The following is a 72,089-nucleotide window of genomic DNA, read 5'->3' as shown; positions in this document are numbered from 1 at the left end:
CCAGGGTCCATGTTTCTCCTAATGGTGAGACTTCTGCACATTAACTCTATCCAAGCCTCTCAGTATTCCTGTAATTTCCTGTCTTCTGCCTCCCTCCCCTCTTAAATAGGGGTATTACATGAGCCATTTTCCAGTCCTTTGGGGCCTTCCCTGACTCCAGTGATTCCTGAAAGATCACCACCAATGCTTCCACAATCTCTACAGCTGGCTCCTTTAAAACTCTTGGCTGTGGTCCATCTGGTCTGGGTGATTTATCCACCTTCAGACTTTTCAACTTCCCTACACCTACACGATAGTGATGGCCACTACACTCACCACTGCTCCCTCACTCTACTGAAGTTCTGGGCTGCTACTGATGTCTTCTGCTGTAAAAAAAAACTGATGCAAAGTTATCTATTCAACACCTCACTATTTCTTTGGTCCCCATAACAGCACCCAGTCTCATTTTCCAGTGGTTTAATGTCCACTCTAGCCTCTTTCTTGCCTTTCAGATATCTAAACAAAACTCTTGTAATCTTCTTTTATATTACTTGCTAGCTTTCTCTCACATTTCACCTGCTCCCCACTTCTTGCTTTTTTTTCAGTTCCCCTCTATTGATTTTTAAAGACTCCCCAGTCCTCTGGCTTCCCACTAATCGTCACCACATTGGATGCTTTTTCTTTGTTTTTACGCTGTCTTTGACGTCCCTTGTCACCCATGGTTGTCTCACCCTCCCCTTAGTATGTTTCTTCTTCCTTAGGACAGATTTCTGCTGTGCTACCCAAATTATCTCCAGAAACTCCTGCCATTACTGCTCCAATATCTTCCCTGTGTTATGGATCAGGCCAGAGTCCCTCAAAATATGTTAACAAGGTAGCCTAGACCCTAACTTTTCTCTTATTTTAAAGGCAGATGTGAAGTGGAAATTCCAGGTGTGATGCAGCTGATTAAACCACTTGGCTTTAAGCAAAACAGAATTTATTTAAACACTACAGATGAAACACAAACAAAAGAAAACAGAATTTAGAGTAACAACTAATTGAAAACTCCCTCTCCCACTGCAACTCTCACGTTATTTCCTCTGCCCTGAAGCTCTTCAACCATGTCGTGAAACAAATTCGCTACCACATCCACATTTGCTTCCTCAGTGCCAGCCTCCGTAAATCTCTCCACGCTTCAGGCTTACTGCCTTTATTCCTGATGAAGGGCTTTTGCCCGAAACATCGATTTCGCTGCTCCTTTGATGCTGCCTGAACTGCTGCGCTCTTCCAGCACCACCAATCCAGATTCTGATTTCCAGCATCTGCAGTCATTGTTTTTACCTAATTGAAAACTCAACCAACTCGAGAACACAACTTAACCAAGGAGGTGTTCCAATTCCTGTAACATCCCAGAACCATACCTCTTGGCAAAAGGTAAAGTCAAAAGCAGGTTCTTACAGGCAGGAGAGACTTCAGAGAGAAAGTGAGGACTGCAGATGCTGGAGATCAGAGTTGAGAGCGTGGTACTGGAAAAGCACAGCAGGTCAGATAGCATCCGAGGAGCAGGAGAATCAAAGTTTCTGGTATAAACCCTTCATCAGGAATCCTATTCCTGATGAAAGGCTTATGCCCAAAACATTATTTCTCCTGCTCCTCAGATGCTACCTGATCTGCTGCACTTTTCCAGTACCACAGATTTCAGACAGAGAGAGAGCAGTAAAGAATCATCTGCTGAAGCTTGGAACCTTTCCCTGCACTGCAGCAGCTTCTCATTGTTGCAACTAAAAGAAACAATGAAAAAAACCTGAACTGGGAGAACTGGCCACTCCCCTGCCATTGTTAAACTAAGCTCTTTCCCAGATGTTTTGGCACTTCTGTCTTTACAACCTCTCTGAAAAAAAGCCCCCATGGACAAAATAACCTTTTTAAAGTGACAGCACTGTCACATCTACTGGGCTGCCCTTCCAATCATCTATGGCCAGCTCCTCTTACATATCTTTGTTGTTATATTTACTCAGTTGAAATACTGTTACATCTGATTCCAGCTTCTCCCTTTCAAATTGCAGAGTGAATTGTATGATATTATGGTCAATGCTCCCTTGAGGTTCCTTGACTTCAAGCTCCTTAATCAAATATGCCTCATTACACATCACCAAATCCCAAATTGCCTATTCACGAGTGGACTCTACCAACAGCTGGTAAAAAAAACCTAGTAGATATTCCACGATCCCTTTCCTTGAGATTTCCTGCCACCCTGCTTTACCGAGTCCATCAGGATTTCGAGTTATCGGTGGGGCAACGGCAGCAGCAACAGTGCAGGGAGTTCCTGGGTACGTGCGGGTTCACCACAGCACCTGGCATCAGTGGCCCATCAGCGAGGTGGGCCCAGCTATGAAGAGATGGCTCCTGAAGACTGGTGACCCTGACATTGATTGGTCCTGAGCAGGTGGCAGTGCAGGTGCCATTGGGTGAGTCGACTCCAGTGTCATATTAGAGGTTCTTTCATAAAGTCATAGAGTCATAGAGATGTACAGCACTGAAACAGACCCTTCGGTCCATCCCGTCCATGCCGACCAGATATCCCAACCCAATCTAGTCCCACCTGCCAGCACCTGGCCAAACGCTTCCTATTCACATATTCATCTAGATGCTTTTTAAATTTTGCAATAGTACCAGCCTTCACCACTTCCTCTGGCAGCTCATTCCATACCTGTACCACCCTCTGTGTGAAAAGGTTGCCCCTTAGGTCTCTTTTATATTTTTCCCCTCTCACCCTAAACCTATGCCCTCTAGTTCTTTTTTTTCATTTTTAAAATATTCAAATAGCACCAGATTATGGCAACAGTTGAAGATTTTCACTGTACTTTACTGTGTTGTTCACTGTAGAGTATATCCGACAATAAATCCTCATCATATTGAAGTCCTTCATGACTAGTGTAATAGTGCCTTTGTTACATGCCTTTTTTAGTTTCTGCCCCACATCCTGAGCACTGCTAGGAGGCCTGTACACAATTCCCATTAGGCCATCTGGGTCTTTCTTTTCCCTTGTGGTTCCTCAACTCTACCCACACAAACTCTTTGCCTTCCGACTGTACATCACTGCTTGCTGTAGATTTGATTCCATTTTACGCTAACAGGGCGGCCCTCTGCTAGGGCCCTACTACTTTCACTTTTTCTATAGTGTTCCATCCAGCTGAACTCCTCCCATTTAGATTGAAGCCCTATCTAAAGCCCGAGTTATGCAATTTGCCCGAACTCTAGTTCCAGCCATGATTCAGGTGAAGCCCATCCCTTCTTTCCATGGTACAGGTGCCTATGCATCATGGTATTGAATCTGTTTCTCCCACCTCGATCCCTGAGCCACACGTTTACCTCTTTCATCTTGTTGACCCTGTGGCAATTTGCTTGTGGCTTGGGTAGTAATACAGAGATTGTTACTTTTATTGTTCTGCTTTTTAATTTAGCCCCTAGTCTCCACATCGATCCTGTTCATTTTGATCATAGTCAAGGAGAAAACATTCAGCAAGCTACATCACATGAGGTTCAATTAACAGCTCAAAAAAAACCTGTCAGCAGTAGATACCCTGAATACATTTAACAGGACCCCGAGCACCTACTTTCTTTTTTTGGTCATTCAGAGTTGAAATAGGACTCCTTAGGGATGTCATTTCAAAGGCAGACAAGTGATTATGCCAGAAGCTGTCCATCGTGATTTGTGAATATATCTAGGTCACATGGATGCAGAAAAAAACCTAGAGGTGGCTATGTGTATCTACCTATTGGCCTGACATCAATAAGGATGTTGATTAAATTGCGAGAAACATGCCAATTCCTTCAACTTCAACCATTGAGAGCACTCGTCATTCCCCACAAGATTCTTTTCTGTGCCACGATGCAAGTTACTGGAGATTGACTATTTCAGGGAATTTCCTTTTTGTGATGTAGGTCAAAAATTCCACCAATGTGACAGCTATTGAAACAATGGCCACCATTTTCACCATTTTGACGTTCCTCAACAAATTGTGTGTGATAATGGTCCACTGTATAGCAGTGCACCTTTGCAAGAGATGCAGGAAGAGTGTATCCTCTCCTCACAATCCACAATCTAATGGTTTTGCAGAATGCACTGTTTATACAGTGATGTCCATGTCACTATTTGTTGACATCAATAAGTACAAAACCACTTGCTAAGATTTTCAGTTAATCTATGTTACTCCTCTTAGTAATGGTTTACCCTTATCAGCAGCTGATGTGATCAAAAAAGACATCCACACCAATTTCTGACACAATCCATTACCATCCAAACACAGGTATATGATGCCTTGTTGGATTAAAGGAAGAAAATAGCACCCTGGCATGATCAACAAACATGCACTCAGTTATCCCAGCTTGAACCTGAGCAAACATTGTGTCCAAGTTTGAGATTTCCGTATGAATACATGGGTTGTGAAAAGAAACTGCAATATTGAGCCCAGCCCAGTTCATATAGGATTATCACATACAATTATCAAATCCTACAACGAAACAAAAACAATCTGAGTTGTACATGACCAACGGTCTTTCATACAAGGTGAAGACTCTGTTACTGAATGTATCACACCTGACAATAAGCAGATTATCCATGATACACGATACTCATACATCCATAACAACAGACAGCACACCACTGAGTGAAGCTATACAACTGAGTTGTGATAATTGCCTCTGGACCATATCTGGCTATGTTGTATGTCTGCCAAACTGTTACATGAAAGTTTAAATACAGTATATGCACCTGCATCTTCATATACATTTATCAGAAAAAATCATATTCATCAAGGGGGGAAAGGGGAATGTTGCACTGTTGTACAGATCCCTGAAATATACTATATCTTTAAGAAAGCCAAATGACATGGCAAGTAATGCTCTGATAAAATACGTCTCCATCTTTCTCTCTGTCCATTCAGTTGGAAATAAGTCAGTTATTCTGCTTGTCAGTCAGTTAATGAGCTAGTCAACTATATATGTAATACAGTAGTGATCTAAGTAAGCAGTTCACTCAAACTGAGTTGGTCCAATGGCACAGTATATAACACATCTGATTAGGAATTAGAAGGCTGTAGTTTCACTCCTATCACATTTGAGTGCATATTTCAAACTTGAGGGCTCTTGTGGAATAGTGGTAGTGTCCCTACTTCTGAGATGGAGGCCTGGGTTCAAGACCCACCTGCTCCAGAGATGTTCATAACATCCCTAAACAGCTTAATTAAAAAAATATCTCTAACCCAAACTGTATACATGATACTGAAATTCATGCATGTACATGGTTAGTTGTTAATAAACTTCCAGATAACTGACTCTAAGAAAACACACTTTTCTGTGGTATGTTACATGGGCTGATGTGTAGAATTTTACAATCACACTGTTTTTCACTTGCTGCATATTTTTTAAAAACAAGAATGTTCCCATCAAGGTTAGTGAATGTGATGGTGATAAGTTCCCTGGCAACATTTCTTGTAGAGCGGCTTTCAGGTCTACCATATGGTTGAATACATTCAATTGAGTACTACTTCAATAAAATTTACTGCCAGGCCTGATTTTTCTGAGTTTGACCATCAATGGTTGAAGGTTTTAGTCTGAATCACAGATTCAAAAAATAGCCCTAATGGTGTGCAGACTGTTCTAGTTAGGTGGATTAAGAACTGGTTAAGCAACCAGAGACAGAGAGTAGTAGTTGAAGGGAGTTTCTCGAAATGGAGAAAGGTGACCAGTGGTGTTCCACAAGGATCAGTGTTGTTTGTGATAAACATAAATGATCTGGAAGAGGGCACTGTTGGTATGATCAGCAAGTTTGCAGATGACATGAAGATTGGTGGAGTAGCAGAAAGCATAAGCGGCTGTCAAAGAATACAGTGGAATATAGATAGACTGGCGAGGTGGGTGGAGAAGTGACAGATGGAGTTCAATCCAGGCAAATGTGAGGTGATGTATTTTGGAAGCCTAATTCTAGAGCGAATTATACAGTAAATGGAAGAGCCTTGGGAAAAGTTGATGAGCAGAGAGATCTGGGAGTTCAGGTCCATTGTACCCTGAAGGTGGCTGCACAGGTGGATAGAGTGGTCAAGAAGGCATATGATATGCTTGCCTTCATTGGACGGGGTATTGAGTATAAGAGCTGGCAGGTTATGTTAAAATTGTACAAGACTTTGGTTCAATCACATTACCAAAAGGATGTGGATGCTTTGGAGAGGGTGCAGAGAAGGTTTGCAAGGATGTTGTCTGGTATGGAAGGTGCTCGCTATGAAGAGATGTTGAGTAGGTTAGGATTGTTTACATTAGCAAAAAAGGAGGTTGAGGGGACATCTGACTGAGGTTTACAAAATCATGAAGGGTATAGACAGGGTGGATAGAGATAAGCTTTTTCCCAGGGTGAAGGATTCAATAACGAGAGGTCACGCTTTCGAGGTGAGAGGTGAAAAGTTTAAAGGGGATACACGCAGCAAGTACTTTACACAGAGGGTGGTAGGTGTCTGGAACGTGGAGGTAATAGAGGCAGGCACGGTAGATCCATTTAAGGTGTGTCTGGACAGATGCATGAGTAGGTGGGGAGCAGAGGGATACTGATGCTTAGGAATTGGGCGATAGGTTTAGACAGTAGATTTGGATTGGATCAGGTTTGGAGGGCTGAAGGGCCTGTTCCTGGGCTGTAAATTTTTTTGGTTATTTGTTCTAATCCACAACCCTCTCCTGCCCACTAACCATTAATCACATAATTTAGGGCAAGTATAAGCTTCTACAATGAGGAATCCATTAGGAATTGTTTTATTAGTGGATTTCCTTCCCACAGTCATCACTGATGCTCCATTTTTAACAAAGTATCGAAGAGCTGAATCCACAAACTGGCAATCTATTGATAATCAAAGTTCCTGGGAGATATATCTCAGGTACATGTACGCAACCATGACTTTTCATTTTCAGCTGCATTCTCAGAACATCACTTTTTAATGAACTTCTCCAAAAAGAACAATTAGACAGTGCTGTGAGTACTTGTGACCCTCCATACCTCAATGCAATGAATATTTATCAACTTCCATAACAGCCAATTGACTTGTGTTTATTGCCTTGTCTGGTAGTCTATCACAGTTGTGTGGGATTTTATTTTACCTCTAATCAATGAACCTGCTCAAATTTGTTTGTAAACTGAGTGATACACTGTAAACTTGGCAATACACTGTAAACTGGGCAATACACTGTAAACTGGGTTGAGCACTAATACTGTTGATTTCTACCTTACAGCTTCTATTCTCTTTGATTGTGGGTAGTACAACAACAGTTACATTAAAGCTGTTAACTGTAGCTTTCTTTTTAAAAAAAGGCTTAGTGAACAAAATAACTGGTTTTCCTGCCAGCAAGAAAAACATCATAGTTCCAAAACTGAACAACTCCATCCATCAAACATTCCCAAATGGGCCAGTGATCTAAATGCATCTTATTTTTAACTGTATAATCCCTAGAAAATTGTCATAAGTTTGCAAGTCTGCTATAATGTACAGTCAGTAAGATATTAAAACAGTGTAAATTATGATGATGTCGGAAGACAGCTTTCTGCTGATAAATGTTGACAGTTCAGACTAATCTCATCACATTTTCATCTTATTTTTAAATGGTTATATTGCAGCAGAATTTTGTTGAGAGCTTCCAGGGTGACGTGTGATCACAAGACAGGTACAGATGAAAAAAAGCAGGCAGAGTCAGAAATAGCCTCAGGGCTTTTTTTTGAAAAAGGTTTGCCGCCCATTTGCAGCTCTCACTCACCCATCACCCCTATGCTCACTGAACTACTTTGTGTCCTGGTACAGCAATGCCTCACATTTACAATCTCCTGTTCGAATCGTTCCCCTTTCCCATCTCTCTAATCTCTTCCAGACCTCCAAAGCTCTAAACTCAGAGCAATCTTTCAATTCCAATCCTTTGCACTCTCCCGATTTTAAGTATTCCACCACTGGAGGCTGTCTTCAACTGTCTGGATTGCAAGCTCTCAAATTCCTTCCTTAAACCTCACTCCCTCTCTCTTTAAATATGTTCCTTGACAATTCCCTCTTTAACTATGTCTTTGGTCGCTCTTACAAATGGCTTCTGACAAGATTTGGTGTCAAACGCAGGACGAATGTACTTCTGTGAATGTTGCCGAATGTGTCATATAAATGCAGGTTATTATTTTGTTTTCACTGGCCTTTCTGAATGGGCGTTTAATATTCTTAGTGTAAAAACTTTCTGACATTAGCCTTAACTCGCTAATTGTAGTAGCTGAACATTGAAATTGTTATGAGACATGAATGTCTAAAAACATTCCTTTGAAACGCCCTTGGATTTCTATGACAGTAAAGGCGCAGAAAAGTTTATTTTTGAATTTAGGGACTCCAGTATTTATGAGTGAATCACTCCCTGTGGCCAATATATGACATGCAAGGGAGGGGAGGGTAACTATAAAGGATGGCAATGGTAATCGTGTGAGATGTGTGTATCTAAAAGAATTAACGAGCCCCTCTCCTGATCAGGACCCCCAGTAAACACAATCCAGTTGCATCCACTTCAAGAAATCTCATCCTGACCTAAACCCACCAGAAGCAGTGCTTTGTGGGTCATGCAAAGCTCTTATACCCTCCTTTCTCCAGTCCTCTGCCCCCTTCCTTAGATCTTCAATCCTCTCATCCTCTTGATCCCCTCAGTCACCAACCCCACCCCCATCCCCACTCCAAGTGAATGTTCCCTCTTCCAACTGCAAGGTCTCCTTGCTATTCCATTAATGCACCCTTCCCACAATCACTGACATTCCCCTTGCTCCTTGTCCTGGATACAGCCTGGTGTTGAAGACCACCCAACAGGCAGGTGGGAGACCTCTCAGTATGGCTGTTCACACAGTCAGAGTGTTTTGGATTCAAACCCAACGCCAGGTCTTGATACCAAAAATCAAAACTGACCGTGCACTCTGATGTTGTGGGAGGTGTTATCATTCAGATGAGGTATTAAACCAAGGCACCATATAGCTTTTCAATTGAACATAAAAGATTCCTTGGAGCTACCTTGAAGAAGAGCAGGATGGATTCCTGGTCAATATTGATCCTTGAATTGGCAATACAAAAAACAAATTACCTGGTCATGAGCAGATCATTATATATAGGAGCTTGCTGCGAGCTCAATGTTGGAGGCAACTTATTGCACCTTTTCTCTTTTTGCTGAGTGGGGGTGAGGTGAGTTTCTGACCAGGCAGTGGTGAGTTGCCAGTGAAGGGGGATTATTGTCTGTTAAACAACTTATCAGTGTCACGAAACATCTCACGAATGTTTAACTTTCTGTATTTACCAATCATGCTCATCACATAATTCCCGATGTGGGAATCAGACAGGGGGTTAAGCTCACGGCTGGCTGTGAGGAAGCATTATGGGGATCAGCATAAAATAGCCCTGATCAACAGCCATTGGAAGCTGGCATTTCCCAACCCCGTCCCTTCATGAGCACTATGCCATCTCTCTGACCCAATTGCAGGACAGTTTGGAAGCATGGAACTGCACTGCAGAGGACACTGGCAGCAAGCCAGTGGAAGGCTTTGGTAAGCAGTGTGTAGCAACAGGTACCTGGCTTGTGGATTGGAGCAGGCTGCAGATTAGGCTTGCTTGCTTGCTCTCTGAGTGTGTAGCTGCATGCTTCCAGCAGCCATGCTTTGCCTTGCCATGTTAAAACACTGGCACTTCAGCCAGAGTCAGAGGCTATCAGTACTGCTACATTGATGCAAGCTCTCAGTGGGTCCATCTACCATCAGTCATGGGCACACAGCCACAAAGCTTGGCCATGTTCGCATCCACTTGGACCATTCATGGTCACAGGCTTTATCCAACATCAGTCCAGGAGTGTACGTTGTGCAATATCGGTCCGAGAGTGAACTTTGTGCAACATCAGTCCGGGAGTGCATTGTGTGCAACATCAGCTCAGGAATGCACTTAGTGCAACATTAGACCAGGAGTGAACGTTGTGCAATATCAGTTTGGGAGTGCACTTTGTGTAACATCATTCCCAGGGTGCACTTTGTGCAATATCGGTCCGAGTGTGAACTTTGTCCAACATCCGAGATGGCATTTTGTGCAAACTCAGTCCATGAATGAACTTTGTACAATATTGGTCCAGGAGTTAACTTTGTGCAACATCATTTCAAGAGTGCAATTTGCATAAGATCTGTCCAGGAGTGCATTTTTTCCAACATCAGTCCAAGAATGCAATTTGTGGAATATCAGGTTGGGAGTGCACTTGGGGCAACGTCAGTCCAGGAATGCACTTTGTGCAACATCATTCCACAAATGCACTTTATGCAACATTAAAGGGTAATGTACTTTGTGCAACGTCAGTCTGAGAGTGAACTTTGTCCAATGTCAGTCCAAGAGTGCACTTTATGCAACAGGCATCCAGGAGTGAACTTCCCTCAATATCAGTCTAAGAGTGCACTTTGTGCAAAATCTGTCCCGGAATGCAATCTGTGCAACATCAGTCCAGGAATGCACTTTGTGCAACATAAGATTGGGAGTGGACTTTGTGCAACATCAGTCCAGGAGTGCACTTTGTACAATATCAGTCCAGGAGGACACATTGTGCAACTTTAGTCCGGGAGTGCGTTTTGTGCAAGATCAGTCTGAGAGTGAACTTTGTGCAACACCAGTTCAGGAGTGGACCTTGTGCAACATTAGACCAAAAGTGAATCTTGAGCAAGATCAGTCCAGCAGTGAACTTTGTGCAACATCAGTTCAGGAGAGCAATTTGTGCAACATCAGTCCTGGAATGCATTTTGTGCAGGATCAGTCTGGGAGAGCACTTTGTGCAACATCAGTCTGAGAGTGAAATTTGTTCTACATCAGGCCAGGGGTGCACTTTGAGCACCATCAGTCCAAAAGCGAACTCTTTGCAACATCAGTTCCGGATTGCACTTTGCACAACATCCATCTGGGAGAGCATTTTGTGCAGCATCCATCCAGGAGTGAATTTTGTGCAACATCAGTCTAAGAGTTAACTTTGTCCAATGTCAATCTGAGAGTGCACTTTGTGCAACATCAGACTGGGAATGCTCTTTGTGCAACTTTATACAGAGAGTGAACTTTGTCCAACATCAGTTCAGGACTGCACTTTGTAGACTTGAGACGGAAAGTGAACTTTGTCCAACATCAGTTCAGGAGTGCACTTTGTGCACCATCAGTCCAGAAGTGAACTTTGTGCAATGTCAGTCCAAGAGTGCACTTTGTGCAACATTAGTCCAGCAATGTACTTTGTGCAGCATCAGTCTAGGAGTGCACATTGTGCAACATAAGTCCATGAGTGAACGTAGTACAACACCAATCTGAGAATGCACTTTGTGCAATCATCAGTTCTAGTGTGAAATTTGTGCAACATCAATGTGTGAGTGCACTTTGTGCAACATCAGTCTGGGAGGGCACTTGGTGTAACAGCAGTCTAAGAGTGAACTTTGTCCAACATTAGTCCAGGACTGCACTTTGCCCAACTTGAGACCGAGAATGAGTTTGGTCCAACATCAATCCAGGAATGTACTTTGAGCAACATCAGTCCAAGGGGGCAATTTGTGCAACATCAGTCCAAGAATGCACTTTGTACAACATCAGTCCAGGAGTGTACATTGTGCGATGTCAGTCCAAGAGTTAACTTTGTACAATATCAGTTTAAGAGCGGACTTTGTCCAACATCAGTGTGAGAGTGCAATTTGTGGAACATCAGTCCGGGAGGGCTCTTTGTGTAACATCAGATTGGGATGGTACTTTGGGCAACATCAGTCCAGGAATGCACTTCGTGCAACATCAGTCCACAAGTGAACGTTGTGCAACATCTGTCTGGGAAGGCACTTAGTGCAGGATCAGTCCAGGAGTGCACTTTGTGCAACATCAATGTGACAGTGCACTTTGTGCAACGTCAGTCCAAGGGGGCAATTTGCACAACAGCAGTCCATGAGTGAACGTTGTGCAACATCAGCCCACGAGTGAACATTGTGCAACATCAGTCCGGGAGAGCACTTTGTGCAACAACAGTCCGAGAGCACACTTTGTGCAACATCTGTCCACGAGTGAATGTTGTGCAACATCAGTCCGGAAGTGAACTTTGTGCAGTGTCAGTCCAAGAGTGCACTTTGTGCAACATTAGTCCAGCAATGTACTTTGAACAGCATTAGTCCATGAGTGCACTGTGCGCAACATGCATCCAGGAGAACACTTTTTGAAACATCAGTCCACGAATGAACATTTTGCAACATCAGTCCGAGTGTGAACTTTGTACAAATTCAGTCCAGGAGTGCACTTTGTGCAACATCAGTCCAAGAGTTAACTTTGTGCAACATCAGTCTGGAGCACTCGGAGGAAACACAACAGCAGTCCGACAGAGCACTTTGTGCAACATCGGTCCACAAGTGAACATTGTGGAACATCATTCTGGGAGTGCACTTTGTGTAACATCAGATTGGGATGGTACATTGGGCAACATTAGTCCAGGAGTGCACTTTGTCCAACATCAGTCCTAGAATACATTTTGTGCAAAATCAGTGCGGGAGTGGGTTTTGTGCAAAATCAGTCCAAGAGTGCACTTTGTCCAACATCGATCCTTGAATACATTTTGCGTGAGTTCAGTCCAGGAGTGGACTTTGTGCAACATCAGTCCGAGAGGGACTTTGAGGAACATCAGTCCGGGAGTGGACTTTGTGCAACATCAATCCAAGAGGGCACTTTGTGCAACATCAATCCAAGAGGGCACTTTGTGCAACATCAGTCTGAGAGTGCACTTTGAGGAACGTCAGTCCAGGAGGGCACTTTGTGCAACATCAGTCCGGGAGGGCACTTTGTGTAACATCAGATTGAGATGGTATATTGGGCAACACCTGTCCAGGAATGCATTTTGTCCAACATCAGTCCTAGGATGCATTTTGTGTGAGTTCAGTTCAGGAGTGCACTTTGTGCAACATCAGACCGGAGGGCACTTTGTGCAACATCAGTCCGAGTGTGAACTTTGTGCATTATCGGTTTAAGAGTCAACTTTGTGCAACATCAGTCCGGGAGGGCACTTTGTGCAACATCTGTCCACGAGTGAACATTGTGCACCATCAGTCCGGGAGTGCACTACGTGGAACATCAGTCCGGGAGGGCACTTTGTGCAACATCAGTCTGAGAGAGCTCTTTGTGCAACATCTGTCCACGACTGTACATTATGCAACATCAGTCCGGGAGGGCATTTTGTGCAACATCAGTCCACGAGTGAATGTTGTGCAACATCATATCCGTTAGAGCACTTTGCGCAACATCAGTCTACTAGTGACTGTTGTGTAACATCAATCCGAGAGTGCACTTTGTGCAACATCAGTCCATGAGTGAATGTTGTGCAACATCAGTCCGGGAGTGTACTTTGTGCAATCATCAGTCCAAGAGTGCACTTTGTGCAATCATCAGTGAGAGAGAGAACTTTGTGCAATGTCATTCCCAGAGTGCACTTTGTGCAACATCAGTCCACGAGTGAAACTTGTACAACATCAGTCCTTGAATGCATTTTGTGTGAGTTCAATCCAGGAGTGGACTTTGTGCAACATCAGACCGAGAGTGCTCTTTGTGCAACATCAGTCCAGGAGGGCACATTTTTGCAACATCAGTCCAAGAGAGCAATTTGCGCAACACCAGTCCAAGAATGCACCTTGTACAACATCAGTCCGATAGTGAACGTTGTGCAACATCAGTCCAGGAGGGCACTTTTTTGCAACATCAGTCCGAGAGTGAATGTTCTGCAACATCAGTCCGGGAGCGCACTTAGTGCAACATCAGACCTCGAGAGATCATTGTGTATCATCAATCCGAGAGAGCACTTTGTGCAACATCAGTCCAATAGTGAAAGTTGTGCAACATCAGTCCAGGAGTGCACTTTGCGCAACATCAGTCCAAGGACGTAATTTGTGCAGCATCAGTTCACGAGTGAACATTGTGCGACATCAGACCGGGAGTGCACTTTTTCCAACATGAGTCTGAGAGTGCAATTTGTGCAACACCAGTCCAAGAGTGCACTTTGTGCAAAATCAGTTCACAAGTGAAAGCTGTGCAACATCAGTCCAGGAGAGCACTTTGTGCAACATCAGTCCGAGAGTGAACGTTGTGCAACATCAGTCCGTTGTGCACTTTGTGCAACAACAATCCGAGAGGGCATTTTGTGCAACATCAGTCCACAAGTGAACGTTGTGCAATTTCTGTCCAGGAGGGCCCATTGTGCAACATCAGTCCGGGAGGGCACTTTGTGCAACATCAGTCTGAGAGTGCACTTTGTTCAACATCAGTTCACAAGTGAACGATGTGCAACATCAGTCCGAGAGTGCACTTTGTGTAACATCAGTCTGAGAGAGCACTTTGTGCAACGTCAGTCCATCAGTGCACTTTGTGCAATATCAGTCCAAGGGGGAAATTTGTGCAACATCAGTCCAGGAGTGAATGTTGTGCAACATCAGTGTAGGAGTGGGCTTTGTGCAACATCAGTCAAAGAGCGCACTTTGTGGAACTTCACTCCATAAGTGAACATTGTGTAACATCAGTCTGGGAGTGCACTTTGTGCAACATCAGTCCAAGGACGTAATTGGCGCAACATCAGTCCACGAGTGAATGTTGTGCAACATCTGTCCGGGAGTGCACTATGTGCAACATCAGTCCAAAAGGGCACTTTGTGCAACATCTGTCGGAAAATGCACTTTGTGCAACATCAGTCCATGAGTGAATGTTGTGCAACAGCAATCCGTCAGTGCACTTTGTGCAACATCAGTCCAAGAGGGCATTTGTGCAACATCTGTCCTCAAGAGAACGTTGTGCAACATCAGTCTGAGAGGGCACTTTGTGCGACATCTGTCCACAATTGGATATTGGGCAACATCAGTCCGGGAGTGTACTTTGTGCAACATCAATCCGAGAGTGCACTTTGTGCAACATCAGTCCATGTGTGAATGTTGTGCAACATCAGTCCAGGAGGGCACTTTTGCAACATCACAAAGTGCACTTTGTGTAACATCAATCCAAGAGTGCACTTTGAGCAACATCAGACTGGGAGGGTACTTCGTGCAACATCAGCCCACGAGAGAAGATTGTGCAACACCAATCGGAGAGAGCACTTTGTGCAACATCAGTCCAGGAGTGAACGTTGAGCAACATCAGTCCGACAGTGCAATTTGAGCAACATCAGTGCAAGAGTGCACTTTGTGCAACATCAGTCTGAGAGGGCACTTTGTGCAACGTCAGTCCACGAGTGAACGTTGTGCAACATCAGTCCGTTAGTGCACTTTGTGCAACATCAATCCGAGAGGGCACTTTATGCAACATCAGTCCACGAGTGGACGTTGTGCAACATCAGTCCAGGAGTGCACTTTGTGCAACATTAGTCCAAGAGTGCATTTAGTGCAATCATCAGTCTGAGTGTGCACTTAGTCCAACATCAGTGTGAGAATGCATTTGTGGCACATCAGTCTGGGAGTACACTTTGTGTAACATCAGATTGGGATGGTACATTGGGAGACATCAGCCCAGGAGTGCACTTTGTACTACATCAGTCTGAGAGTGCACTTTGTGCAACATCAGTCCTTGAATGCATTTTGTGTGAGTTCAATCTGGGAGTGGACGTTGTGCAACATCAGTCCACGAGTGAACGTTGTGAAACATCAGTCTGGGAGTGCACTTTGTGCAACATCAGTGCAAGAGTGCACTTTGTGTAACATCAGTCTGGGAGTGCACTTTGTGCAACATCAGTCCGAGAGTGCACTGTGTGCAACATCAGTCTGAGAGGGCACTTTGTGCAATATCAGTCCAAGAATGCATTTTGTTGAATCATCAGTCTGAGAGAGTACTTTGTGCAACATCTGTACATGTTCGAACATTGTGCAACATCAGTCTAGGAGTGCACTTTGAGGAACATCAGTCCAAGAAGTCACTTTGTGCAACATCAGTCCACAAGTGAACATTGTGCAACATCAGTCGGCTAGTGCACTTTGGACAACATCAAGCCGAGAGAGCACTTTGTCCAACATCAGTCCATGAGTGAAACTTGTGCAACATCAGTCCGGGAGTGCATTTTGTGGAACATCAGTGCACGAGTGAAAGATGTGCAACATCAGTCCGATAGTGCACTTTGTGAACATCAGTCCACAAGTGAATGTTGTGTAACTGCAAACAATTAGTGCACTTTGTGCAACATCAATCTGAGAGTGCACTTTGTGCAATATCAGTTCACGAGTGAACGTTATGCAACATCAATCCGAGAGTGCAATTTGTGCAATATCAATCCAAGAGGGCACTTTGTGCCACATCAGTCCGGGAGGGCACGTTGTGTAACATCAGATTGAGATGGTACATTGGGTAACATCAGTCCAGGAGTGCACTTTGTACAACATCAATCCGAGAGTGCACTTTGTGCAACATCAGTCCACAAGTGAACATCGTGCAACATCAGTCCAGGAGTGCACTTTGTCCAACATCAGTCCTAGCATGTGTTTTGTGCAAGATCAGTGCGGAGTGGGCTTCATGCAAAATCAGTCCAAGAATGAATTTTGCGCAACATCAGTCATTGAATGCATTTTGTGTGAGTTCAATCTGGGAGGGCACTTTGTGCAACATCAATCCACGTGAATGTTGTGCAACATCAGTCTGGGAGTGCACTTTAAGAACGTCAGTCCGACAGGGCACTTTGTGTAACATCAATTAAAGAGTGCACTTTGTGCAACATCAGTCTGGGGTGGCACTTTGTGCAACAACAGTCCATGAGAGAACGTTGTGCAACATCAGTCTGGGAGAGCACTTTATGCAACATCTGTCCATGATTGTAGGTTGTGCACCATCAGTCTCGGAGTGCACTTTGAGGAACATCAGTCCACGAGTGCAATTTTTGCAACATCAGTCCACGAGTGAACGTTGTGCAACATCAGTCCATTAGTGCACTTTGTGCAACATCAAGCCAAGAGGGCACTTTGTGCAATATCAGTCCATGAGTGAAACTAGTGCAACATCAGTACTTGAATGTATTTATTGTGAGTTCAATCCCAGAGTGCACTTTGTGCAACATCAATCCACGAGTGAAAGTTGTGCAACATCAGCCTGGAAGTGAACTATGTGCAACATCAGTCCGAGAGCGCACTTTGTGTAACATCAGTCCACGAATGAAAGTTGTGCAACGCCAGTCCATTAGTACATTTTGTGCAACATCAATCTAAGAGTGCTCTTTGTGCAACATCAGTTCATGAGTGAACTTTGTGCAACAACAGTTCGAGAGCGCATTTTATGCAACATCAGTCCATGAGTGAATGTTGTCAACATCAGTCCGGGACTGCACTTTGTGCAACATCAGTCCGAGAGTGCACTTTGTGCAACATCAGTCCACAAGTGAACATCGTGCAACATCAGTCCGGGAGTGAACTTTGTGCAAACAATAGTCCGAGAGTGCACTTTGTGCACCATCTGTCCACGAGTGAATGTTGTGCAACATCAGTCCGGGAGGACACTTTGAGGAACATCAGTCTGAGAGAGCACTTTGAGCAACATCAGTCCACGAGTGAACTTTGTGCAACATTAGTCTGGGAGAGCACTTTATGCAACATCTGTCCATGATTGAAGGTTGTGCACCATCAGTCTCGGAGTGCACTTTGAGGAACATCAGTCCACGAGTGCAATTTTTGCAACATCAGTCCACGAGTGAACGTTGTGCAACATCAGTCCATTAGTGCACTTTGTGCAACATCAAGCCAAGAGGGCACTTTGTGCAATATCAGTCCATGAGTGAAACTCGTGCAACATCAGTCCTTGAATGTATTTTTTGTGAGTTCAATCCCAGAGTGCACTTTGTGCAACATCAATCCACGAGTGAAAGTTGTGCAACATCAGCCTGGAAGTGAACTATGTGCAACATTAGTCCGAGAGGGCATTTTGTGCAACATCTGTCCTCAAGAGAACGTTGTGCAACATCAGTCTGAGAGGGCACTTTGTGCGACATCTGTCCACAATTGGACATTGGGCAACATCAGTCCGGGAGTGTACTTTGTGCAACATCAATCCGAGAGTGCACTTTGTGCAACGTCAGTCCATGTGTGAATGTTGTGCAACATCAGTCCAGGAGGGCACTTTGTGCAACGTCAGTCCATGTGTGAATGTTGTGCAACATCAGTCCAGGAGGGCACTTTTGCAACATCACAAAGTGCACTTTGTGTAACATCAATCCAAGAGTGCACTTTGAGCAACATCAGACTGGGAGGGTACTTCGTGCAACATCAGCCCACGAGAGAAGATTGTGCAACACCAATCGGAGAGAGCACTTTGTGCAACATCAGTCCAGGAGTGAACGTTGTGCAACATCAGTCCGACAGTGCAATTTGAGCAACATCAGTGCAAGAGTGCACTTTGTGCAACATCAGTCTGAGAGGGCACTTTGTGCAACGTCAGTCCACGAGTGAACGTTGTGCAACATCAGTCCGTTAGTGCACTTTGTGCAACATCAATCCGAGAGGGCACTTTATGCAACATCAGTCCACGAGTGGACGTTGTGCAACATCAGTCCAGGAGTGCACTTTGTGCAACATTAGTCCAAGAGTGCATTTAGTGCAATCATCAGTCTGAGTGTGCACTTAGTCCAACATCAGTGTGAGAATGCATTTGTGGCACATCAGTCTGGGAGTGCACTTTGTGTAACATCAGATTGGGATGGTACATTGGGAGACATCAGCCCAGGAGTGCACTTTGTACTACATCAGTCTGAGAGTGCACTTTGTGCAACATCAGTCCTTGAATGCATTTTGTGTGAGTTCAATCCGGGAGTGGACGTTGTGCAACATCAGTCCACGAGTGAACGTTGTGAAACATCAGTCTGGGAGTGCACTTTGTGCAACATCAGTGCAAGAGTGCACTTTGTGTAACATCAGTCTGGGAGTGCACTTTGTGCAACATCAGTCCGAGAGTGCACTGTGTGCAACATCAGTCTGAGAGGGCACTTTGTGCAATATCAGTCCGAGAATGCATTTTGTTGAATCATCAGTCTGATAGAGTACTTTGTGCAACATCTGTACATGTTCGAACATTGTGCAACATCAGTCTAGGAGTGCACTTTGAGGAACATCAGTCCAAGAGGTCACTTTGTGCAACATCAGTCCACAAGTGAACATTGTGCAACATCAGTCGGCTAGTGCACTTTGGACAACATCAAGCCGAGAGAGCACTTTGTCCAACATCAGTCCACGAGTGAAACTTGTGCAACATCAGTCCGGGAGTGCATTTTGCGGAACATCAGTGCACGAGTGAAAGAAGTGCAACATCAGTCCGATAGTGCACTTTGTGAACATCAGTCCACAAGTGAATGTTGTGTAACTGCAAACAATTAGTGCACTTTGTGCAACATCAATCTGAGAGTGCACTTTGTGCAATATCAGTTCACAAGTGAACGTTATGCAACATCAGTCCGAGAGTGCAATTTGTGCAATATCAATCCAAGAGGGCACTTTGTGCAACATCAGTCCGGGAGGGCACGTTGTGTAACATCAGATTGAGATGGTACATTGGGTAACGTCAGTCCAGGAGTGCACTTTGTACAACATCAATCCGAGAGTGCACTTTGTGCAACATCAGTCCACAAGTGAACATCGTGCAACATCAGTCCAGGAGTGCACTTTGTCCAACATCAGTCCTAGCATGTGCTTTGTGCAAGATCAGTGCGGAGTGGGCTTCATGCAAAATCAGTCCAAGAATGAATTTTGCGCAACATCAGTCATTGAATGCATTTTGTGTGAGTTCAATCTGGGAGGGCACTTTGTGCAACATCAATCCACGAGTGAATGTTGTGCAACATCAGTCTGGGAGAGCACTTTGTGCAACATCTGTCCATGATTGAAGGTTGTGCACCATCAGTCTCGGAGTGCACTTTGAGGAACATCAGTCCACGAGTGCAATTTTTGCAACATCAGTCCACGAGTGAACGTTGTGCAACATCAGTCCATTAGTGCACTTTGTGCAACATCAAGCCAAGAGGGCACTTTGTGCAATATCAGTCCATGAGTGAAACTAGTGCAACATCAGTCCTTGAATGTATTTTTTGTGAGTTCAATCCCAGAGTGCACTTTGTGCAACATCAATCCACGAGTGAAAGTTGTGCAACATCAGCCTGGAAGTGAACTATGTGCAACATCAGTCCGAGAGCGCACTTTGTGTAACATCAGTCCACGAATGAAAGTTGTGCAATGCCAGTCCATTAGTACATTTTGTGCAACATCAATCTGAGAGTGCTCTTTGTGCAACATCAGTTCATGAGTGAACTTTGTGCAACAACAGTTCGAGAGCGCATTTTATGCAACATCAGTCCATGAGTGAGTGTTGTCAACGTCAGTCCGGGACTGCACATTGTGCAACATCAGTCCACAAGTGAACATCGTGCAACATCAGTCCGGGAGTGAACTTTGTGCAACAACAGTCCGAGAGTGCACTTTGTGCACCATCTGTCCATGAGTGAATGTTGTGCAACATCAGTCCGGGAGGACACTTTGAGGAACATCAGTCTGAGAAGGCACTTTGAGCAACATCAGTCCACGAGTGAACTTTGTGCAACATCAGTGTGAAAGTGCATTTGTGGAACATCAGCCTTGGAGAGCACTTTGTTTAACATCAGATTGAGATGGTACATTGGGCAACATCAGTCCAGCAGTGCACTTTGTACAACATCAATCCGAGAGTGCAATATCAGTCCATGAGAGAACGTTGTGCAACATCAGTCTGAGAGTACACTTTGTGCAACATCAGTCCAGGAATGAACATTGCGCAAGATCAGTCCGGGAGGGCACTTTGTGCAACATCAGTCCAGGAGTGAACATTGCGCAAGATCAGTCCGGGAGGGCACTTTGTGCAACATCAGTCCGAGAGTACACTTTGTGTAACATCAGTCCGAGAGTGAATGTTGTGCAACATCAGTTCACGAGTGAATGTTGCACAACATCAGTCTGAGAGTGCACTTTGTGCAACATCAGTCCAGGAGTGAACGTTGTGCAACATCAGACTGAGAGGACACTTTGTGCAACGTCACTCCAGGAGTGCACTTTGTGCAACATCAGTCTGAGAGGGCACTTTGTGCAATATCAGTCCGAGAATGCATTTTGTTGAATCATCAGTCTGAGAGAGTACTTTGTGCAACATCTGTACATGTTTGAACATTGTGCAACATCAGTCTAGGAGTGCACTTTGAGGAACATCAGTCCAAGAGGTCACTTTGTGCAACATCAGTCCACAAGTGAACATTGTGCAACATCAGTCGACTAGTGCACTTTGGACAACATCAAGCCGAGAGAGCACTTTGTACAACATTAGTCCACAAGTGAACATCGTGCAACATCAGTCCAGGAGTGCACTTTGTCCAACATCAGTCCTAGCATGTGTTTTGTGCAAGATCAGTGGCTTCATGCAAAATCAGTCCAAGAATGAATTTTGCGCAACATCAGTCATTGAATGCATTTTGTGTGAGTTCAATCTGGGAGGGCACTTTGTGCAACATCAATCCACGAGTGAATGTTGTGCAACATCAGTCTGGGAGTGCACTTTAAGAACATCAGTCCGAGAGGGCACTTTGTGTAACATCAATTAAAGAGTGCACTTTGTGCAACATCAGTCTGAGGTGGCACTTTGTGCAACATCAGTCCATGAGAGAACGTTGTGCAACATCAGTCTGGGAGAGCACTTTGTGCAACATCTGTCCATGATTGAAGGTTGTGCACCATCAGTCTCGGAGTGCACTTTGAGGAACATCAGTCCACGAGTGCAATTTTTGCAACATCAGTCCACGAGTGAATGTTGTACAACATCAGTCCATTAGTGCACTTTGTGCAATATCAGTCCATGAGTGAAACTCGTGCAACATCAGTCCTTGAATGTATTTTTTGTGAGTTCAATCCCAGAGTGCACTTTGTACAACATCAATCCACGAGTGAAAGTTGTGCAACATCAGCCTGGAAGTGAACTATGTGCAACATCAGTCCGAGAGCGCACTTTGTGTAACATCAGTCCACGAATGAAAGTTGTGCAATGCCAGTCCATTAGTGCATTTTGTGCAACATCAGTCTGAGAGGGCACTTTGTGCAATATCAGTCCGAGAATGCATTTTGTTCAATCATCAGTCTGAGAGAGTACTTTGTGCAACATCTGTACATGTTTGAACATTGTGCAACATCAGTCTAGGAGTGCACTTTGAGGAACATCAGTCCAAGAGGTCACTTTGTGCAACATCAGTCCACAAGTGAACATTGTGCAACATCAGTCCGGGAGGACGCTTTGAGGAACATCAGTCTGAGAGGGCACTTTGAGCAACATCAGTCCACGAGTGAACTTTGTGCAACATCAGTGTGAAAGTGCATTTGTGGAACATCAGCCTTGGAGAGCACTTTGTTTAACATCAGATTGAGATGGTACATTGGGCAACATCAGTCCAGCAGTGCACTTTGTACAACATCAATCCGAGAGTACAATATCAGTCCACGAGAGAACGTTGTGCAACATCAGTCTGAGAGTACACTTTGTGCAACATCAGTCCAGGAGTGAACATTGCGCAAGATCAGTCCGGGAGGGCACTTTGTGCAACATCAGTCCGAGAGTACACTTTGTGCAACATCAGTCCGAGAGTGAATGTTGTGCAACATCAGTTCACGAGTGAATGTTGCGCAACATCAGTCTGAGAGTGCACTTTGTGCAACATCAGTCCAGGAGTCAACGTTGTGCAACATCAGACTGAGAGGACACTTTGTGCAACGTCACTCCAAGAGTGCACTTTGTGCAACATAGGTCTGAGGGGGCACTTTGTGCAATATCAGTCCGAGAATGCATTTTGTTGAATCATCAGTCTGAGAGAGTACTTTGTGCAACATCTGTACATGTTTGAACATTGTGCAACATCAGTCTAGGAGTGTACTTTGAGGAACATCAGTCCAAGAGGTCACTTTGTGCAACATCAGTCCACAAGTGAACATTGTGCAACATCAGTCGGCTAGTGCACTTTGGACAACATCAAGCCGAGAGAGCACTTTGTCCAACATCAGTCCATGAGTGAAACTTGTGCAACATCCGTCCGGGAGTGCATTTTGCGGAACATCAGTGCACGAGTGAAAGAAGTGCAACATCAGTCCGATAGTGCACTTTGTGAACATCAGTACACAAGTGAATGTTGTGTAACTGCAAACAATTAGTGCACTTTGTGCAACATCAATCTGAGAGTGCACTTTGTGCAATATCAGTTCACAAGTGAACGTTATGCAACATCAGTCCGAGAGTGCAATTTGTGCAATATCAATCCAAGAGGACACTTTGTGCAACATCAGTCCGGGAGTGCACTTTGTGCAACATCAGTCCGAGAGTGCACTTTGTGCAACATCAGTCCACAAGTGAACATCGTGCAACATCAGTCCGGGAGTGAACTTTGTGCAACAACAGTCCGAGAGTGCACTTTGTGCACCATCTGTCCACGAGTGAATGTTGTGCAACATCAGTCCAGGAGTGAACGTTGTGCAACATCAGACTGAGAGGACACTTTGTGCAACGTCACTCCAAGAGTGCACTTTGTGCAACATCAGTTTGAGGGGGCACTTTGTGCAACATTAGTCTGAGAATGCATTCTGTTGAATCATCAGTCTGAGAGAGCACGTTGTGCAACATCTGTCCATGATTTAACATTGTGCAACATCAGTCTAGGAGTGCCCTTTGAGGAACATCAGTCCAAGAGTGAACATTGTGCAACATCAGTGTGGGAGTGCACTTTGTGCAACATTAGTGTGAGAGTGCCTTTGTGGAACATCAGCCTGGGCGAGCACTTTGTGTAAGAACAGATTGGGAAAGTACATTGGGCAACATCTGTCCAGGAGTGAACATCGTGCAACATCAGTCCAGGAGTGCACTTTGTACAACATCAGTCCTAGCATGTGTTTTGTGCAAGATCAGTGCGGAGTGGGCTTCATGCAAAATCAGTCCAAGAATGAATTTTGTGCAACATCAGTCATTGAATGCATTTTGTGTGAGTTCAATCTGGGAGGGCACTTTGTGCAATATCAATCCACGAGTGAATGTTGTGCAACATCAGTCTGGGAGAGCACTTTGTGCAACATCTGTCCATGATTGAAGGTTGTGCACCATCAGTCTCGGAGTGCACTTTGAGGAACATCAGTCCACGAGTGCAATTTTTGCAACATCAGTCCATGAGTGAACGTTGTGCAACATCAGTCCATTAGTACACTTTGTGCAACATCAAGCCAAGAGGGCACTTTGTGCAATATCAGTCCATGAGTGAAACTCGTGCAACATCAGTCCTTGAATGTATTTTTTGTGAGTTCAATCCCAGAGTGCACTTTGTGCAACATCAATCCACGAGTGAAAGTTGTGCAACATCAGCCTGGAAGTGAACTATGTGCAACATCAGTCCGAGAGCGCACTTTGTGTAACATCAGTCCACGAATGAAAGTTGTGCAACGCCAGTCCAATAGTACATTTTGTGCAACATCAGTCTGAGAGGGCACTTTGTGCAATATCAGTCCGAGAATGCATTTTGTTCAATCATCAGTCTGAGAGAGTACTTTGTGCAACATCTGTACATGTTTGAACATTGTGCAACATCAGTCTAGGAGTGCACTTTGAGGAACATCAGTCCAAGAGGTCACTTTGTGCAACATCAGTCCACAAGTGAACATTGTGCAACATCAGTCGGCTAGTGCACTTTGGACAACATCAAGCCGAGAGAGCACTTTGTCCAACATCAGTCCACGAGTGAAACTTGTGCAACATCAGTCCGGGAGGACACTTTGAGGAACATCAGTCTGAGAGGGCACTTTGAGCAACATCAGTCCACGAGTGAACTTTGTGCAACATCAGTGTGAAAGTGCATTTGTGGAACATCAGCCTTGGAGAGCACTTTGTTTAACATCAGATTGAGATGGTACATTGGGCAACATCAGTCCAGCAGTGCACTTTGTACAACATCAATCCGAGAGTGCAATATCAGTCCATGAGAGAACGTTGTGCAACATCAGTCTGAGTGTACACTTTGTGCAACATCAGTCCAGGAATGAACATTGCGCAAGATCAGTCCGGGAGGGCACTTTGTGCAACATCAGTCCAGGAGTGAACATTGCGCAAGATCAGTCCGGGAGGGCACTTTGTGCAACATCAGTCCGAGAGTACACTTTGTGTAACATCAGTCCGAGAGTGAATGTTGTGCAACATCAGTTCACGAGTGAATGTTGCACAACATCAGTCTGAGAGTGCACTTTGTGCAACATCAGTCCAGGAGTGAACGTTGTGCAACATCAGACTGAGAGGACACTTTGTGCAACGTCACTCCAGGAGTGCACTTTGTGCAACATCAGTCTGAGAGGGCACTTTGTGCAATATCAGTCCGAGAATGCATTTTGTTGAATCATCAGTCTGAGAGAGTACTTTGTGCAACATCTGTACATGTTTGAACATTGTGCAACATCAGTCTAGGAGTGCACTTTGAGGAACATCAGTCCAAGAGGTCACTTTGTGCAACATCAGTCCACAAGTGAACATTGTGCAACATCAGTCGACTAGTGCACTTTGGACAACATCAAGCCGAGAGAGCACTTTGTACAACATTAGTCCACAAGTGAACATCGTGCAACATCAGTCCAGGAGTGCACTTTGTCCAACATCAGTCCTAGCATGTGTTTTGTGCAAGATCAGTGTGGAGTGGGCTTCATGCAAAATCAGTCCAAGAATGAATTTTGCGCAACATCAGTGATTGAATGCATTTTGTGTGAGTTCAATCTGGGAGGGCACTTTGTGCAACATCAATCCACGAGTGAATGTTGTGCAACATCAGTCTGGGAGTGCACTTTAAGAACATCAGTCCGAGAGGGCACTTTGTGTAACATCAATTAAAGAGTGCACTTTGTGCAACATCAGTCTGAGGTGGCACTTTGTGCAACATCAGTCCATGAGAGAACGTTGTGCAACATCAGTCTGGGAGAGCACTTTGTGCAACATCTGTCCATGATTGAAGGTTGTGCACCATCAGTCTCGGAGTGCACTTTGAGGAACATCAGTCCACGAGTGCAATTTTTGCAACATCAGTCCACGAGTGAATGTTGTACAACATCAGTCCATTAGTGCACTTTGTGCAATATCAGTCCATGAGTGAAACTAGTGCAACATCAGTCCTTGAATGTATTTTTTGTGAGTTCAATCCCAGAGTGCACTTTGTACAACATCAATCCACGAGTGAAAGTTGTGCAACATCAGCCTGGAAGTGAACTATGTGCAACATCAGTCCGAGAGCGCACTTTGTGTAACATCAGTCCACGAATGAAAGTTGTGCAATGCCAGTCCATTAGTACATTTTGTGCAACATCAGTCTGAGAGGGCACTTTGTGCAATATCAGTCCGAGAATGCATTTTGTTCAATCATCAGTCTGAGAGAGTACTTTGTGCAACATCTGTACATGTTTGAACATTGTGCAACATCAGTCTAGGAGTGCACTTTGAGGAACATCAGTCCAAGAGGTCACTTTGTGCAACATCAGTCCACAAGTGAACATTGTGCAACATCAGTCGGCTAGTGCACTTTGGACAACATCAAGCCGAGAGAGCACTTTGTCCAACATCAGTCCACGAGTGAAACTTGTGCAACATCAGTCCGGGAGGACACTTTGAGGAACATCAGTCTGAGAGGGCACTTTGAGCAACATCAGTCCACGAGTGAACTTTGTGCAACATCAGTGTGAAAGTGCATTTGTGGAACATCAGCCTTGGAGAGCACTTTGTTTAACATCAGATTGAGATGGTACATTGGGCAACATCAGTCCAGCAGTGCACTTTGTACAACATCAATCCGAGAGTACAATATCAGTCCACGAGAGAACGTTGTGCAACATCAGTCTGAGAGTACACTTTGTGCAACATCAGTCCAGGAGTGAACATTGCGCAAGATCAGTCCGGGAGGGCACTTTGTGCAACATCAGTCCGAGAGTACACTTTGTGTACCATCAGTCCGAGAGTGAATGTTGTGCAACATCAGTTCACGAGTGAATGTTGCGCAACATCAGTCTGAGAGTGCACTTTGTGCAACATCAGTCCAGGAGTCAACGTTGTGCAACATCAGACTGAGAGGACACTTTGTGCAACGTCACTCCAAGAGTGCACTTTGTGCAACATAGGTCTGAGGGGGCACTTTGTGCAATATCAGTCCGAGAATGCATTTTGTTGAATCATCAGTCTGAGAGAGTACTTTGTGCAACATCTGTACATGTTTGAACATTGTGCAACATCAGTCTAGGAGTGTACTTTGTGTAACATCAGTCTGGGAGTGCACTTTGTGCAACATCAGTCCGAGAGTGCACTTTGTGCAACATCAGTCCACAAGTGAACATCGTGCAACATCAGTCCGGGAGTGAACTTTGTGCAACAACAGTCCGAGAGTGCACTTTGTGCACCATCTGTCCACGAGTGAATGTTGTGCAACATCAGTCCGGGAGGACACTTTGAGGAACATCAGTCTGAGAGAGCACTTTGAGCAACATCAGTCCACGAGTGAACTTTGTGCAACATCAGTGTGAAAGTGCATTTGTGGAACATCAGCCTTGGAGAGCACTTTGTTTAACATCAGATTGAAATGGTACATTGGGCAACATCAGTCCAGCAGTGTACTTTGTACAACATCAATCCGAGAGTGCAATATCAGTCCACAAGAGAACATTGTGCAACATCAGTCTGAGAGTACATTTTATGCAACATCAGTCCAGGAGTGAACATTGCGCAAGATCAGTCCGGGAGGGCACTTTGTGCAACATCAGTCCAGGAGTGAACATTGCGCAAGATCAGTCCGGGAGGGCACTTTGTGCAACATCAGTCCGAGAGTACACTTTGTGTAACATCAGTCCGAGAGTGAATGTTGTGCAACATCAGTTCACGAGTGAATGTTGCGCAACATCAGTCTGAGAGTGCACTTTGTGCAACATCAGTCCAGGAGTGAACGTTGTGCAACATCAGACTGAGAGGACACTTTGTGCAACGTCACTCCAAGAGTGCACTTTGTGCAACATCAGTTTGAGGGGGCACTTTGTGCAACATTAGTCTGAGAATGCATTCTGTTGAATCATCAGTCTGAGAGAGCACGTTGTGCAACATCTGTCCATGATTTAACATTGTGCAACATCAGTCTAGGAGTGCCCTTTGAGGAACATCAGTCCAAGAGTGAACATTGTGCAACATCAGTGTGGGAGTGCACTTTGTGCAACATTAGTGTGAGAGTGCCTTTGTGGAACATCAGCCTGGGCGAGCACTTTGTGTAAGAACAGATTGGGAAAGTACATTGGGCAACATCTGTCCAGGAGTGAACATCGTGCAACATCAGTCCAGGAGTGCACTTTGTACAACATCAGTCCTAGCATGTGTTTTGTGCAAGATCAGTGCGGAGTGGGCTTCATGCAAAATCAGTCCAAGAATGAATTTTGTGCAACATCAGTCATTGAATGCATTTTGTGTGAGTTCAATCTGGGAGGGCACTTTGTGCAATATCAATCCACGAGTGAATGTTGTGCAACATCAGTCTGGGAGAGCACTTTGTGCAACATCTGTCCATGATTGAAGGTTGTGCACCATCAGTCTCGGAGTGCACTTTGAGGAACATCAGTCCACGAGTGCAATTTTTGCAACATCAGTCCATGAGTGAACGTTGTGCAACATCAGTCCATTAGTACACTTTGTGCAACATCAAGCCAAGAGGGCACTTTGTGCAATATCAGTCCATGAGTGAAACTCGTGCAACATCAGTCCTTGAATGTATTTTTTGTGAGTTCAATCCCAGAGTGCACTTTGTGCAACATCAATCCACGAGTGAAAGTTGTGCAACATCAGCCTGGAAGTGAACTATGTGCAACATCAGTCCGAGAGCGCACTTTGTGTAACATCAGTCCACGAATGAAAGTTGTGCAACGCCAGTCCAATAGTACATTTTGTGCAACATCAGTCTGAGAGGGCACTTTGTGCAATATCAGTCCGAGAATGCATTTTGTTCAATCATCAGTCTGAGAGAGTACTTTGTGCAACATCTGTACATGTTTGAACATTGTGCAACATCAGTCTAGGAGTGCACTTTGAGGAACATCAGTCCAAGAGGTCACTTTGTGCAACATCAGTCCACAAGTGAACACTGTGCAACATCAGTCGGCTAGTGCACTTTGGACAACATCAAGCCGAGAGAGCACTTTGTCCAACATCAGTCCACGAGTGAAACTTGTGCAACATCAGTCCGGGAGGACACTTTGAGGAACATCAGTCTGAGAGGGCACTTTGAGCAACATCAGTCCACGAGTGAACTTTGTGCAACATCAGTGTGAAAGTGCATTTGTGGAACATCAGCCTTGGAGAGCACTTTGTTTAACATCAGATTGAGATGGTACATTGGGCAACATCAGTCCAGCAGTGCACTTTGTACAACATCAATCCGAGAGTGCAATATCAGTCCATGAGAGAACGTTGTGCAACATCAGTCTGAGAGTACACTTTGTGCAACATCAGTCCAGGAATGAACATTGCGCAAGATCAGTCCGGGAGGGCACTTTGTGCAACATCAGTCCAGGAGTGAACATTGCGCAAGATCAGTCCGGGAGGGCACTTTGTGCAACATCAGTCCGAGAGTACACTTTGTGTAACATCAGTCCGAGAGTGAATGTTGTGCAACATCAGTTCACGAGTGAATGTTGCACAACATCAGTCTGAGAGTGCACTTTGTGCAACATCAGTCCAGGAGTGAACGTTGTGCAACATCAGACTGAGAGGACACTTTGTGCAACGTCACTCCAGGAGTGCACTTTGTGCAACATCAGTCTGAGAGGGCACTTTGTGCAATATCAGTCCGAGAATGCATTTTGTTGAATCATCAGTCTGAGAGAGTACTTTGTGCAACATCTGTACATGTTTGAACATTGTGCAACATCAGTCTAGGAGTGCACTTTGAGGAACATCAGTCCAAGAGGTCACTTTGTGCAACATCAGTCCACAAGTGAACATTGTGCAACATCAGTCGACTAGTGCACTTTGGACAACATCAAGCCGAGAGAGCACTTTGTACAACATTAGTCCACAAGTGAACATCGTGCAACATCAGTCCAGGAGTGCACTTTGTCCAACATCAGTCCTAGCATGTGTTTTGTGCAAGATCAGTGTGGAGTGGGCTTCATGCAAAATCAGTCCAAGAATGAATTTTGCGCAACATCAGTCATTGAATGCATTTTGTGTGAGTTCAATCTGGGAGGGCACTTTGTGCAACATCAATCCACGAGTGAATGTTGTGCAACATCAGTCTGGGAGTGCACTTTAAGAACATCAGTCCGAGAGGGCACTTTGTGTAACATCAATTAAAGAGTGCACTTTGTGCAACATCAGTCTGAGGTGGCACTTTGTGCAACATCAGTCCATGAGAGAACGTTGTGCAACATCAGTCTGGGAGAGCACTTTGTGCAACATCTGTCCATGATTGAAGGTTGTGCACCATCAGTCTCGGAGTGCACTTTGAGGAACATCAGTCCACGAGTGCAATTTTTGCAACATCAGTCCACGAGTGAATGTTGTACAACATCAGTCCATTAGTGCACTTTGTGCAATATCAGTCCATGAGTGAAACTAGTGCAACATCAGTCCTTGAATGTATTTTTTGTGAGTTCAATCCCAGAGTGCACTTTGTACAACATCAATCCACGAGTGAAAGTTGTGCAACATCAGCCTGGAAGTGAACTATGTGCAACATCAGTCCGAGAGCGCACTTTGTGTAACATCAGTCCACGAATGAAAGTTGTGCAATGCCAGTCCATTAGTACATTTTGTGCAACATCAGTCTGAGAGGGCACTTTGTGCAATATCAGTCCGAGAATGCATTTTGTTCAATCATCAGTCTTAGAGAGTACTTTGTGCAACATCTGTACATGTTTGAACATTGTGCAACATCAGTCTAGGAGTGCACTTTGAGGAACATCAGTCCAAGAGGTCACTTTGTGCAACATCAGTCCACAAGTGAACATTGTGCAACATCAGTCGGCTAGTGCACTTTGGACAACATCAAGCCGAGAGAGCACTTTGTCCAACATCAGTCCACGAGTGAAACTTGTGCAACATCAGTCCGGGAGGACACTTTGAGGAACATCAGTCTGAGAGGGCACTTTGAGCAACATCAGTCCACGAGTGAACTTTGTGCAACATCAGTGTGAAAGTGCATTTGTGGAACATCAGCCTTGGAGACCACTTTGTTTAACATCAGATTGAGATGGTACATTGGGCAACATCAGTCCAGCAGTGCACTTTGTACAACATCAATCCGAGAGTACAATATCAGTCCACGAGAGAACGTTGTGCAACATCAGTCTGAGAGTACACTTTGTGCAACATCAGTCCAGGAGTGAACATTGCGCAAGATCAGTCCGGGAGGGCACTTTGTGCAACATCAGTCCGAGAGTGAATGTTGTGCAACATCAGTTCACGAGTGAATGTTGCGCAACATCAGTCTGAGAGTGCACTTTGTGCAACATCAGTCCAGGAGTCAACGTTGTGCAACATCAGACTGAGAGGACACTTTGTGCAACGTCACTCCAAGAGTGCACTTTGTGCAACATAGGTCTGAGGGGGCACTTTGTGCAATATCAGTCCGAGAATGCATTTTGTTGAATCATCAGTCTGAGAGAGTACTTTGTGCAACATCTGTACATGTTTGAACATTGTGCAACATCAGTCTAGGAGTGTACTTTGAGGAACATCAGTCCAAGAGGTCACTTTGTGCAACATCAGTCCACAAGTGAACATTGTGCAACATCAGTCGGCTAGTGCACTTTGGACAACATCAAGCCGAGAGAGCACTTTGTCCAACATCAGTCCACGAGTGAAACTTGTGCAACATCAGTCCGGGAGTGCATTTTGCGGAACATCAGTGCACGAGTGAAAGAAGTGCAACATCAGTCCGATAGTGCACTTTGTGAACATCAGTCCACAAGTGAATGTTGTGTAACTGCAAACAATTAGTGCACTTTGTGCAACATCAATCTGAGAGTGCACTTTGTGCAATATTAGTTCACAAGTGAACGTTATGCAACATCAGTCTGAGAGTGCACTTTGTGCAACATCAGTCCAGGAGTGAACGTTGTGCAACATCAGACTGAGAGGACACTTTGTGCAACGTCACTCCAAGAGTGCACTTTGTGCAACATCAGTTTGAGAGGGCACTTTGTGCAACATTAGTCTGAGAATGCATTCTGTTGAATCATCAGTCTGAGAGAGCACGTTGTGCAACATCTGTCCATGATTTAACATTGTGCAACATCAGTCTAGGAGTGCCCTTTGAGGAACATCAGTCCAAGAGTGAACATTGTGCAACATCAGTGTGGGAGTGCACTTTGTGCAACATTAGTGTGAGAGTGCCTTTGTGGAACATCAGCCTGGGCGAGCACTTTGTGTAAGAACAGATTGGGAAAGTACATTGGGCAACATCTGTCCAGGAGTGAACATCGTGCAACATCAGTCCAGGAGTGCACTTTGTACAACATCAGTCCTAGCATGTGTTTTGTGCAAGATCAGTGCGGAGTGGGCTTCATGCAAAATCAGTCCAAGAATGAATTTTGTGCAACATCAGTCATTGAATGCATTTTGTGTGAGTTCAATCTGGGAGGGCACTTTGTGCAATATCAATCCACGAGTGAATGTTGTGCAACATCAGTCTGGGAGAGCACTTTGTGCAACATCTGTCCATGATTGAAGGTTGTGCACCATCAGTCTCGGAGTGCACTTTGAGGAACATCAGTCCACGAGTGCAATTTTTGCAACATCAGTCCATGAGTGAACGTTGTGCAACATCAGTCCATTAGTACACTTTGTGCAACATCAAGCCAAGAGGGCACTTTGTGCAATATCAGTCCATGAGTGAAACTCGTGCAACATCAGTCCTTGAATGTATTTTTTGTGAGTTCAATCCCAGAGTGCACTTTGTGCAACATCAATCCACGAGTGAAAGTTGTGCAACATCAGCCTGGAAGTGAACTATGTGCAACATCAGTCCGAGAGCGCACTTTGTGTAACATCAGTCCACGAATGAAAGTTGTGCAACGCCAGTCCAATAGTACATTTTGTGCAACATCAGTCTGAGAGGGCACTTTGTGCAATATCAGTCCGAGAATGCATTTTGTTCAATCATCAGTCTGAGAGAGTACTTTGTGCAACATCTGTACATGTTTGAACATTGTGCAACATCAGTCTAGGAGTGCACTTTGAGGAACATCAGTCCAAGAGGTCACTTTGTGCAACATCAGTCCACAAGTGAACATTGTGCAACATCAGTCGGCTAGTGCACTTTGGACAACATCAAGCCGAGAGAGCACTTTGTCCAACATCAGTCCACGAGTGAATGTTGTGCAACATCAGTCCGGGAGGACACTTTGAGGAACATCAGTCTGAGAGGGCACTTTGAGCAACATCAGTCCACGAGTGAACTTTGTGCAACATCAGTGTGAAAGTGCATTTGTGGAACATCAGCCTTGGAGAGCACTTTGTTTAACATCAGATTGAGATGGTACATTGGGCAACATCAGTCCAGCAGTGCACTTTGTACAACATCAATCCGAGAGTGCAATATCAGTCCACGAGAGAACGTTGTGCAACATCAGTCTGAGAGTACACTTTGTGCAACATCAGTCCAGGAGTGAACATTGCGCAAGATCAGTCCGGGAGGGCACTTTGTGCAACATCAGTCCGAGAGTACACTTTGTGTAACATCAGTCCGAGAGTGAATGTTGTGCAACATCAGTTCACGAGTGAATGTTGCGCAACATCAGTCTGAGAGTGCACTTTGTGCAACATCAGTCCAGGAGTGAACGTTGTGCAACATCAGACTGAGAGGACACTTTGTGCAACGTCACTCCAAGAGTGCACTTTGTGCAACATAAGTCTGAGGGGGCACTTTGTGCAATATCAGTCCGAGAATGCATTTTGTTGAATCATCAGTCTGAGAGAGTACTTTGTGCAACATCTGTACATGTTTGAACATTGTGCAACATCAGTCTAGGAGTGCACTTTGAGGAACATCAGTCCAAGAGGTCACTTTGTGCAACATCAGTCCACAAGTGAACATTGTGCAACATCAGTCGGCTAGTGCACTTTGGACAACATCAAGCCGAGAGAGCACTTTGTCCAACATCAGTCCACGAGTGAAACTTGTGCAACATCAGTCCGGGAGTGCATTTTGCGGAACATCAGTGCACGAGTGAAAGAAGTGCAACATCAGTCCGATAGTGCACTTTGTGAACATCAGTCCACAAGTGAATGTTGTGTAACTGCAAACAATTAGTGCACTTTGTGCAACATCAATCTGAGAGTGCACTTTGTGCAATATCAGTTCACAAGTGAACGTTATGCAACATCAGTCCGAGAGTGCAATTTGTGCAATATCAATCCAAGAGGACACTTTGTGCAACATCAGTCCGGGAGGGCACGTTGTGTAACATCAGATTGAGATGGTACATTGGGTAACATCAGTCCAGGAGTGCACTTTGTACAACATCAATCCGAGAGTGCACTTTGTACAACATTAGTCCACAAGTGAACATCGTGCAACATCAGTCCAGGAGTGCACTTTGTCCAACATCAGTCCTAGCATGTGTTTTGTGCAAGATCAGTGTGGAGTGGGCTTCATGCAAAATCAGTCCAAGAATGAATTTTGCGCAACATCAGTCATTGAATGCATTTTGTGTGAGTTCAATCTGGGAGGGCACTTTGTGCAACATCAATCCACGAGTGAATGTTGTGCAACATCAGTCTGGGAGAGCACTTTGTGCAACATCTGTCCATGATTGAAGGTTGTGCACCATCAGTCTCGGAGTGCACTTTGAGGAACATCAGTCCACGAGTGCAATTTTTGCAACATCAGTCCACGAGTGAACGTTGTGCAACATCAGTCCATTAGTGCACTTTGTGCAACATCAAGCCAAGAGGGCACTTTGTGCAACATCAGTCCATGAGTGAAACTCGTGCAACATCAGTCCTTGAATGTATTTTTTGTGAGTTCAATCCCAGAGTGCACTTTGTGCAACATCAATCCACGAGTGAAAGTTGTGCAACATCAGCCTGGAAGTGAACTATGTGCAACATCAGTCCGAGAGCGCACTTTGTGTAACATCAGTCCACGAATGAAAGTTGTGCAACGCCAGTCCATTAGTACATTTTGTGCAACATCAATCTGAGAGTGCTCTTTGTGCAACATCAGTTCATGAGTGAACTTTGTGCAACAACAGTTCGAGAGCGCATTTTATGCAACATCAGTCCATGAGTGAATGTTGTCAACATCAGTCCGGGACTGCACTTTGTGCAACATCAGTCCGAGAGTGCATTTTGTGCAACATCAGTCCACAAGTGAACATCGTGCAACATCAGTCCGGGAGTGAACTTTGTGCAACAACAGTCCGAGAGTGCACTTTGTGCACCATCTGTCCACGAGTGAATGTTGTGCAACATCAGTCCGGGAGGACACTTTGAGGAACATCAGTCTGAGAGAGCACTTTGAGCAACATCAGTCCACGAGTGAACTTTGTGCAACATCAGTGTGAAAGTGCATTTGTGGAACATCAGCCTTGGAGAGCACTTTGTTTAACATCAGATTGAGATGGTACATTGGGCAACATCAGTCCAGCAGTGTACTTTGTACAACATCAACCCGAGAGTGCAATATCAGTCCACAAGAGAACATTGTGCAACATCAGTCTGAGAGTACATTTTATGCAACATCAGTCCAGGAGTGAACATTGCGCAAGATCAGTCCGGGAGGGCACTTTGTGCAACATCAGTCCAGGAGTGAACATTGCGCAAGATCAGTCCGGGTGGGCACTTTGTGCAACATCAGTCCGAGAGTACACTTTGTGTAACATCAGTCCGAGAGTGAATGTTGTGCAACATCAGTTCACGAGTGAATGTTGCGCAACATCAGTCTGAGAGTGCACTTTGTGCAACATCAGTCCAGGAGTGAACGTTGTGCAACATCAGACTGAGAGGACACTTTGTGCAACGTCACTCCAAGAGTGCACTTTGTGCAACATCAGTTTGAGAGGGCACTTTGTGCAACATTAGTCTGAGAATGCATTCTGTTGAATCATCAGTCTGAGAGAGCACGTTGTGCAACATCTGTCCATGATTTAACATTGTGCAACATCAGTCTAGGAGTGCCCTTTGAGGAACATCAGTCCAAGAGTGAACATTGTGCAACATCAGTGTGGGAGTGCACTTTGTGCAACATTAGTGTGAGAGTGCCTTTGTGGAACATCAGCCTGGGCGAGCACTTTGTGTAAGAACAGATTGGGAAAGTACATTGGGCAACATCTGTCCAGGAGTGAACATCGTGCAACATCAGTCCAGGAGTGCACTTTGTACAACATCAGTCCTAGCATGTGTTTTGTGCAAGATCAGTGCGGAGTGGGCTTCATGCAAAATCAGTCCAAGAATGAATTTTGTGCAACATCAGTCATTGAATGCATTTTGTGTGAGTTCAATCTGGGAGGGCACTTTGTGCAATATCAATCCACGAGTGAATGTTGTGCAACATCAGTCTGGGAGAGCACTTTGTGCAACATCTGTCCATGATTGAAGGTTGTGCACCATCAGTCTCGGAGTGCACTTTGAGGAACATCAGTCCACGAGTGCAATTTTTGCAACATCAGTCCATGAGTGAACGTTGTGCAACATCAGTCCATTAGTACACTTTGTGCAACATCAAGCCAAGAGGGCACTTTGTGCAATATCAGTCCATGAGTGAAACTCGTGCAACATCAGTCCTTGAATGTATTTTTTGTGAGTTCAATCCCAGAGTGCACTTTGTGCAACATCAATCCACGAGTGAAAGTTGTGCAACATCAGCCTGGAAGTGAACTATGTGCAACATCAGTCCGAGAGCGCACTTTGTGTAACATCAGTCCACGAATGAAAGTTGTGCAACGCCAGTCCAATAGTACATTTTGTGCAACATCAGTCTGAGAGGGCACTTTGTGCAATATCAGTCCGAGAATGCATTTTGTTCAATCATCAGTCTGAGAGAGTACTTTGTGCAACATCTGTACATGTTTGAACATTGTGCAACATCAGTCTAGGAGTGCACTTTGAGGAACATCAGTCCAAGAGGTCACTTTGTGCAACATCAGTCCACAAGTGAACATTGTGCAACATCAGTCGGCTAGTGCACTTTGGACAACATCAAGCCGAGAGAGCACTTTGTCCAACATCAGTCCACGAGTGAAACTTGTGCAACATCAGTCCGGGAGGACACTTTGAGGAACATCAGTCTGAGAGGGCACTTTGAGCAACATCAGTCCACGAGTGAACTTTGTGCAACATCAGTGTGAAAGTGCATTTGTGGAACATCAGCCTTGGAGAGCACTTTGTTTAACATCAGATTGAGATGGTACATTGGGCAACATCAGTCCAGCAGTGCACTTTGTACAACATCAATCCGAGAGTGCAATATCAGTCCACGAGAGAACGTTGTGCAACATCAGTCTGAGAGTACACTTTGTGCAACATCAGTCCAGGAGTGAACATTGCGCAAGATCAGTCCGGGAGTGCACTTTGTGCAACATCAGTCCGAGAGTACACTTTGTGTAACATCAGTCCGAGAGTGAATGTTGTGCAACATCAGTTCACGAGTGAATGTTGCGCAACATCAGTCTGAGAGTGCACTTTGTGCAACATCAGTCCAGGAGTGAACGTTGTGCAACATCAGACTGAGAGGACACTTTGTGCAACGTCACTCCAAGAGTGCACTTTGTGCAACATAAGTCTGAGGGGGCACTTTGTGCAATATCAGTCCGAGAATGCATTTTGTTGAATCATCAGTCTGAGAGAGTACTTTGTGCAACATCTGTACATGTTTGAACATTGTGCAACATCAGTCTAGGAGTGCACTTTGAGGAACATCAGTCCAAGAGGTCACTTTGTGCAACATCAGTCCACAAGTGAACATTGTGCAACATCAGTCGGCTAGTGCACTTTGGACAACATCAAGCCGAGAGAGCACTTTGTCCAACATCAGTCCACGAGTGAAACTTGTGCAACATCAGTCCGGGAGTGCATTTTGCGGAACATCAGTGCACGAGTGAAAGAAGTGCAACATCAGTCCGATAGTGCACTTTGTGAACATCAGTCCACAAGTGAATGTTGTGTAACTGCAAACAATTAGTGCACTTTGTGCAACATCAATCTGAGAGTGCACTTTGTGCAATATCAGTTCACAAGTGAACGTTATGCAACATCAGTCCGAGAGTGCAATTTGTGCAATATCAATCCAAGAGGGCACTTTGTGCAACATCAGTCCGGGAGGGCACGTTGTGTAACATCAGATTGAGATGGTACATTGGGTAACATCAGTCCAGGAGTGCACTTTGTACAACATCAATCCGAGAGTGCACTTTGTACAACATTAGTCCACAAGTGAACATCGTGCAACATCAGTCCAGGAGTGCACTTTGTCCAACATCAGTCCTAGCATGTGTTTTGTGCAAGATCAGTGTGGAGTGGGCTTCATGCAAAATCAGTCCAAGAATGAATTTTGCGCAACATCAGTCATTGAATGCATTTTGTGTGAGTTCAATCTGGGAGGGCACTTTGTGCAACATCAATCCACGAGTGAATGTTGTGCAACATCAGTCTGGGAGAGCACTTTGTGCAACATCTGTCCATGATTGAAGGTTGTGCACCATCAGTCTCGGAGTGCACTTTGAGGAACATCAGTCCACGAGTGCAATTTTTGCAACATCAGTCCACGAGTGAACGTTGTGCAACATCAGTCCATTAGTGCACTTTGTGCAACATCAAGCCAAGAGGGCACTTTGTGCAACATCAGTCCATGAGTGAAACTCGTGCAACATCAGTCCTTGAATGTATTTTTTGTGAGTTCAATCCCAGAGTGCACTTTGTGCAACATCAATCCACGAGTGAAAGTTGTGCAACATCAGCCTGGAAGTGAACTATGTGCAACATCAGTCCGAGAGCGCACTTTGTGTAACATCAGTCCACGAATGAAAGTTGTGCAACGCCAGTCCATTAGTACATTTTGTGCAACATCAATCTGAGAGTGCTCTTTGTGCAACATCAGTTCATGAGTGAACTTTGTGCAACAACAGTTCGAGAGCGCATTTTATGCAACATCAGTCCATGAGTGAATGTTGTCAACATCAGTCCGGGACTGCACTTTGTGCAACATCAGTCCGAGAGTGCACTTTGTGCAACATCAGTCCACAAGTGAACATCGTGCAACATCAGTCCGGGAGTGAACTTTGTGCAACAACAGTCCGAGAGTGCACTTTGTGCACCATCTGTCCACGAGTGAATGTTGTGCAACATCAGTCCGGGAGGACACTTTGAGGAACATCAGTCTGAGAGGGCACTTTGAGCAACATCAGTCCACGAGTGAACTTTGTGCAACATCAGTGTGAAAGTGCATTTGTGGAACATCAGCCTTGGAGAGCACCTTGTTTAACATCAGATTGAGATGGTACATTGGGCAACATCAGTCCAGCAGTGCACTTTGTACAACATCAATCCGAGAGTGCAATATCAGTCCACAAGAGAACATTGTGCAACATCAGTCTGAGAGTACACTTTGTGCAACATCAGTCCAGGAGTGAACATTGCGCAAGATCAGTCCGGGAGGGCACTTTGTGCAACATCAGTCCAGGAGTGAACATTGCGCAAGATCAGTCCGGGTGGGCACTTTGTGCAACATCAGTCCGAGAGTACACTTTGTGTAACATCAGTCCGAGAGTGAATGTTGTGCAACATCAGTTCACGAGTGAATGTTGCGCAACATCAGTCTGAGAGTGCACTTTGTGCAACATCAGTCCAGGAGTGAACGTTGTGCAACATCAGACTGAGAGGACACTTTGTGCAACGTCACTCCAAGAGTGCACTTTGTGCAACATCAGTTTGAGAGGGCACTTTGTGCAACATTAGTCTGAGAATGCATTCTGTTGAATCATCAGTCTGAGAGAGCACGTTGTGCAACATCTGTCCATGATTTAACATTGTGCAACATCAGTCTAGGAGTGCCCTTTGAGGAACATCAGTCCAAGAGTGAACATTGTGCAACATCAGTGTGGGAGTGCACTTTGTGCAACATTAGTGTGAGAGTGCATTTGTGGAACATCAGCCTGGGCGAGCACTTTGTGTAAGAACAGATTGGGAAAGTACATTGGGCAACATCAGTCCAGGAGTGCACTTTGTCCAACATCACTCCTAGGATGCATTTTGTGCAAAATCAGTGCGGAGTGGGCTTCGAGCAAAATCAGTCCATGAGTGAAATTTGTGCAACATCAGTCCGGGACTGCACTTTGTGCAACATCATTCCATGAGTGAATGTTGTGCAACATCAGTCCGGGACTGCACTTTGTGCAGCATCAGTTTGAGAGAGCTCTTTGTGCAACATCAATCCACAAGTGAATGTTGTGTAACATCAATCCGTTGGTGCATTTTGTGCAACATCCGTCCAAGAGGGCACTTTGTGCAACATCTGTCCACGAATTAAAGTTGTGGAACATCAGTCCGTTAGAACACATTGTGCAACATCAATCTGAGAGTGCACTTTGTGCATCATCAGTTCACGAGTGAATGTTGTGTAAGAACAGTCCGAGAGGGCACTTTATGCAACATCAATCCACGAGTGAACGTTGTGCAAAATCAGTCCGGGAGTGCACTTCGTGCAACATCAGTCCGAGAGTGCACTTTGTGCAACATCTGTCCACGAGTGAACGTTGTGCAACATCAGTCCGGGAGGGCACTTTGAGGAACATCAGTCCAAGAGGGCACTTTGAGCAACATCTGTCCACGAGTGAACTTTGTGCAAAAACAGTCCGAGAGTGCACTTTGTGCAACATATGTCCACGAGTAAACGTTGAGCAACATCAGTCCGAGAGTGCACTTTGAGCAACATCAGTCCTCGAAGAGATGGATAGAGCTCTCAAAGATAGTGGAATCAAGGGTTATGGAGATAAGGCAGGGAGCAGATACTGATTAGGAATGATCAGCCATGATCATATTGAATGGCAGTGCAGGCTCGAAGGGCTGAATGTCCTACTCCTGCACCTATTGTCTATTGTCTATTGAGTGAACTTTGTGCAACATCAGTGTGGGAGTGCACTTAGTGCAACATCAGTGTGAGAGTGCATTTGTGGAACATCAGACTGGGAGAGCACTTTGTGTAACATCAGATTGGGATGGTACATTGGGCAACATCAGTCCAGGAGTGCACTTTGTCCAACATCAGTCCTAGGATGCAATTTGTGCACGATCAGTGTGTAGTGGGCTTTGTGCAAAATCAGTCTAGGAGTGAAATTTGTGCAACATCAGTCCTTGAATGCGTTTTGTTTGAGTTTAATCCGGGAGAGGATTTTGTGCAAAATCAGTTTGAGAGGGCACTTTGTGCAACATCAATCCACGAGTGAACGTTGTGCAACACCAGTCTGGGAGTGAACTTTAAGAACATCAGTCTGAGAGGGCACTTTGTGCAACATCAGTCCAGGAGTGAACATTGTGCATCATCAGTCCAGTAGGGCACTTTGTGCAACATCAGTCCGAGAGTGCACTTTGTGCAACATCAGTCCATGAGTGAATGTTATGCAACATCAGTCCAGGAATGCACTTTGTACAACATCAGTCTGAGAGGACACATTGTGCAACGTCAGTCCGAGAGTGCAATTTTTGCAACATCAGTCCATGAGTGAACATTGTGCAACATCAGTCCGGGAGAGCACTTTGTGCAACAACAGTCCGAGAATGCACTTTGTGCAACATCAGTCCACGAGTGAACGTTGTGCAACATCAGTCTGGGAGGGCACTTTGAGGAACATCAGTCTGAGAGGGCACTTTGAGCAATGTCAGTCCACGAGTGAACATTGTGCAACATCAGTGTTGGAGTGCACTTTGAGCAACGTCAGTGTGAGAGTGCATTTGTGGAACGTCAGTCTGGGAGAGCACTTTGCGTAACATCTGATTGGGATGGTACATTGTGCAACATCAGTACAGGAGTGCACCTTGTACAACATGAATCCCAGAGTGCACTTTGTGCAACATCAGTCCACGTGTGAACGTTATGCACCATCAGATTGCAATGGTACATTGGGCAACATCAGTCCAGGAGTGCAATTTATGCAACATCAGTCCTAGAATGCATTTTGTGCAAGATCAGTGTGGAGTGGGCTTCGTGCAAAGTCAGTCCAAGAGTGAAATTTGTGCAACATCAGTCCTTGAATGCATTTTGTGTGAGTTCAATCTGGGAGAGGACTTTGTGCAACATCAGTTTGAGAGGGCACTTTATGCAACATCAATTCACGAGTGAACATTGTGCAACACCAGTCTGGGAGTTCACTTTGTGCAACAACAGTCCGAGAGTGAATGTTGTGCAACATGAGTCCGGGAGTGCACTTTGTGCAACATCAGTCCAAGAGTGCACTTTATGTAACATCAGTCCGGGAGGGCATTTTGTGCAACATCAGTCTGAGAGAGCTCTTTGTGCAACATCTGTCCACGAGTGAACATTGTGCAACATCAGTCCGGGAGTGCATTTTGCGCAACATCAGTGCACGAGCGAAAGTTGTGCAACTTCAGTCCGCGAGTGCACTATGTGCAACATCAGTCGAAGAGGTCACTTCGTGCAACATCAGTCCAAGAGTGCACTTTGTGCAACATCAGTCCACGAATGAATGTTGTGTAACAGCAATCCGTTAGTACACTTTGTGCAACATCAATCTGAGAGTGCACTTTGTGCAACATCAGTCCATGAGAGAACATTGTGCAACATCAGTCTGAGAGGTCACTTTGAGCAACGACAGTTCAAGAGTGCACTTTGTGCAACATCAGTCAGAGAAGGCACCTTTTGCAACATCAGTCCAGGAGTGCACTTTGTGCAACATCTGTCCACAAGGGTACGTTGTGCAACATCAGTTCACGTGTGAACCTTGTGCGACATCAGACCAGGAGTGCACTTTGTGCAACATCAGTCCGAGAGCGCAATTTGTGCAACATCAGTCCAAGAGTGAACTTTGTGCAACATCAGTCCGGGAGTGAAGGTTGTGCAGCATCAGTCCGGGAGTGCACCTTACGCAACATCAGTCCGAGAGTGAACGTTGTGCAACAACAGTCCACGAGCGAACATTGTGCAACATCAGTCCGGTAGAGCACTTTGTGCAACGTCAGTACAAGAGTGCACTTTTTGCAACGTCAGTCTGAGAGGGCACTTTGTGCAATATCAGACCATGAGTGATTGTTGTGCAACATCAATCCGAGAGTGCACTTTGTGAAACTTCAGTCCACTCATGACTGTTGTGCAACATCAATCTGAGAGTGCACCCTATGCAACATCAGAGTGAGAGTGCACTTTGTGCAACATCAGTCCACGAGTGAACATTGTGCAACATCAGTCCACGAGTGAACATTGTGCAACATCAGTCCACGAGTGAACGTTATGCATCATCAGTCCGGGAATGAACTTTGTGCAACATCAGTCCGAGAGTTCACTTTGTGCAACATCAGTCTGCAAGTGAACGTTATGCAACATCAGTCGGGGACTGCACTTTGAGCAACAATAGTCCGAGAGTGCAATTTGTGCAACATCTGCCCATGAGTGAACGTTGCACAACTTCAGTCCGGGAGGGCACTTTGAGGAACATTATTCCGAGAGTGCACTTTGAGCAACATCAGTCAACAAGTGAACTTTGTGCAACATCCGTCCGGGAGTGCACTTTGTGCAACATCAGTCCGGGAGGGCACTTTGTGTAACATCAGATTGGGATGGTACATTGGGGAACATCAGTCCAGGAGTGCACTTTGTACAACATCAGTCCGAGAGTGAACATTGTGCAACAACAGTCCACTAGTGAACATTGTGAAACATCAGGCCGAGAAGGCACTTTGTGTAACATCTTTCCACGAGTGATTGTTGTGCAACATCAGTCTGGGAGTTCACTTCGTGCAACATCAGTCCAAGGATGTAATTTGAACAACATCAGTCCATGAGTGAACGTTGTGCAATATCAGTCCGGGTGTGCACTTTGTGCAACATAAATTGGAGAGGGCACTTTATGCAACATCAGTCCATTAGTGAATGTTGTGCAACATCTGTCCGGGAAAGCACTTTGAGCAACATCAGTCCAAGAGTGCACTTTGTGCAACATCAGTCCGGGAGGGCACTTTGTGTAACGTCTGCCCACGAGTGAACGTTGTGCAACATCAGTCCGGGACTGCACTTTGAGCAACATTATTCCGAGAGTGCAATTTGTGCAACATCAGTCCACGAGTGCACATTGTGTAACATCAGTCTGGGAGTGCAATTTGTGCAACAACAGTCCAAGAGTGCAATTTGTGCAACATCTGCCCACGAGTGAACGTTGTGCAACTTCAGTCCGGGAGGGCACTTTGAGCAACATCAGTCCACGAGTGAACTTTGTGCAACATCAGTGTAGGAGTGGGCTTTGTGCAACATCATTCCGAGAGTGCTGTTTGTGCAACATCAGTCCAGGAGGGCACTTTGTGTAACATCAGATTGGGATGGTACATTGGGGAACATCAGTCCAGGACAGCACTTTGTACAACATCAATCCGAGAGTGCAATTTGGGCAACATAAGTCCACAAGTTAACGTTATGCAACATCAGTCCGGGAGTGCACTTTGTGCAACATCAATCCAAGAGGGCACTTTGTGCAATATCAGTCCTAGGATGCATTTTGTGCAAGATCAGTGCGGAGTGGGCTTTGTGCAAAATCTGTCCAAGATTGAAATTTGTGCAACATCGATCCTTGAATGCATTTTGCGTGAGTTCAATCCGGGAGGGACTTTGTGCAACATCAGTCCGAGAAGACACTTTGTGCAACATCTGTCTGAGAGGGCACTTTGTGATACATCAATCCACGAGTGAACATTGTGCAACATCAGTCTGGGAGTGTACTTTGAGGAACATCAGTCCGAGAGGGCACTGTGCAACATCAGTCCGGAGTGCACTTTGTGTAACATCAATCCATGAGTGCACTTTGTGCAACATCAGTCTGGGAGAGTACTTTGTGCAACATCAGTCCACAGGAGAATGTTGTGCAACATCAGTCCAAGAGGGGACTTTGTGCACCATCAGTCCAGGAGTGAACATTCTGCAACATCAGTCCAGGAGGGCACTTTGTGCGACATCAGTCCAGGAGTGAACATTCTGCAACATCAGTGCAAGAGTACACTTTGTGCGCCATCAGTCCAGGAGTGAACATTCTGCAACATCTTTCTGAGAGGGCACTTTGTGCAACGTCAGTCCAAGAGGGCACTTTGTGCAACATCTGTCCGAGATGTTACTGTGCAACATCAGTCCGGGAGTGCACTTTGTGTAACATTAATCCATTAGTGCACTTTGTTCAACATCAGTCTGAGAGGGCACTTTGTGCAACGTCAGTCCAAGAGTGCAGTTTGTGCAATATCAGTCCGAGAGGGCACTGTGCAACATCAGTCCATGAGTGCACTTTGTGCAACATCAGTCTTGCAGGGTACTTTGTGCAACATCAGTCCACGAGAGAACGTTGTGCAATATCAGTGCGAGAGGGCACTTTGTGCAACATCCGTCCAGGGGTGAACATTCTGCAACATCAGTCCGGGAGGGCACTTTGTGCAACATCAGACAATCAGTGCACTTTGTGATACATAAATCCACGAGTGAACATTGTGCAACATCAGTCTGGGAGTGCACTTTGAGTAACATCAGTCCGAAAGGGCACTGTGCAACATCAGTCTGGAGTGCACTTTGTGTAACATCAATCCTTGAGTGCACTTTGTGCAACATCAGTGTGGGAGTGCACTTTGATGAACATCAGTCCATGAGCGAATGTTGTGCAACATCAGTCAGAGAGGGCACTTTGTGCAACATCAGTCCAGGAGTGAACATTCTGCAACATCAGTCCGGGGGGGGGCACTTTGTGCAACATCAGTCTGAGAGTGCACTCTGTGCAACATCAGTGCAAGAGTGCACTTTTTGCAACATCAGTCTGAGAGGGCAGTTTGTGCAACGTCAGTCCAAGAGTGGACTTTGTGCAACATCAGTCCGGGAGTGCACTTTGTGCAACATCTTTCCACGAGTGAACATTTTGCAACATGAGTCCGGGAATGAACTTTGTGCAACAGCAGTCCAAGGACGTAATTTGAACAACATCAGTCCACAAGTGAACGTTGTGCAACATCAGTTCAAGAGTGAACATTTTGCAACATGAGACCAGGAGTGCACTTTGTACAACATCAGTCCACGAGTGAACATTGTGCAACATCAGACCAGGAGTGCACTTTGTGCAACATCAGTCCGAGAGTGAACATTGTGCAACAACAGTCCACTAGTGAACATTGTGAAACATCAGGCCGAGAAGGCACTTTGTGTAACATCTTTCCACGAGTGATTGTTGTGCAACATCAGTCTGGGAGTTCACTTTGTGCAACATTTGTCCAAGGACATAATTTGAACAGCATCAGTCCATTAGTGAATGTTGTGCAATATCAGTCCGGGAAAGCACTTTGAGCAACATCAGTCCAAGAGTGCACTTTGTGCAACATCAGTTCATGAGTGAACGTTGTGCAACATCAATCCAGGAGGGCACTTTGTGCAACGTCTGCCCACAAGTGAACGATGTGCAACATCAGTCTGGGAATGAAATTTGTGCAACATCAGTCCAAGAGAGCACTTTGTGCAACATCAGTCCGGGACTGCATTTTGTGCAACAACGGTCCGAGAGTGTACTTTGTGCAACATCTGCCCACGAGTGAACGTTGTGCAACATCAGTCCGGGACTGCACTTTGAGCAACATTATTCCGAGAGTGCAATTTGTGCAACATCAGTCCATGAGTGAACGTTGTGCAACATCAGTCCGGGACTGCATTTGAGCAACATTATTCCGAGAGTGCAATTTGTGCAACAACAGTCCAAGAGTGCAATTTGTGCAACATCTGCCCATGAGTGAACGTTGTGCAACTTCAGTCTGGGAGGGCACTCTGAGGCAACATCAGTCCATGAGTGAACGTTGTGCAACATCAGTCCGGGAGTGAACTTTGTGCAACATCAGTCCGAGAGTGCTGTTTGTGCAACATCAGTCCGGGAGGGCACTTTGTGTAACATCAGATTGGGATGGTACATTGGGGAACATCAGTCCAGGACAGCACTTTGTACAACATCAATCCGAGAGTGCACTTTGTGCAACATCAGTCCACGGGTTAACGTTATGCAACATCAGTCCGGGAGTGCACTTTGTGCAACATCAATCCAAGAGGGCACTTTCTGCAATATCAGTCCTAGGATGCATTTTGTGCAAGATCAGTGCAGAGTGGGCTTTGTGCAAAATCACTCCAAGATTGAAATTTGTGCAACATCAATCCTTGAATGCATTTTGTGTGAGTTCAATCCGGGAGTGGACTTTGCGCAACATCAGTCTGGGAGTGCACTTTGAGGAACATCAATCCGAAAGGGCACTGTGCAACATCAGTCCGGAGTGCACTTTGTGTAACATCAATCCATGAGTGCACTTTGTGCAATATCAGTCTGGGAGAGTACTTTGTGCAACATCAGTCCACGAGAGAATGTTGTGCAACATCAGTCCAAGAGGGCATTTTGTGCACCATCAGTCCAGGAGTGAACATTCTGCAACATCAGTCCAGGAGTGCACTTTGTGTAACATCAATCCATGAGTGCACTTTGTGCAACATCAGTCTGGGAGAGTACTTTGTGCAACATCAGTCCGAGAGGGCACTTTGTGCAACATCAGTCCAGGAGTGAACATTCTGCAACATCAGTCCGGGAGGGCACTTTGTGCAACATCAGTCTGTGAGTGCACACTGTGCAACATCAGTCCGACAGGGCACTTTGTGCAACATCAGTCCAGGAGTGAACATTCTCCAACATCAGTCCGAGAGGGCACTTTGTGCAACGTCTGCCCATGAGTGAACGTTGTGCAACATCAGTCCGACAGGGCACTTTGTGCAACATCAGTCCAGGAGTGAACATTCTGCAACATCAGTCCGGGAGGGCACTTTGTGCAACGTCTGCCCATGAGTGAACATTGTGCAACATCAGTCTGGGAGGGCACTTTGAGGAACAACAGTCTGAGAGGACACTTTGTGCAACATCAGTCTGGGAGAGTACTTTGTGCAACATCAGTCCGAGAGGGCACTTTGTGCAACATCAGTCCACGAGTGAACATTCTGCAACATCAGTCCGACAGGGCACTTTGTGCAACATCAGTGCAAGAGTGCACTTTGTGCAACATCAGTCTGAGAGGGCACTTTGTGCAACATCAGTCCAAGGACGTAATTTGAACAATATCAGTCCACGAGTGAACGTTGTGCAACATCAGTCCGTTAGTGCACTTTGTGCAACATCAGTCCGGGAGTGCACTATGTGCAACATAAATCCGAGAGGGCACTTTGTGCAACATCAGTCTGGGACTGCATTTTGTGGAACAACAGTCCAAGAGTGCACTTTGTGCAACATCTGCCCACGAGTCAACGTTGTGTAACATCAGTCCAGGACTGCACTTTGAGCAACATAAATCCGAGAGGGCACTTTGTGCAACATCAGTCCAGGAATGAACTATGTGCAACATCAGACCACACGTGAACGTTGTGCAACATCAGTCCGGGACAGCACTTTGAGCAACACTAGTCCGAGAGTGCAATTTGTGCAACATCAGTCCACGAGTGAATGTTGTGTAACATCAGTCCGGGAGTGCAATTTGTGCAACAAGAGTCCAAAATTGCAATTTGTGCAACATCTGCCCATGAGTGAACGTTGTGCAACAACAGTCCGAGGGTGCAATTTGTGCAACGTCTGTCCATGAGTGAACGTTGTGCAACATCAGTCCGGGAGAGCACTTTGAGGAACATCAGTCCGAGAGGACACTTTGTGCAACATCAGTCTGAGAGGACACTTTGTGCAACATCAGTCAGAGAGTGCACTTTGTGTAACATCAATCCATGAGTGCACTTTGTGCAACATCAGTCTGGGAGAGTACTCTGTGCAACATCAGTCCGAGAGGGCACTTTGTGCAACATCAGTGCAAGAGTGCACTTTGTGCAACATCAGTCTGAGAGGGCACTTTGTGCAACGTCAGTCCAAGAGTGCACTTTGTGCAACATCAGCCGCGGAATGCAATTTGTGCAAGATCAGTCCGAGAGTGCTCTTTCTGCAACATCTGTCCACGAGTGAACGTTGTGCAACATCAGTCTGGGAGGGCACTTTGTGCAACATCAGTCCAAGGACATAATTTGAACAGCATCAGTCCATTAGTGAATGTTGTGCAATATCAGTCCGGGAAAGCACTTTGAGCAACATCAGTCCAAGAGTGCACTATGTGCAACATAAATCCGAGAGGGCTCTTTGTGCAACATCAGTCCACGAGTGCACTTTGTGCAACATCAGTCTGGGACTGCATTTTGTGCAACAACAGTCCAAGAGTGCACTTTGTGCAACATCTGCCCACGAGTCAACGTTGTGCAACATCAGTCCGGGACTGCAATTTGAGCAACATAAATCCGAGAGGGCACTTTGTGCAACATCAGTACAGGAATGAACTATGTGCAGCATCAGACCACACGTGAATGTTGTGCAACATCAGTCCGGGACAGCACTTTGAACAACACTAGTCCGAGAGTGCAATTTGTGCAACATCAGTCCATGAGTGAATGTTGTGTAACATCAGTCCGGGAGTGCAATTAGTGCAACAAGAGTCCAAAATTGCAATTTGTGCAACATCTGCCCATGAGTGAACGTTGTGCAACAACAGTCTGAGGGTGCAATTTGTGCAACGTCTGTCCATGAGTGAACGTTGTGCAACATCAGTCCGGGAGAGCACTTTGAGGAACATCAGTCCGAGAGGGCACTTTGAGCAACATCAGTCCACGAGTGAACGTTGTGCAACATCAGTCCGGGAATGAACTTGGTGCAACATCTGTCCAACAGGGCACTTTGTGCAACATCAGTCTGGGACTGCATTTTGTGAAACAGTCCGAGAGTGCACTTAGTGCAACATCTGCCCACGAGACAATGTTGTGCAACATCAGTCCGGGACTGCACTTTGAGCAACATCAGTCTGAGAATGCACTTTGTGCAACATCAGTCCACGAGTGAACGTAATGCAACATCAGTACGACAGGGCACTTTGTGCAACATCAGCCCAGGAGTGAACGTTGTGCAACATCAGTCCAGGAGGGCACTTTGAGGAACATCAGTCTGAAAGGACACTTTGTGCAACATCAGCCTGAGAGTGCTCTTTTTTTGCAACATCAGTACAAGAGTGCACTTTGTGCAACATCAGTGCAAGAGTGTACTTTGTGCAACATCAGTCGGAGAGGGCACTTTGTGCAATGTCAGTCCAAGGGTGCACTTTGTGCAACATCAGTCCAGGAGGGCACTTTGTGCAACATCAGTCCAGGAGGGCACTTTGTGCAACATCAATCCATGAGTGAACATTGTGCAACATCAGTCTGGGAGTGCACTTTGAGGAACATCAGTCCAAGGACGTAATTTGAACAACATCAGTCCTCGAGTGAACGTTGTGCAACATCAGTCCAGGAGGGCACTTTTTGCAACATCAGTCCGGGAGTGCACTTTGTGCAACATCAGTCCAAGAGTGCACATTGTGCAACATCAATCCACGAGTGAACATTGTGCAACATCAGTCTGGAAGTGCACTTTGAGGAACATCAGTCCAAGGACATAATTTGAACAACATCAGTCCATGAGTGAACGTTGTGCAACATCAGTCCAGGAGGGCACTTTTTGCAACATCAGTCCGAGAATGCACTTTGTGCAACATCAGTCATGAGTGAATGTTGTGCAACATCAGTCTGGGAATGAACCTTGTGCAACATTAGTCCACGAGTGAACATTGTGCAACATCAGTCCGGGACTGCACTTTGAGCAACATTAGTCCGAGAGTGCAATTTGAGCAACATCAGTCCACGAGTGAAAGTTGTGTAACATCAGTCCGGGAATGAAATTTGTGCAACATCAGTCCAGGAGTGAAAATTCTGCAACATCAGTCCGACAGGGCACTTTGTGCAACATCAGTCCAGGAGTGAACATTCTGCAACATCAGTCCGGGAGGGTACTTTGTGCAACATCATTCCGACAGTGCACTTTGAGCAACATCAGTGCAAGAGTGCACTTTGTGCAACATCAGTCTGAGAGGACACTGTGCAACCTCAGTACGGGAGTGCACTTTGTGTAACATCAATCCATGAGTGCACTTTGTGCAACATCAGTCTGAGAGGGTACTTTGTGCAACATCAGTGCAAGAGTGCACTTTGAGCAACATCAGTCTGAGAGGGCACTTTGTGCAACATCAGTCCAAGAGTGCACTTTGTGCAACATCAGTCCGGGCGTGCACTTTGTGTAACATCAATCCATGAGTGCACTTTGTGCAACATCAGTCTGAGAGGGTACTTTGTGCAACATCAGTGCAAGAGTGCACTTTGAGCAACATCAGTCTGAGAGGGCACTTTGTGCAACATCAGTCCGGGCGTGCACTTTGTGTAACATCAATCCATGAGTGCACTTTGTGCAACATCAGTGCAAGAGAATACTTTGTGTAACATCAGTCGGAGAGGGCACTTTTTGCAACGTCAGTCCAAGGGTGCACTTTGTGCAACATCAGTCCAGGAGGGCACTTTGTGTAACAACTGTCTGAGAGGGCACTTTGTGCAACATCAATCCACAAGTGAACATTGTGCAACATCAGTCAGGGAGTGCACTTTGAGGAACATCAGTCCAAGGACGTAATTTGAACAACATCAGTCCTCGAGTGAACGTTGTGCAACATCAGTCCAGGAGGGCACTTTTTGCAACATCAGTCCAAGAGTGCACATTGTGCAACATCAATCCACGAGTGAACATTGTGCAACATCAGTCTGGAAGTGCACTTTGAGGAACATCAGTCCAAGGACATAATTTGAACAACATCAGTCCATGAGTGAACGTTGTGCAACATCAGTCCAGGAGGGCACTTTTTGCAACATCAGTCCGAGAATGCACTTTGTGCAACATCAGTCATGAGTGAATGTTGTGCAACATCAGTCTGGGAATGAACTTTGTGCAACATTAGTCCACGAGTGAACATTGTGCAACATCAGTCCGGGACTGCACTTTGAGCAACATTAGTCCGAGAGTGCAATTTGAGCAACATCAGTCCACGAGTGAAAGTTGTGTAACATCAGTCCGGGAATGAAATTTGTGCAACATCAGTCCAAGAGTGAAAATTCTGCAACATCAGTCCGACAGGGCACTTTGTGCAACATCAGTCCAGGAGTGAACATTCTGCAACATCAGTCCGGGAGGGTACTTTGTGCAACATCATTCCGACAGTGCACTTTGAGCAACATCAGTGCAAGAGTGCACTTTGTGCAACATCAGTCTGAGAGGACACTGTGCAACCTCAGTACGGGAGTGCACTTTGTGTAACATCAATCCATGAGTGCACTTTGTGCAACATCAGTCTGAGAGGGTACTTTGTGCAACATCAGTGCAAGAGTGCACTTTGAGCAACATCAGTCTGAGAGGGCACTTTGTGCAACATCAGTCCAAGAGTGCTCTTTGTGCAACATCAGTCCGGGCGTGCACTTTGTGTAACATCAATCCATGAGTGCACTTTGTGCAACATCAGTCTGAGAGGGTACTTTGTGCAACATCAGTGCAAGAGTGCACTTTGAGCAACATCAGTCTGAGAGGGCACTTTGTGCAACATCAGTCCGAGAATGCACTTTGTGCAACATCAGTCATGAGTGAATGTTGTGCAACATCAGTCTGGGAAGGAACTTTGTGCAACATCAGTCCACGAGTGAACATTGTGCAACATCAGTCCGGGACTGCACTTTGAGCAACATTAGTCCGAGAGTGCAATTTGAGCAACATCAGTCCACGAGTGAAAGTTGTGTAACATCAGTCCGGGAATGAAATTTGTGCAACATCAGTCCAGGAGTGAAAATTCTGCAACATCAGTCCAGGAGTGAACATTCTGCAACATCAGTCCGGGAGGGTACTTTGTGCAACATCATTCCGACAGTGCACTTTGAGCAACATCAGTGCAAGAGTGCACTTTGTTCAACATCAGTCCAGGAGGGCACTTTGTGTAACATCTGTCTGAGAGGGCACTTTGTGCAACATCAATCCACGAGTGAACATTGTGCAACATCAGTCTGGGAGTGCACTTTGAGGAACATCAGTCCAAGGACGTAATTTGAACAACATCAGTCCACGAGTGAACGTTGTGCAACATCAGTCCAGGAGTGAACATTCTACAACATCAGTCCAACAGGGCACTTTGTGCAACATCAGTCCAGGAGTGAACATTCTGCAACATCAGTCTGGGAGGGTACTTTGTGCAACATTAGTCCGACAGTGCACTTTGAGCAACATCAGTGCAAGGGTGCACTTTGTGCAACATCAGTCTGAGAGGACACTGTGCAACCTCAGTACGGGAGTGCACTTTGTGTAACATCAATCCATGAGTGCACTTTGTGCAACATCAGTCTGAGAGGGTACTTTGTGCAACATCAGTGCAAGAGTGCACTTTGAGCAACATCAGTCTGAGAGGGCACTTTGTGCAACATCAGTCCAAGAGTGCACTTTGTGCAACATCAGTCCGGGCGTGCACTTTGTGTAACATCAATCCATGAGTGCACTTTGTGCAACATCAGTGCAAGAGTGTACTTTGTGCAACATCAGTCAGAGAGGGCCCTTTGTGCAACGTCAGTCCAAGGGTGCACTTTGTGCAACATCAGTCCAGGAGGGCACTTTGTGTAACATCTGTCTGAGAGGGCACTTTGTGCAACATCAATCCACAAGTGAACATTGTGCAACATCAGTCAGGGAGTGCACTTTGAGGAACATCAGTCCAAGGACGTAATTTGAACAACATCAGTCCTCGAGTGAACGTTGTGCAACATCAGTCCAGGAGGGCACTTTTTGCAACATCAGTCCAAGAGTGCACATTGTGCAACATCAATCCACGAGTGAACATTGTGCAACATCAGTCTGGAAGTGCACTTTGAGGAACATCAGTCCAAGGACATAATTTGAACAACATCAGTCCATGAGTGAACGTTGTGCAACATCAGTCCAGGAGGGCACTTTTTGCAACATCAGTCCGAGAATGCACTTTGTGCAACATCAGTCATGAGTGAATGTTGTGCAACATCAGTCTGGGAATGAACTTTGTGCAACATCAGTCCACGAGTGAACATTGTGCAACATCAGTCCGGGACTGCACTTTGAGCAACATTAGTCCGAGAGTGCAATTTGAGCAACATCAGTCCACGAGTGAAAGTTGTGTAACATCAGTCCGGGAATGAAATTTGTGCAACATCAGTCCAGGAGTGAAAATTCTGCAACATCAGTCCGACAGGGCACTTTGTGCAACATCAGTCCAGGAGTGAACATTCTGCAACATCAGTCCGGGAGGGTACTTTGTGCAACATCATTCCGACAGTGCACTTTGAGCAACATCAGTGCAAGAGTGCACTTTGTGCAACATCAGTCTGAGAGGACACTGTGCAACATCAGTCCGGGAGTGCACTTTGTGTAACATCAATCCATGAGTGCACTTTGTGCAACATCAGTGCAAGAGTGTACTTTGTGCAACATCAGTCGGAGAGGGCACTTTGTGCAACGTCAGTCCAAGGGTGCACTTTGTGCAACATCAGTCCAGGAGGGCACTTTGTGTAACATCTGTCTGAGAGGGCACTTTGTGCAACATCAATCCACGAGTGAACATTGTGCAACATCAGTCTGGGAGTGCACTTTGAGGAACATCAGTCCAAGGACGTAATTTGAACAACATCAGTCCACGAGTGAACGTTGTGCAACATCAGTCCAGGAGTGAACATTCTGCAACATCAGTCCAACAGGGCACTTTGTGCAACATCAGTCCAGGAGTGAACATTCTGCAACATCAGTCCGGGAGGGTACTTTGTGCAACATCAGTCCGACAGTGCACTTTGAGCATCATCAGTGCAAGGGTGCACTTTGTGCAACATCAGTCTGAGAGGACACTGTGCAACCTCAGTCCGGGAGTGCACTTTGTGCAACATCAATCCATGAGTGCACTTTGTGCAACATCAGTCTGAGAGGGTACTTTGTGCAACATCAGTGCAAGAGTGCACTTTGTGCAACATCAGTCCACGAGTGAACGTTGTGCAACATCAGACCAGGAGGTCACTTTGCGTAACATCTGTCTGAGAGAGCACTTTGTGCAACATCAGTCTGGGAGTGCACTTTGAGGAACATCAGTCCAAGGACGTAATTTGAAAAACATCAGTCCACGAGTGAACGTAGTGCAACATCAGTCCAGGAGGGCACTTTTTGCAACATCAGTCCGGGAGTGCACTTTGTGCAACATCAGTCCAAGAGTGCACATTGTGCATCATCTTTCCATGAGTGAACATTGTGCAACATCAGTCTGGAAGTGCACTTTGTGCAACATCAATCCATGAGTGCACTTTGTGCAACATCAGTCTGGGAGACTACTTTGTGCAACATCAGTCCAGGAGTGAACATTCTGCAACATCAGTCTGACAGGGCACTTTGTGCAACATCAGTCCAGGAGTGAACATTCTGCAACATCAGTCCGAGAGGGCACTATGAGCAACATCAGTGCAAGAGTGCACTTTGTGCAACATCAGTCTGAGAGGACACTGTGCAACCTCAGTCCGGGAGTGCACTTTGTGTAACATCAATCCATGAGTGCATTTTGTGCAACATCAGTCTGAGAGGCCACTTTGTGCAACGTCAGTCCAAGAGTGCACTTTGTGCAACATCAGTCCGACAGGGCACTGTGCAACATCAGTCCGGGAATGAACTTTGTGCAACATCAGTCTGGGACTGCACTTTGTGCAACAACAGTCCGAGAGTGCACTTTTTGTAACATCTTCCCACGAGTGAACATTGTGCAACATCAGTCCGGGAGGGCACTTTGAGGAACTTCATTCTGGGACTGCAGTTTGCACAACATCAATCCGAGCGGGTACTTTGTGCAACATCAGTCCATGAGTGAACGTTGTATAAAATCATTCCCGGAGTGCACTTTGTGCAAGAACAGTCCGAGAGTGCTCTTTCAGCAACATCTGTCCACGAGTGAACGTTGTGCAACATCAGTCCAAGGACGTAATTTGAACAACATCAGTCCACGAGTGAACATTGTGCAACATCAGTCCGTTAGGGCACTTTGTGCAACATCAGTCCAGGAGTGCACTATGTGCAACATAAATCCGAGAGGACACTTTGTGCAACATCAGTCCACGAGTGCACTTTGTGCAACATCAGTCTGGGACTGCATTTTGTGCAACAACAGTCCAAGAGTGCACTTTGTGCAACATCTGACCTCGACTCAACGTTGTCCAACATCAGTCCGGGACTGCACTTTGAGCAACATAAATCCGAGAGGGCACTTTGTGCAACATCAGTCCGAGAGTGCACTTTGTGCAACATCAGTCCACGAGTGAACATTCTGCAACATCAGTCCGACAGGGCACTTTGTGCAATATCAGTCCAGGAGTGAACATTCTGCAACATCAGTCCGAGACGGCACTTTGTGCAACAACAGTCCGACAGTGCACTTTGAGCAAAATCAGTGCAAGAGTGCACTGTGTGCAACATCAGTCTGAGAGGACACTGTGCAACCTCAGTCCGGGAGTGCACTTTGTGTAACATCAATCCATGACTGCACTTTGTGCAACATCAGTCTGAGAGGGTACTTTGTGCAACATCAGTGCAAGAGTGCACTTTGTGTAACATCAATCCATGAGTGCACTTTGTGCAACATCAGTCTGGGAGAGTACTTTGTGCAACATCAGTCCGAGAGGGCACTTTGTGCAACATCAGTCCACGAGTGAACATTCTGCAACATCAGTCCGACAGGGCACTTTGTGCAACATCAGTCCAGGAGTGAACCTTCTGCAACATCAGTCCGAGAGGGCACTTTGTGCAACAACAGTCCGACAGTGCACTTTGAGCAACATCAGTGCAAGAGTGCACTTTGTGCAACATCAGTCTGAGAGGACACTGTGCAACCTCAGTCCGGAAGTGCACTTTGTGTAACATCAATCCATGAGTGCACTTTGTGCAACATCAGTCCGACAGGGCACTGTGCAACATCAGTCCGGGAATGAACTTTGTGCAACATCAGTCTGGGACTGCACTTTGTGCAACAACAGTCCAAGAGTGCACTTTTTGTAACATCTGCCCACGAGTGAACATTGTGCAACATCAGTTGGGGAGGGCACTTTGAGGAACATCATTCTGGGACTGCAGTTTGCACAACATCAATCCGAGCGGGTACTTTGTGCAACATCAGTCCATGAGTGAACGTTGTAAAAAATCATTCCCGGAGTGCACTTTGTGCAAGAACAGTCCGAGAGTGCTCTTTCAGCAACATCTGTCCACGAGTGAACGTTGTGCAACATCAGTCTGGGAGGGCACTTTGTGCAACATCAGTCCAAGGACGTAATTTGAACAACATCAGTCCACGAGTGAATGTTGTGCAACATCAGTCCGTTAGTGCACTTCGTGCAACATCAGTCCGGGACTGCACTTTGAGCAACATAAATCCGAGAGGGCACTTTGTGCAACATCAGTCCACGAGTGAATGTTGTGCAACATCAGTCCGGGAATGAACTTTGTGCAACATCAGTCCACACGTGAACGTTGTGCAACATCAGTCCGGGACTGCACTTTGAGCAACATTAGTCCGAGAGTGCAATTTGTGCAACATCAGTCCACGAGTGAATGTTGTGTAACATCAGTCCGGGAGGGCACTTTGAGGAACATCAGTCCGAGAGGGCACTTTGAGCAACATCAGTCCACGAGTGAACGTTGTGCAACATCAGTCCAAGAATGAACTTTGTGCAACATCTGTCCAGCAGGGCACTTTGTGCAACATCAGTCCGGGACTGCATTTTGTGCAACAGTCCGAGAATGCACTTTGTGCAACATCTGCCCATGAGTCAATGTTGTGCAACATCAGTCCGGGACTGCACTTTGACCAACATCAGTCTGAGAATGCACTTTGTGCAACATCAGTCCACGAGTGAATGTTGTGCAACATCAGTCCGGGAATGAAATTTGTGCAACATCAGTCCACGAGTGAACGTTGTGCAACATCAGTCCGGGACAGCACTTTGAGCAACATTAGTCAGAGAGTGCAATTTGTGCAACATCATTCCACGAGTCAACGTTATGCAACATCAGTCCGGGACTGCACTTTGAGCAACATCAGTCCGAGAATGCACTTTGTGCAACATCAGTCCATGAATGCACTTTGTGCAGCATCAGTCCACGAGTGAATGTTGTGCAACATCAGTCTGGGAATGAACTTTGTGCAACATCAGTCCACGAGTGAACATTGTGCAACATCGGTCCGACAGGGCACTTTGTGCAACATCAGTCCAGGAGTGAACATTCTGCAACATCAGTCCGGGAGGGCACTTTGTGCAACGTCAGCCCATGAGTGAACATTGTGCAACATCACTCCGGGAGTGCACTTTGAGGAACATCAGTCTGAGAGGACACTTTGTGCAACATCAGTCTGAGAGTGCTCTTTGTGCAACATCAGTCCGAGAGTGCACTTTGTGTAACATCAATCCATGAGTGCACTTTGTGCAACATCAGTCTGGGAGGGTACTTTGTGCAACATCAGTGCAAGAGTGTACTTTGTGCAACATCAGTCAGAGAGGGCACTTTGTGCAACGTCAGTCCAAGAGTGCACTTTGTGCAACATCAGTCCAGGAGGGCACTTTGTGCAACATCTGTCTGAGAGGGCACTTTGTGCAACATCAATCCACGAGTGAACATTGTGCAACATTAGTCTGGGAGTGCACTTTGAGGATCATCAGTCCAAGGACGTAATTTGAACAACATCAGTCCACGAGTGAACGTTGTGCAACATCAGTCCAGGAGGGCACTTTTTGCAACATCAGTCCAGGAGTGCACTTTGTGCAACATCAGCCCAAGAGTGCACATTGTGCAACATCTTTCCATGAGTGAACGTTGTGCAACATCAGTCTGGAAGTGCACTTTGTGCAACATCAGTCCAAGGACATAATTTGAACAACATCAGTCCAAAAGTGAACGTTGTGCAACATCAATTCACGAGTGAACATTGTGCAACATCAGACCAGGAGTGCACTTTGTGCAACATCAGTGCAAGAGTACACTTTGTGCAATATCAGTTCTGGAGGGTACTTTGTGCAACATCAGTCTGAGAGGGCACTGTGTGCAACATCAGTCTGAGAGTGCACTTTGTGCAACATCAGTCCGAGAGGGCACTGTGCAACCAAAGTCCGGGAGTGCACTTTGTGTAACATTAATCCATGACTGCACTTTGTGCAACATCAGTCTGAGAGGGCACTTTGTGCAATGTCAGTCCAAGAGTGCACTTTGTGCAACATCAGTCCAGGAGGGCACTTTGTGCAACATCTGTCTGAGAGGGCACTTTGTGCAACATCAATCCACGAGTAAACATTGTGCAACATCAGTCTGGGAGTGCACTTTGAGGAACATCAGTCCAAGGACGTAATTTGAACAACATCAGTCCACGAGTGAATGTTGTGCAACATCAGTCCATTAGTGCACTTCGTGCAACATCAGTCCGTGTGCCTTGTGTGCAACATAACTCCGAGAGGGCACTTTGTGCAACCTCAGTCCACGAGTGAACATTGTGCAACATCAGTCCGGGAATGAACTTTGTGCAACATCAGTCCAAGAGGGCACTTTGTGCGACATCAGTCCGGGACTGCATTTTGTGCAACAACAGTCTGAGAGTGCACTTTGTGCAACATCTGCCCATGAGTCAACATTGTGCAACATCAGTCTGGGACTGTACTTTGAGCAACATCAGTCCGGGAATGAACTTTGTGCAACATCAGTCCACGAGTGAACATTGTGCAACATCAATCCGGGACTGCAATTTGTGCAACAACAGTCCAAGAGTGCAATTTGTGCAACATCTGTCCATGAGAGAACGTTGTGCAACATCAGTCCTACAGGGCACTTTGTGCAACATCAGTCCAGCAGTGAACATTCTGCAACATCAGTCCGACAGGGCACTTTGTGCAACATCAGTCCAGAAGTGAACATTCTAAAATATCAGTCCGGGAGGGCACTTTGTGCAACGTCTGCCCATGAATGAACGTTGTGCAACATCAGTCCGACAGGGCACTTTGTGCAACATCAGTCCAGGAGTGAACATTCTGCAACATCAGTCCGGGAGGGCACTTTGTGCAACGTCTGCCCATTAGTGAACATTGTGCAACATCAGTCCAGGAGGGCACTGTGAGGAACATCAGTCTGAGAGGACACTTTGTGCAACATCAGTCTGAGAGGACACTTTGTGCAACATCAGTCAGAGAGTGCACTTTGTGTAACATCAATCCATGAGTGCACTTTGTGTAACATCAATCCATGAGTGTACTTTGTGCAACATCAGTCCGAGAGGGCACTTTGTGCAACATCAGTCTGGGAGAGTACTTTGTGCAACATCAGTGCAAGAGTGCACTTTGTGCAACATCAGTCCAGGAGGGCACTTTGTGCAACGTCAGTCCAAGAGTGCACTTTGTGCAACATCAGTCCGACAGGGCACTGTGCAACATCAGTCCGGGACTGCACTTTGTGCAACATCAGTCCGGGACTGCACTTTGTGCAACAACAGTCCGAGAGTGCACTTTTTGCAACATCTTCCCATGAGTGAACGTCGTGCAACATCAGTCCGGGAGGGCACTTTGAGTAACATCATTGTGGGACTGCACTTTGTACAACATCAATCCGAGCGGGTAAATTGTGCAACATCAGTCCATGAGTGAACGTTGTACAACATCAGTCCCAGAGTGCAATTTGTGCACGATCAGTCCGAGAGTGCTCTTTTTGCAACATCTGTCCACGAGTGAACGTTGTGCAACATCAGTCTGGGAGGGCACTTTGTGCAACATCAGTCCAAGGACGTAATTTGAACAACATCAGTCCACGAGTGAATGTTGTGCAACATCAGTCCGTTAGTGCACTTTGTGCAGTGGTTAGCACTGCTGCCTCACAGCGCCTGTAGACCTGGGTTCAATTCCCGACTCAGGCGACTGACTGTGTGGAGTTTGCACGTTCTCCCCGTGTCTGCGTGGGTTTCCTCCGGGTGCTCCGGTTTCCTCCCACAGTCACAAAGATGTGCGGGTCAGGTGAATTGGCCATGCTAAATTGCCCATAGTGTTAGGTAAGGGGTAAATGTAGGGGTATGGGTGGGTTGCGCTTCGGCGGGTCGGTGTGGACTTGTTGGGCCGAAGGGCCTGTTTCCACACTGTAAGTCTAATCTAAGTCTAATCTAAGCCTAATCAGTCCGGGTGTGCACTATGTGCAACATAAATCCGAGAGGGCACTTTGTGCAACATCAGTCCACGAGTGCACTTTGTGCAACATCAGTCCGGGACTGCATTTTGTGCAACAACAGTCCAAGAGTGCACTTTGTGCAACATCTGCCCACGAGTCAACGTTGTGCAACATCAGTCCGGGACTGCACTTTGAGCAACATAAATCTGAGAGGGCACTTTGTGCAACATCAGTCCACGAGTGAATGTTGTGCAACATCAGTCCGGGAATGAACTTTGTGCAACATCAGTCCACACGTGAACGTTGTGCAACATCAGTCCGGGACTGCACTTTGAGCAACATAAATCCGAGAGGGCACTTTGTGCAACATCAGTCCACGAGTGAATGTTGTGCAACATCAGTCCGGGAATGAACTTTGTGCAACATTAGTCCGAGCGTGCAATTTGTGCAACATCAGTCCATGAGTGAATGTTGTGTAACATCAGTCCGGGAGGGCACTTTGAGGAACATCAGTCCGAGAGGGCACTTTGAGCAACATCAGTCCACGAGTGAACGTTGTGCAACATCAGTCCAGGAATGAACTTTGTGCAACATCTGTCCAACAGGGCACTTTGTGCAACATCAGTCCGGGACTGCATTTTGTGCAACAGTTCGAGAGTGCACTTTGTGCAACATCTGCCCACGAGTCAATGTTGTGCAACATCAGTCCAGGACTGCACCTTGTGCAACATCAGTCCATGAGTGAATGTTGTGCAACATCAGTCCGGGAATGAAATTTGTGCAACATCAGTCCACGAGTGAACATTGTGCAACATCAGTCCGGGACAGCACTTTGAGAAACATTAGTCAGAGAGTGCAATTTGTGCAACATCAGTCCACGAGTCAACGTTATGCAACATCAGTCCGGGACTGCACTTTGAGCAACATCAGTCCGAGAATGCACTTTGTGCAACATCAGTCCATGAATGCACTTTGTGCAACATCAGTCCACGAGTGAATGTTGTGCAACATCAGTCCAGGAATGAACTTTGTGCAACATCAGTCCATGAGTGAACATTGTGCAACATCAGTCCAACAGGGCACTTTGTGCAACATCAGTCCAGGAGTGAACATTCTGCAACATCAGTCCGGGAGGGCACTTTGTGCAACGTCTGCCCATGAGTGAACATTGTGCAACATCAGTCCGGGAGTGCACTTTGAGGAACATCAGTCTGAGAGGACACTTTGTGCAACATCAGTCTGAGAGTGCTCTTTGTGCAACATCAGTCCAAGAGTGCACTTTGTGTAACATCAATCCATGAGTGCACGTTGTGCAACATCAGTCTGGGAGGGTACTTTGTGCAACATCAGTGCAAGAGTGTACTTTGTGCAACATCAGTCCAGGAGGGCACTTTGTGCAACATCTGTCTGAGAGGGCACTTTGTGCAACATCAATCCACGAGTGAACATTGTGCAACATTAGTCTGGGAGTGCACTTTGAGGATCATCTGTCCAAGGACGTAAGTTGAACAACATCAGTCCATGAGTGAACGTTGTGCAACATCAGTCCAGGAGGGCACTTTTTGCAACATCAGTCCGGGAGTGCACTTTGTGCAACATCAGCCCAAGAGTGCACATTGTGCAACATCTTTCCATGAGTGAACGTTGTGCAACATCAGTCTGGAAGTGCACTTTGTGCAACATCAGTCCAAGGACATAATTTGAACAACATCAGTCCAAAAGTGAACGTTGTGCAACATCAATTCACGAGTGAACATTGTGCAACATCAGACCAGGAGTGCACTTTGTGCAACATCAGTGCAAGTGTACAATTTGTGCAACATCAGTTCTGGAGGGTACTTTGTGCAACATCAGTCTGAGAGGGCACTGTGTGCAACATCAGTCTGAGAGTGCACTTTGTGCAACATCAGTCCGAGAGGGCACTGTGCAACCAAAGTCCGGGAGTGCACTTTGTGTAACATTAATCCATGACTGCACTTTGTGCAACATCAGTCTGAGAGGGCACTTTGTGCAATGTCAGTCCAAGAGTGCACTTTGTGCAACATCAGTCCAGGAGGGCACTTTGTGAAACATCTGTCTGAGAGGGCACTTTGTGCAACATCAATCCACGAGTAAACATTGTGCAACATCTTTCCATGAGTGAACGTTGTGCAACATCAGTCTGGAAGTGCACTTTGTGCAACATCAGTCCAAGGACGAAATTTGAACAGCATTAGTCCAAAAGTTAACGTTGTGCAACATCAATTCAACAGCGAACATTGAGCATCATCAGACCAGGAGCGCACTTTGTGCAACATCAGTCCGAGAGTGCAATTTGTGCGACATCACTCCAGGAGAGCACTTTGTGCAACATCAGTGCGAGAGTGAACATTGTCCAACAACAGTACACGAGTGAACATTGTGCAACATCAGTCTGGGAGTGAACTTTGTGCAACATCAGTCCGAGAGTGCAGTGTGTGTAACATCAGTACGGGAGGGCACTTTGTGTAGCATCTGTTTGGGATGGTACATTGGGGAACATCAGTCCAGGACAGCACTTTGTACAACATCAATCCGAGAGTGCACTTTTTGCAACATCAGTCCACGAGTGAACATTATGCAACATCAGTCCAGGAGTGCACTTGGTGCAACATCAATCCAAGAGAGCACTTTGCGCAATATCAGTTCTCGGATGCATTTTGTGCAAGATCAGCGCAGAGTGAGTTTTGTGCAAAATCAGTCCAAGATTGAAATTTGTGCAACATCAATCCTTGAATGCATTTTGTGTGAGTTCAATCCGGGAGTGGACTTTGTGCAACATCAGGCCGAGAAGACACTTTGTGCAACATCTGTCCAGGAGGGCACTTTGTGCAACATCTGTCCGAGGGTGCACTTTGTGATACACCAATCCATGAGTGAACATTGTGCAACATCAGTCTGGGAGTGCCCTTTGAGGAACATCAGTCCGAGAGGGCACTGTGCAACATCACTCCAGAGTGCACTTTGTTTAACATCAATCCATGAGTGCACTTTGTGCAACATCAGTCTGGGAGACTACTTTGTGCAACATCAGTCCAGGAGTGAACATTCTGCAACATCAGTCTGACAGGGCACTTTGTGCAACATCAGTCCAGGAGTGAACATTCTGCAACATCAGTCCGAGAGGGCACTATGAGCAACATCAGTGCAAGAGTGCACTTTGTGCAACATCAGTCTGAGAGGACACTGTGCAACCTCAGTCCGGGAGTGCACTTTGTGTAACATCAATCCATGAGTGCATTTTGTGCAACATCAGTCTGAGAGGCCACTTTGTGCAACGTCAGTCCAAGAGTGCACTTTGTGCAACATCAGTCCGACAGGGCACTGTGCAACATCAGTCCGGGAATGAACTTTGTGCAACATCAGTCTGGGACTGCACTTTGTGCAACAACAGTCCGAGAGTGCACTTTTTGTAACATCTTCCCACGAGTGAACATTGTGCAACATCAGTCCGGGAGGGCACTTTGAGGAACTTCATTCTGGGACTGCAGTTTGCACAACATCAATCCGAGCGGGTACTTTGTGCAACATCAGTCCATGAGTGAACGTTGTATAAAATCATTCCCGGAGTGCACTTTGTGCAAGAACAGTCCGAGAGTGCTCTTTCAGCAACATCTGTCCACGAGTGAACGTTGTGCAACATCAGTCCAAGGACGTAATTTGAACAACATCAGTCCACGAGTGAACATTGTGCAACATCAGTCCGTTAGGGCACTTTGTGCAACATCAGTCCAGGAGTGCACTATGTGCAACATAAATCCGAGAGGGCACTTTGTGCAACATCAGTCCACGAGTGCACTTTGTGCAACATCAGTCTGGGACTGCATTTTGTGCAACAACAGTCCAAGAGTGCACTTTGTGCAACATCTGACCTCGACTCAACGTTGTCCAACATCAGTCCGGGACTGCACTTTGAGCAACATAAATCCGAGAGGGCACTTTGTGCAACATCAGTCCAAGAGTGCACTTTGTGTAACATCAATCCATGAGTGCACGTTGTGCAACATCAGTCTGGGAGGGTACTTTGTGCAACATCAGTGCAAGAGTGTACTTTGTGCAACATCAGTCAGAGAGGGCACTTTGTGCAACGTCAGTCCAAGAGTGCACTTTGTGCAACATCAGTCCAGGAGGGCACTTTGTGCAACATCTGTCTGAGAGGGCACTTTGTGCAACATCAATCCACGAGTGAACATTGTGCAACATTAGTCTGGGAGTGCACTTTGAGGATCATCTGTCCAAGGACGTAAGTTGAACAACATCAGTCCATGAGTGAACGTTGTGCAACATCAGTCCAGGAGGGCACTTTTTGCAACATCAGTCCGGGAGTGCACTTTGTGCAACATCAGCCCAAGAGTGCACATTGTGCAACATCTTTCCATGAGTGAACGTTGTGCAACATCAGTCTGGAAGTGCACTTTGTGCAACATCAGTCCAAGGACATAATTTGAACAACATCAGTCCAAAAGTGAACGTTGTGCAACATCAATTCACGAGTGAACATTGTGCAACATCAGACCAGGAGTGCACTTTGTGCAACATCAGTGCAAGAGTACAATTTGTGCAACATCAGTTCTGGAGGGTACTTTGTGCAACATCAGTCTGAGAGGGCACTGTGTGCAACATCAGTCTGAGAGTGCACTTTGTGCAACATCAGTCCGAGAGGGCACTGTGCAACCAAAGTCCGGGAGTGCACTTTGTGTAACATTAATCCATGACTGCACTTTGTGCAACATCAGTCTGAGAGGGCACTTTGTGCAATGTCAGTCCAAGAGTGCACTTTGTGCAACATCAGTCCAGGAGGGCACTTTGTGAAACATCTGTCTGAGAGGGCACTTTGTGCAACATCAATCCACGAGTAAACATTGTGCAACATCTTTCCATGAGTGAACGTTGTGCAACATCAGTCTGGAAGTGCACTTTGTGCAACATCAGTCCAAGGACGAAATTTGAACAGCATTAGTCCAAAAGTTAACGTTGTGCAACATCAATTCAACAGCGAACATTGAGCATCATCAGACCAGGAGCGCACTTTGTGCAACATCAGTCCGAGAGTGCAATTTGTGCGACATCACTCCAGGAGAGCACTTTGTGCAACATCAGTGCGAGAGTGAACATTGTCCAACAACAGTACACGAGTGAACATTGTGCAACATCAGTCTGGGAGTGAACTTTGTGCAACATCAGTCCGAGAGTGCAGTGTGTGTAACATCAGTACGGGAGGGCACTTTGTGTAGCATCTGTTTGGGATGGTACATTGGGGAACATCAGTCCAGGACAGCACTTTGTACAACATCAATCCGAGAGTGCACTTTTTGCAACATCAGTCCACGAGTGAACATTATGCAACATCAGTCCAGGAGTGCACTTGGTGCAACATCAATCCAAGAGAGCACTTTGCGCAATATCAGTTCTCGGATGCATTTTGTGCAAGATCAGCGCAGAGTGAGTTTTGTGCAAAATCAGTCCAAGATTGAAATTTGTGCAACATCAATCCTTGAATGCATTTTGTGTGAGTTCAATCCGGGAGTGGACTTTGTGCAACATCAGGCCGAGAAGACACTTTGTGCAACATCTGTCCAGGAGAGCACTTTGTGCAACATCTGTCCGAGGGTGCACTTTGTGATACACCAATCCATGAGTGAACATTGTGCAACATCAGTCTGGGAGTGCCCTTTGAGGAACATCAGTCCGAGAGGGCACTGTGCAACATAACTCCAGAGTGCACTTTGTTTAACATCAATCCATGAGTGCACTTTGTGCAACATCAGTCTGGGAGACTACTTTGTGCAACATCAGTCCAGGAGTGAACATTCTGCAACATCAGTCTGACAGGGCACTTTGTGCAACATCAGTCCAGGAGTGAACATTCTGCAACATCAGTCCGAGAGGGCACTATGAGCAACATCAGTGCAAGAGTGCACTTTGTGCAACATCAGTCTGAGAGGACACTGTGCAACCTCAGTCCGGGAGTGCACTTTGTGTAACATCAATCCATGAGTGCATTTTGTGCAACATCAGTCTGGGAGGGTACCTTGTGCAACATCAGTGCAAGAGTGCACTTTGTGCAACATCAATCTGAGAGGGCACTTTGTGCAACGTCAGTCCAAGAGTGCACTTTGTGCAACATCAGTCCGACAGGGCACTGTGCAACATCAGTGCGGGAATGAACTTTATGCAACATCAGTCCGGGACTGCACTTTGTGCAACAACAGTCCGAGAGTGCACTTTTTGCAACATCTGCCCACGAGTGAACGTTGTGCAACATCAGTCCGGGACGGCACTTTGAGGAACATCATTCTGGGACTGCACTTTGCACAACATCAATCCGAGCGGGTACATTGTGCAACATCAGTCCACGAGTGAACGTTGTACAAAATCAGTCCCAGAGTGCACTTTGTGCAAGAACAGTCCGAGAGTGCTCTTTCAGCAACATCTGTCCACGAATGAACGTTGTGCAACATCAGTCTGGGAGGGCACTTTGTGAAACATTAGTCCAAGGACGTAATTTGAACAACATCAGTCCACGAGTGAATGTTGTGCAACATCAGTCCGTTAGTGCACTTTGTGCAACATCAGTCCATGTGCACTGTGTGCAACATAAATCCGAGAGGGCACTTTGTGCAACATCTGCCCACGAGTCAACGTTGTGCAACATCAGTCTGGGACTCTACTTTGAGCAACATCAGTCCGAGAGTGCACTCTGTGCAAAATCAGTCCGGGACTACACTTTGAGCAACGTTAGTCCGAGAGTGCAATTTGTGCAACATCAGTCCACGAGTGAAAGTTGTGTAACATCAGTCCGGGAGTGCAATTTGTGCAACAAGAGTCCAAGAGTGCAATTTGTGCAACATCTGCCCACGAGTGAATGTTGTTCAACTTCAGTCTGAGAGGGCAATTTGTGCAACGTCTGCCCATGAGTGAACGTTGTGCAACATCAGTCCGGGAGGGCACTTTGAGGAATATCAGTCCGGGAGGGCACTTTGAGCAACATCTGTCCACGAATGAACGTTGTACAACATCAGTCCGGGAGGGCACTTTGAGGAACATCAGTCCGGGAGGGCACTTTGAGCAACATCAGTCCACGAGTGAACGTTGTGCAACATCAGTCCGGGAATGAACTTTGTGCAACATCTGTCCAAGAGGGTACTTTGTGCAATATCAGCCTGAGACTGCATTTTGTGCAACAACAGTCCGAGAGTGCACTTTGTGCAACATCTGCCCACGAGACAACGTTGTGCAACATCAGTCTGGAAGTGCACTTTGTGCAACATCAGTCCAAGGACGAAATTTGAACAGCATTAGTCCAAAAGTGAACATTGTGCAACATCAATTCAACAGCGAACATTGTGCAACATCAGACCAGGAGCGCACTTTGTGCAACATCAGTCCGAGAGTGCAATTTGTGCGACATCACTCCAGGAGAGCACTTTGTGCAACATCAGTGCGAGAGTGAACATTGTCCAACAACAGTACACGAGTGAACATTGTGCAACATCAGTCTGGGAGTGAACTTTGTGCAACATCAGTCCGAGAGTGCAGTGTGTGCAACATCAGTCCGGGAGGGCACTTTGTGTAGCATCTGTTTGGGATGGTACATTGGGGAACATCAGTCCAGGACAGCACTTTGTGCAACATCAATCCGAGAGTGCACTTTTTGCAACATCAGTCCACGAGTGAACATTATGCAACATCAGTCCAGGAGTGCACTTGGTGCAACATCAATCCAAGAGAGCACTTTGTGCAATATCAGTCCTCGGATGCATTTTGTGCAAGATCAGCGCAGAGTGAGTTTTGTGCAAAATCAGTCCAAGATTGAAATTTGTGCAACATCAATCCTTGAATGCATTTTGTGTGAGTTCAATCCGGGAGTAGACTTTGTGCAACATCAGGCCGAGAAGACACTTTGTGCAACATCTGTCCAGGAGAGCACTTTGTGCAACATCTGTCTGAGTGTGCACTTTGTGATACACCAATCCACGAGTGAACATTGTGCAACATCAGTCTGGGAGTGCACTTTGAGGAACATCAGTCCGAGAGGGCACTGTGCAACATCACACCAGAGTGCACTTTGTGTAACATCAATCCATGAGTGCACTTTGTGCAACATCAGTCTGGGAGACTACTTTGTGCAACATCAGTCCAGGAGTGAACATTCTGCAACATCAGTCTGACAGGGCACTTTGTGCAACATCAGTCCAGGAGTGAACATTCTGCAACATCAGTCCGAGAGGGCACTTTGAGCAACATCAGTGCAAGAGTGCACTTTGTGCAACATCAGTCTGAGAGGACACTGTGCAACCTCAGTCCGGGAGTGCACTTTGTGTAACATCAATCCATGAGTGCATTTTGTGCAACATCAGTCTGGGAGGGTACCTTGTGCAACATCAGTGCAAGAGTGCACTTTGTGCAACATCGGTCTGAGAGGGCACTTTGTGCAACGTCAGTCCAAGAGTGCACTTTGTGCAACATCAGTCCGACAGGGCACTGTGCAACATCAGTGCGGGAATGAACTTTGTGCAACATCAGTCCGGGACTGCACTTTGTGCAACAACAGTCCGAGAGTGCACTTTTTGCAACATCTGCCCACGAGTGAACGTTGTGCAACATCAGTCCGGGACGGCACTTTGCGCAACATCAGTCCGAGAATGCACTTTGTGCAACATCAGTCCATGAGTGAATGTTGTGCATCATCAGTCTGGGAATGAACTTTGTGCAATATTAGTCCACGAGTGAACGTTGTGCAACATCAGTCCGGGACTGCACTTTGAGCAACATTAGTCCGAGAGTGCAATTTGTGCAACATCAGTCCACGAGTGAAAGTTGTGTAACATCAGTCCGGGAGTGCAATTTGTGCAACAACAGTCCAAGAGCGCAATTTGTGCAACATCTGTCCACGAGAGAACGTTGTGCAACATCAGTCCTACAGGGCACTTTGTGCAACATCAGTCCAGCAGTGAACATTCTGCAACACCAGTCCGGGAGGGCACTTTGTGCAACGTCTGCCCATGAGTGAACATTGTGAAACATCAGTCCGGGAGGGCACTTTGAGGAACATCAGTCTGAGAGGACACTTTGTGCAACATCAGTCTGAGAGAGCACTTTGTGCAACATCAGTCCGAGAGGGCACTGTGCAACCTCAGTCCGGGAGTGCACTTTGTGTAACATCAATCCATGCGTGCACTTTGTGCAACATCAGTCTGGGAGAGTACTTTGTGCAACATCAGTGCAAGAGTGTTCTTTGTGCAACATCAGTCCAGGAGGGCACTTTGTGAAACATCTGTCTGAGAGAGCACTTTGTGCAACATCAATCCACGAGTGAACATTGTGCAACATTAGTCTGGAAGTGCACTTTGTGCAACATCAGTCCAAGGATGAAATTTGAACAGCATTAGTCCAAACGTGAACGTTGTGCAACATCAATTCAACAGCGAACATTGTGCAACATCAGACCAGGAGCGCACTTTGTGCAACATCAGTGTGAGAGTACAATTTGTGCAACATCAGTCTGAGAGGGCACTTTGAGCAACATCAGTCTGAGAGTGCACTTTGTGCAACATCAGTCCGGGAATGAACTTTGTGCAACATCAGTCCACGAGTGAACGTTGTGCAACATCAGTCCGGGAGGGCACTTCTTGCAACATCAGTCCAAGTACGAAATTTGAACAATATTAGTCCAAAAGTGAACGCTGTGCAACATCAATTCACGAGTTAACATTGTGCAACATCAGACCAGGAGCGCACTTTGTGCAACATCAGTGCGAGAGTGCAATTTGTGCGACATCACTCCAGGAGAGCACTTTGTGCAACATCAGTCCGAGAGTGAACATTGTGCAACAACAATCCACGAGTGAACGTTGTGCAACATCAGTCCGGGTGGGCACTTTGTGCAACTTCAGTCCGAGAGTGCACTTTGTGCAACATCTTTCCATGAGTGAATATTGTGCAACATCAGTCTAGAAGTGCACTTTGTGCAACATCAGTCTGAGAGGACACTGTGCAACCTCAGTCCGGGAGTGCACTTTGTGTAACATCAATCCATGAGTGCACTTTGTGCAACATCAGTCTGGGAGGGTACCTTGTGCAACATCAGTGCAAGAGTGCACTTTGTGCAACATCAGTCTGAGAGGGCACTTTGTGCAACGTCAGTCCAAGAGTGCACTTTGTGCAACATCAGTCCAACAGGGCACTGTGCAACATCAGTGCGGGAATGAACTTTGTGCAACATCAGTCCGGGACTGCACTTTGTGCAACAACAGTCCGAGAGTGCACTTTTTGCAACATCTGCCCACGAGTGAACGTTGTGCAACATCAGTCTGGGATGGCACTTTGAGGAACATCATTCTGGGACTGCACTTTGCACAACATCAATCCGAGCTGGTACATTGTGCAACATCAGTCCACGAGTAAACGTTGTACAAAATCAGTCCCGGAGTGCACTTTGTGCAAGAACAGTCTGAGAGTGCTCTTTCAGCAACATCTGTCCACGAGTGAACATTGTGCAACATCAGTCTGGGAGGGCACTTTGTGAAACATTAGTCCAAGGACGTAATTTGAACAACATCAGTCCACGAGTGAATGTTGTGCAACATCAGTCCATTAGTGCACTTTGTGCAACATCAGTCCATGTGCACTGTGTGCAACATAAATCTGAGAGGGCACTTTGTGCAACATCTGCCCACGAGTCAACGTTGTG

Source organism: Hemiscyllium ocellatum, chromosome 20 (assembly GCF_020745735.1).
Source record: "Hemiscyllium ocellatum isolate sHemOce1 chromosome 20, sHemOce1.pat.X.cur, whole genome shotgun sequence".
NCBI lineage: Eukaryota > Metazoa > Chordata > Chondrichthyes > Orectolobiformes > Hemiscylliidae > Hemiscyllium > Hemiscyllium ocellatum.
The sequence above is the reverse complement of the archived record's forward strand: the minus strand, read 5'-3'. Positions refer to the sequence as shown.